Source organism: Mchenga conophoros, linkage group LG10 (genome assembly GCF_057382185.1).
Source record: "Mchenga conophoros isolate Kocher_MC1m ecotype Shallow Benthic linkage group LG10, M_conophoros_male_GT1.1, whole genome shotgun sequence".
Classification (NCBI taxonomy): Eukaryota; Metazoa; Chordata; class Actinopteri; order Cichliformes; family Cichlidae; genus Mchenga; species Mchenga conophoros.
Window position 1 is genome coordinate 35602033 of NC_140535.1, and position 70524 is coordinate 35672556.

The window sequence follows — 70524 nt, forward strand, 5'->3', positions numbered from 1 at the left end:
GTAAACTGTACCTGGGCTTGTTGCAGTGACCTGAAGTTACTAAACTTCATGAGTGTGTGCACTCACTCCAAGAACCGTATGATTATAAATCTGAGCGTGGTGAAAGTTGGGCAGCACGCTGACGTCTTTTGTCCACTCTGTGTGCTCCGTAAGGGTCTGACCCTTTCACTCCTTTGATTTTTTCCTCGTATCTTTTCTTTGGTCTTTTCGTCGAGTCTGTCTTTGTACGGACCGGCATTGTTCTCCTTCGTTTTGTACATTCCTTTTTTGTGCGGCAAAGAAAAAGCAAGAAGGTATTGGAACCGGAGAATGAACGTTTTGCGGTGCTGCAAACGCTTGCATTTGCTGCGGTGCTTGGATTGTTTTGCCACGAGTTCCCGGCATGCAATGCGCGAAAATCACGTGATTGCTAAACAAGGGGGAGGGTGCATCCGGCCTCCTCGGCTGTAATTGGTCCAGCCCAGAGTCGATCATGACCAATTGGCCAATCCAACACCTTTCATTATATATACACCCTTCCTAAAATCCATTGGCCCATAAAAACAAAAAATCGCCAGCGGCCCACCGGGCAAATGCCCGGTATGCCCGATGGCCAGTCCAGCTATGGACGCTCGTGACGGGGACGCTCGTGACGGGCATTAAACCCACAACTCTGGTTCTGCTGTGGCTTTAATGTCTGTTTCTGACCTGTGCAGGTGAAGCAGCTTCACCCCGTGTGTCCGCTGGTTTGTTTTTAAGCTAGCTTTGTTAGCACGTTTATTCCCAGCTAGCTTTAGTTGATCCCGAGCTCAAAAAACAATAATGTGAAACAACCTGTTTATTTCTACTTGACTTTATTAAAAATATCAAACATGAGGAAAACAAGCAGACAGACACACACACACACACACACACACACACACTGCAGCATCGCTGAGTGAACGACAGTTTCAAACAGTCCAACCGATTTCACTTTGAAAAACAAAAACCCAAAAACATCGTTGGCGTTCATCTACAACAGAAAAATAAATGAGTAAGCAGAGTTTCACTTCCAAAGACTTTGCATCCGATCTGATAATAATCGAGGGATAAAAACGACCTGATGTTCCCGTTTGATTTCCAAAAATATACAATATTTATATAATTACAGTGAAACCTCGGGCCGGCGGCTCGCTTTGGGAGGAAACTCTTGACTTTAAAGCTGCAACACTAACGATCTGAGTTACATCCACACAGAAACACACCTACAAAAATAGAGCGTCAACATTTTACACATCCACCGCCGCCTGCTCTGTGATCACACACAGACGGCCGCTTCTAAACCCACCGAGGGGGAAACACCACGTCGACCCGCTCTCTGAAGGTCAGAGGTCAAACGAGTCGAGTCCAACACAAAGAGGAGGAGACTGCTGTTTCTGGAAGTTAAAGATTGAGCTTTGTTTACTCCGAACTGCTCGTGTCCCGTTTCTTCCCCCAGTTTCCTGTTTATTAATATTTACTCGTCAGCTTTAAGTCAGCAGGTTTGAGTCGGATCAAATGATCCTGATGTTTCAGGAGAAGCTAATGAAAGAATGCAAAAGAACAAATACCCCGAACGATTAAACTGAAGGTGTTTGATGGGAAAAATCATCTCCAGCCTCAGCCTGAGGCTCCTGCAGAGGAACGTCAGCGGTGGAGCGGCCTCTGGTGGGCGGGTCAAACCTGCAGCAGCCCTTCATCACGTTTGAGCTCGTTTTATTTCATTGAAAATAAAGTGAGGAAGAATAAATTCTGATGATCACTCAGGAAGTATTTGAACCTTTTTTCTCTGACTGCTTCCCTGCTGTCGCTGCAAATCTCGTGTCACTTCCTGTTTGGTTTTAAATCTGAGCACAAGCTAAAAGACTGACAGACGTGGGGTTAAAGGTCACACACTGCTCGCCTCATCTTTTATGGTGTCAGTTTCGAGATGTTTGAGCAGCCGAAGCTTCTCGTCCCGCTCTGCGCTCTCATTGGCTGACGATGAGCTGTCGCAGGTACGACTGCGTGAGGCCTCGCAGCTCCTCCAGCGTGTAGTCCTCGGGCATCGGCAGGCGGCTGATGTGCGGCGCCAGCTGGGCGAGCGGGATGCTGAGGGAGTCGGCCGTATCGCCCTGCTGCAGGCTCAGCACCGCACGCAGGATGTTCGCCACGCGCTTCGCCATTTCTGCAGAAAGGGAGGGACCAGGGGGCGGGGCTTTGTTAGATCACCTGATGTAGCTGCAGAAGCTGTTCAGACTTTAAACTGCTCGTTTCTGTTAGAGAGGTGTGCGTGTGTCAGCTACTGCGCGCCTGGACAGTTTCAGTCACACACTCCTCCCCTCCGTCTGACATCAGCCAATCAGGACAAAGATGCAGTTGTTCTCTTACCTGATTGGGCGAGGCGGTCTTTAGCGGTGCGGCAGGGCAGGAGCTCGATCCTGCTGCAGAGAGACGTCACATCGGTGTAGAGACGCTCCAGCTCGTAGCCGGCGTTTTCCATCTGACAGCGAGGACGGAAACACGAGATCAAACTCGGCGTGAGGACGAAACAGTTACAAAAACACGTGAAGACTTTACAGCACTTTACAACATTTCACAGCATTTTACAGCCCTGCTTTCAGATTTACTCCAGATCCTCCAAACACTGTTGGATGAAACCACGGCGTGCTGCGTGAAGCAGAGACTCGATGCTGCTTGTGTTCATCGCTCTAATGCAGACGACCGGAAATGAGCTCGAGCTGCGATCACATCGCCTCGTGTGAACGCCGCAGACGCCAGAGATGTGAGGAAAAGAAAAACCTGAGCTGAAAACGTCTTTCTGTAACTACTGCATCACTACTTTTATACTTACAGTAAGTTTGTGCTTCTACTTCAATAAGCATCATAATGAAGTACTTTTACTTTGAAAGAACAGTCGCCCTCATCGAGCTGAGCATCAGAAACACTCAGAGGTGTTTGGTACCTGCTGGATGTCCTGCAGAGTCTTTATGACTCTGATGTAGTCAAGGTAAACGCCCCCTGCTGTGTCCCAGTCCTGGATGGTGGCGCAGTGCTCGGGGAGCGCCAGACCCTCCAGGAACTCCAGGAGGTAGTCGTGGTTATCGTTGATGATGCAGTCTGAGAGGGGGAGAGAGAGCGAGATTCAGCAAACTGATCTCACACATGAAACATAGTGTGATGTGTGGACTCGAGCGCCTCAGCTTTTTAGACTTTGATGAATGAAAAAACGCAGCACTTGTTGGCTCATCGTGTTTTTGAACCAACTTTAATTCTCTCTAATGTAACCATGTAATGATGCTAATTATTCAGATCAGAGGAGCCTGAAGTTTTTGACTCTTCTGCAGGACGTGGTTCAGACCGCGTGTGCAAACAGGCGGGTCTACCTGAGGCCAGGTGCTGGATCAGCAGGCGGTGGCACTGGTTCCAGTATCGGGCTCGGTACAGGTGCAGGGCCTGCTGGTGTCTGTCGCCGTCGCGGTGAGCTCGGGTGGCCTTGGCCTCGTGGATCCACTGCTCCGGGATCAGCAGCTGCTCGGTCAGGAAGCGCTCCCTGCGGACCGAGTCCTCCGTCTCCTGCAGGGGGCAGTGCAGCGCCAGCATCTCCCTCACAGCTCGCTCCCTCTGACTGAGGACGCAGAGAAGAAGATCAGACAGGAAACAACGAGCTGAGATCTAAAGTGAGGACGGTCTTTAGAACAAAGTGGGCCGGAGCGCAACGACCACGTTCAACTCGACTGTTACTGAAGATCACCGAGCCAACACGCCTACAGCTGAGAGCCGTCAGCTGTTTCCATGAGACTCGAGGATTCAAAGCTCCGAGTCGTAAAGCAACCTGAGCCCTGTTTGGCTCAGAGCCGAGCTGCTGTAGAAACGCCATAGCTGCTGGCGGCGCGGTGAACGTACGCGTGCTCGGGGATGTGCAGCAGGATGAAGACGGCCATGTGCCACAGGCCGGCGCTCTCCAGCTGCGCGGCGTAGCTGGCGTGGAGGAGGCCCTGCCGTGGGGCACTCAGGTGGGTGTAGTGCAGCGCCTGCAGGACGCCCCACAGGTGCCAGCTCAGGCGGTAGTCCAGGCGCTCCCAGGTGACGGCGAGAGGCTCCAGCAGCTGCTGCAGGCCGTAGTGTCTGCAGGGCGACAGGAGAAGCGTTAAAGTAGCGCTCTGCACGTTTTACCCAACCAGCGGCTGAAGCCTGGTTACCTGTCGCTGTAGAGTTTGAGTAGGTGGAAGCAGAGGTCGTACAGAGGCCGTTTGGACGCCTCCTCCAGATCTGGCTGCTCCGCCTCCAGGTATGGAGGCAGGGGTGCACAGGCGTACTTCCCCACCTCACACAAGCCCTGCAGGACAGAAACAACGATCACCGATCAGCACGAACACAAGCAGGTCACTAGCTACACCCGTCACGCCGCACACGCCGCCCTCTGCTGAACACAGTGAAACGAAGCTTTACGAGTGTAAATGTAACCTGAACGCTCGACGGTCAGAAATGAAGTCAAAGAAAATCAGCGGCGGCTCACCTGAAAGGCGGCTTCGTATCTGGCGAGGGCGTCGGCCACAGAGGCAGTCGGGGGCAGCATGAACCAGAGGTGGACGGCCACGCAGCGCTTCCAGTCCAGCTCGGCGCACACGTTCACCAAAGAGTCGGTGGACTGCCACACCTGCAGAGAACACCGTCAGCATCCAACCACAGCTGAAGACTGAGTGGAGGTTGTGCAGATCTCTGCAGGCCCTGATTTCACCCTGACGTCAGCTTTATGATTTACAAGCATTATTAACATGGATGCAACGACTGAAGTCACTGAACAATAACCACGAGAGAAGCTCGTGAAAATATTTCTTGTTTTACACGCTGTTGATTCTTTCCTGGTAGACGTGATGCGCCAAAACCAGCAGAAGGTGGAACTAATTCAGGTCGTTAGCTGACGACCTCTAACACCACAGAAGAAGATACTGCATGTGTGACATTAGCTTTATAGACTCTGGTCATGGCGTCATACCGGTTTCCCGGCGAGCAGAGCGAAGATGCGGAGTCGCTCCTCGGGCAGGTAGCAGTCGGTCTGCATGCGGTGCCAATCGGCGAGCTGAAGGGCGAGAAGGTCCCTGCAGTACTGCGAGCCCACGGCCTGAGACAGCAGCAGGGACAGACGGTGGTCTCCTGGACGGACAAACAGTTCAGTCGGAGGTTTCATTACAGACGGGAAAACGTGTCGCCGTGTCTACTGAGCGCCACATTCAACACTCATCGCTGCTACTTCCTGTTTGAGCGAGTGAACCTCACCTTCCTTCTGGGCGAGTCGGCACGCCTCGCTGATGCGGTTTCCCGTCAGGTAGCTGAAAACCGCGTCGACATGGTGACCTTTCCCGGCCAAAGCCACCTCCTCCTCCACCCTGTGGGAGGCACCGCGGGACAGCCAGGCCGAGAAGCTCCGCCTCCTCTCCAGCTGCTGCTCGTACTCGCTGAGCACCTCGGCCTCCTGATCCGAGGGGCCCAGCCGGCCCCACAGCGCCGCACACAGAGTCCAGACCTCGGCCCAGTACCCCAGCAGCGCTGCAGCAGAGAGAGCGTTTAAACCGGCGCCAACACCAACGCGTCATCTTTCGGCTGTGATGTCATCACTTACGCTCAGTGTCGCCTCGTCTGTCTTTCAGCTCGGCGATCCACTCGGCATACTCGTGCAGCGCCGCCACGCCGGGCTGTGGTCGCACCGCAGGGCAAGCGGAGCTGTCGGGGACCTCCACGATGCTGTGCTTCAGGCAGATCTCCAGGGGGCGCTGCAGCACCGCCTGGCTCGCTTCATCTTCCTCTTCTTCAATGGTTTTCCCTCTGGTAGGCTCCAGACCCACCACCTGCTCCACCACTACCTTGTAGGGGCTTTCTGTGAGTCTGCAGAACCAAATCAAGCAGTTTAATGGAGCTGATCTGTGGAGGGCGCGCCCCTCCTCCTCGCCGGCGAGGAGGAGGGGCGCGCCGCGGAAGTAAAACCATTTAAGATCGACGGCACATTACATCAAGGTGAACCGTACAGGCAGATGAAAATGTGCCTGTACGGTTCACCTCACATAATGGAGCCATGTTGTCATGGTAACTATAGACGCAGCCTGGCTGATGTGTTGGCGTGCGGCGTGTTCGTGGCTCTTACGGTTTGCTCCTGGCAGGTTTCGGCAGGAAGCTGAAGTCAGTCTTTGCCGTCAGTTCTTGGTGCTCGAACTGCTTGGACGTTGGCGAGCTCAGCCGGCTGCCGCAGTGTGCGAGCGTCCAGCCGGGACCCCACCCGACCCGGAAGGAGCGCACGGCGAACAGCCCGGTGTCCATGAGTAAACCTCCCTGAAAAACAGCGGCCCGACTTTGAGCTTAGGGGGAGAACTTGTCTCCTCTCGGAGAACCTGCCGTTCACATGAAGATGATGCTTTACAGACTCTGACCTCTGACCTCTAAACTGGATTTCTAAGCGTTAACAGGACTCAGTGACACGTGACCGTCACTTTGAGCACTCGAGGTGTTTTCAGAGGAAACGCCGACCTCCTGAGCACCAACCTTCCCGTGAGTGATCGACTCTTTGAGGGGGACGGGGCCGCCGAGCCGCCGAACGCCAACCGTCCTAAATGAAGGCTCCGGAGTCCGGGAGGGCAGCGTGAAGGGGGACGGGCCAGGCCCCGCCCACTGCAGAGAGCGGGGGGCTTCAACGCTGGCTGGAGACGGCCGTGATGGAGGAAGGAGAGGGCGGGGAGAGTCTGACAGCTGAGAGAGGCCCGAGGTGAATCGAGCCTGAAGGAGACCGCCGACTGCAGAGAGACACAAGTTTGATCACGTCGCCGCCATTTTTACTGAAGCCTGTTAACAGACTGATGAGAAACATCGTGTGAGGGAGCGAGCGTTTCATACCAGAGGGTCGGCCCTGAGCGGCCGGCAGGACGAGGCGAGGAGACGAGACGTCCGTGGAAACCTTCATCGCCGCGTGATCGTGGAACATGTCGCTGTCATCGTCGTCCTCAGCAAACAGAGACGCCTTCATGATCTGACGACGAGACAATTTTACTGAACAGACAAACGGCAGAGTGAAGTAAAAGGCTCTGGTTGCCTCGGTAACCCCCTGATGCATCCTCACGTCTCTGAAACATGTTTAAACATGTTTGCTAAAGGAGGTCAGAGCGGATCGCCACGTGACTCCAAAACCATTTCCTGCCAGTCACACATTCATGGACAGCATTCATATAACATTATGTATGATAATGTTATAATACATTATTCACCATTTGGTCTTTAAAATAAAAAAAAAAAAACAACAGGCCCTGTGATGCACTTCCTGTGGGCGGAGCTCATAGCTGTACCTGGAGCGTGTGTGGGTTGATCCCCAGTGTAGAGGCTATGTGGCCGGATGCAGATACGCCGTCGAGCTCTGAGGAGGCCAGACCGCCGAGCTTGGAGATCGTCGTGTCCGTCTCGCACGCCAGCAGGTCGCAGTCTTCCTCTCCTCCCAGCATGCTCTCTGTCGGGAAGCTCTGGGTGATGTCAGCCATGTCGCTGTCGAGCTCGATGGCGCCGCCCTGGTGCTCCATGATGGCGATGGCCTAAAGGCAAACAGACATGGCAGTGATTTTGCTGTTTCTCAGAGTTTTCATATTCAGAGTTTACAGAGCGTGCTCTTTATAGACGATGTGGGCGGAGTTCAGAGATCGTGCCACCTGATGGCCCCGCCTCTATGTGTTACCTGTGGTTTTGTTACTTTAACACACCTTCATGTCGGATCCTGGACAAAACGTTTGAACGTCTCTTCTTGTGCCGTGTTCGGTCGTGTTCCAACCTCAGACGTTCAGATGAGTAAAAATAAAACCATCTCTGAATCGAGCCGAGCGCTCACCGACAAACAGCCCAAAAAACATTTTTGTCAAACCAGGCGGGAATAAAACAGGCGGGTTCTCCTCTTTATCAGCCAATCAGAGCTGAGCTTCTCTCTGGAGTAACGACCATCTTCACACAAAGTTTACAGACCAAAGTTCAAATGTCTTCATTAACTTTATTTGTTTTCATTCATTTCAACGAGGAAATGTTACATTTTGTCACAATTTAAATCAGGTTTCTATAAAAATCTCCCTCATGATATAAACTGAGTTTGTTTACAAAGATCAAACAGTCTGTCAGCGTCTAAACATCACAAGAACACAAAACAGCAAAACGTTTGCGTAGATGAGTGAGAGGCGATTGGACGCCCGGGCGCTGCCACAAAGAAAACTGACAACTTTAAATCCTCCGAAGAACTCTGACCCTGAAACGCCCCTTTTTTTTTTCTTCTACTTCACGGCTTCTGGTTGTAAGGCTGACCCGACCTTTCACCTCGCGACCCTCTCACAGGTGATAAGCCTGTCGTCTGTTTCTGACTCTCGGAGAATCGAGCGCCTGCGATCTTTAGTTCTGGAAACCTCTCGGACTAGCGCAGCGCTCGCCGAACATGAAGAGATGTGTGTTCTTGTTTCTCAGTTTATTGGTAAAAGAAAAAAGTGAGTTTTTTGCTTTGAATATAAATATTTTGGATTCTGTCTCGACATTCTTCGCCCTTCTGTCATCGTTAACGCTGAACTTCCTTCGTTAATCCTGTAAAACTCCTGAATGCGTCTCGTTATTCTCAGACTTCATTACAGCAGCTCAAAGTCGGCTCCTTATTGAGCGCTCTGTTCCTGACCTTTGACCTTTATGTCACACAACTCCTTCACTCATAAACGTCTGACAGTAAAAGGATTTAAAGCGTCACACGCTCGCAGCGGCGCCGTGGAGCCAGTTCTGCCTTTGTCCAACATTTCCCAAATGATTAATATGCGAGATCAGGGTCATGTGTAATCTGCATCCACGAATCAGTGGTGACTTTATAGAGCCACTGGTGGAACTGGTTCCACATCAGGCAGAGCGCTGACGCTGCACAGCTGCTCCGAGTGAAAATGATCAAAATCAAAAAGTTTCAAACTTTAAAAAGAAAAAACAAAAGACAGAAAACGTCTGGTTAAAATCGACCTGCAAGCACACCATTGGGTGAAGCGCTCCTTTAATCAGTGGCATCAGTGAGGAGGAGGAGGGTGAGTGTGGGAGGGCGCGGGCTGCTCTACCTGAGCCTGTGGCGCCACCTGCTGCTGAGAGGGGGGAAGCTGTTGCTGCTGCAGCCGGGAGGGAGGGAGCGTCTTCAGCTTCTTGGCTTCGGCTTTCGGCGGGACGTCCTCGTCTTCGTCCGAGTCCTGCAGGCCGTACTTGGAGAAGTGCGCCACCTGAGGAATAAAGAGGGGGAGGAGTCAAATACACCTGAGAACCACACAAACAGAAGTGACTCCATCATTTTTATCTAAGTGTTGTGGATCTGAACCTGCTGAAAACATTCAAACATCAACGAACGTAAACGAGGACGGTGCTGACGTTCATCAGATCAACAGGTGTCGCTCCACAGCAGCGGGCAGCGAGCGTGCTTTAATCTGAAACTGACCTCGAACACCCAGGACCCGGTCTCAGGGCGGTACTCCAGGAAGCGAGCTCCCTGCTTGCGCGACGCCTTCTCCAGCCGGCCCTCGTAGTTCATGTCGCTCAGACGCTCGGGGCTCCTGATCTGGGTGCACGCCGTCTTGTCGTTCGGCCAAACGCCGTCCAGAGTCACCTCCGCGCGCCTGCGAAAACACAGATCCACATCAGGACAGGAAGCAGAGGCAGAACGCCACAGGTTGATTAACCCTGTGGGGTCGAGGGTATGATCGCACGTTTTCGACTACTGTTGAACTGTTCGCTTCCTTTGGTATCATTTTTCATTTTAACATTAACATAAAATCCAAGTAGGAAAAAGTAATATTTACTCTAACAACCACAAACATGTTTAACAAACCATTTTCATGGTTTCGACTTGAAATGCAAACAAGTTCCATAAATCCATTCATCTAAAAATGCAGTTCAAGTGTTTTAACCATTTAAACCTATTTATAGAACAACTCCGTGTTCTGCCACACACGTGATTTGTGCCACTCCATGAAAGCGTCACAGGACAGAAGAGCACATCACTTCCTGTTTCCCACCTGGAGGCAGTGTTTACATCATAATCTGCCTTCGGTGGCTTTTTGGCAGAACGGTGACATTCAGCAGTCGCCTCAGAGTGCGGTGCTGCCGACTGCTTTGTTGTGCACGTCGAAACAATAAGTACACAACAAAACACTAACTACACATTCACACGCTGAACAACACATCTCAAAACTCTGTCCCCTAAACTTCCTCCTCTTCCTAAACAACCAGATGTCACATGTTGCCATATCATTTTGTGATTGGTCGATACGCTAAATTCTTCCACCAATAGGGAAGGGTGGATTTTTCTTCTCGCTGGCCAGCAGCGAGCGCCGTCCTTAGTTTTAGAAAAATGAGGTGAACGAATCCTGTAAGTTAGCTTGTTTTTAAACTGAAATCTTTTTTCCTTTGAGATATTCGTTTTGGTTTGTAAGGTTTCCCGTCATCTCCTGTCGCTCACCTGTTAAGCCCCTCCCCCTCCGGCGGCTTGCTCTTGTCGTCCGGGTACACGATGACCTCTTTGCGTCTGAAGTGGACGATTTCGTCGAGGTTCAGTCCCGACACGTTCACCTCGCCGGGGAAGAAGATGGAGCCGTAACCTGGAAAAGCAGATCGGTGAAGAGCGGTGAGACAGCTGTCCAATCAGAGCCGACTTCAGCTCAAACCTGTTAGCGTGCGACTGAAGTATGACATCACACGTGCGCAGGCGGTACCTTTCCTGCCGATGGTGAAGTTCTCCACGATGCACTCCCCGTTTTCGTCCACCATGTCGGCGAGCTCGTCCATGGAGGGGATGGTGTAATAGCCCACACGATTCAGAACGATGCCTGAAAACAGGAAAGCAAACGCGCGTCTTTTACCGTCCAGCGAAGGAAATGCGGACGGAAGCGGAAATCAGCGAGCACGCTCAGTTACCTGCAGGGTGCGGAGACTGCTGGGACAGCTGCTGCTCCTCCTCTCGCTCCTCCTGCAGAGACTCCTCGCCGAAGGACGCAGACACGTCATCGTTGCTCAGCTGAAAAAACAAAAAGCTCAGAATTAGCCGTGATTCTAGCGTGCTGTGCCGCCTCGGGCCACTAGGTGGCAGCAAAATGTAAAAGTTCAGAAGCAGTGAAGAAAACGAGGAGCTGCAAAACGGGATTAATGTTTCTAATTTGTTCAGCTGATGTTCGGGACTCGAACACTGATTTATTTGTGCCGCTGATTCTGCAGCTCAACTTAAATCGGCGGTTAGTTTCGTGTTCGTGGTTAAATCTCACAGCTGCTAGTTCATCGTCCGATATCGTAACTACGTTATTGTGGCGCTCGTTCTCTGCTAGCGACGACACGCTTGGGGAGGCGGTGATGTTTGTTCTGGTTCTGACCTCGAGGCCGTTCCTCGAGCCTTTGTGCATGTTCAGGTCGCTGATGGTGTCCTGCAGGCTGGCGTGGGCGCGGCCCTGTGGGATTGGCTTGGCGATGGGGTTGACGTAGAACTGGGTGACCTCCGGGTCGTCGTCGGCCCGCCTGCCGGGGCCCGCCACCCTCCTCAGCTGCTCCTCTTCCTCCTCCACGTGGCTGCAAATAGGAGAACATGGCGAGGGGAGGAGAGAGAAAGGAAACGTCAAAGTGGCTCACGCCTAAATCAGCGCTGCAGTTTCTACGGTCATGTTACACTTGACTCTCAGAGACGTGACAGCCAATAGGAACGTGGCGAGACCTGTGTCCGTTCTGTGGGTACTCTGACGGCGAGGCAAGGTCGTCGCTCTCCTTGTTCAGAGGACTGCTGTACTGACTGTTGTTCAGGTTCTTCAGCACGAGCTTCTTGATGCTCTTCCTGTGGAGGAAACAGACAGCATTACCTGTCGGCATGCGCACAGTCATATTTAACTTTGCCGCTGCGTGGCGAGCGGAGGTGTACCTCGGCACGAAGGCTCCGTTGGTGAGCGACGGCTCGTCGTCATCCAGGCCGTCAAAAAGCTGCGACTTGGAGGCTCCGGAAGACGTCAGCGCTTTGGGCCGCACCCTGGTCGCAGGACGCGGAGTCAGCTTGTAGTGAGTGGGCGTGGTCAGAGCCTTCTGAGCCGTCGGATTGGTCGGTTTCAGGCGCTGTCAGAACAAAGAAGAGATGCAGATTTCAATTTACCTCACAGCTTTGTATTACTTTATGTAATAAATTCTACGTTCCCGTCACCTGTGAGGGGCGGAGCCTCCCAATGGTTTGTTTAGACGAGGTACCGACAGCGAGGAAGTGAAACCGCCGTGACGGCAGCAAAAGAAACTAGGGGTGGGCGGTATAAACTAAACCGAGATTTTTACTATACCACAATAACAAGTTGATGGTGTCATCATGGATTATCTCAGTTGTTCTCCTGGCTGAAGTTTGGTCCTTTTACAGCATCCTGCCATGCGACTGCATTTGTCCCTGACCATCGGGAACCCTCATGTTAACTTTTATCCAGTGGAAAAAAGTTAGCGTATTTATATTATGCTAACATAGTTGTGTCGCTAGTGGTCACGTAGCACATCATTACATACCAGCTAGCCCAACTTCAGTAACCCTACAAACGTCACTGCTGTTTAGTTTTCTGTCTTCATTTATGTTGGAAGTGATAGCAGAGCTGTACGTTTGAATTTTTCATAAATCTCAGTCAGAACATGCTATATCATGCTTAGGTGGAAACTAGCGAGCTAACTTCCTGCTAACTTCTAACTCTGTTAAATGTAATAAATTCGGTTTTCATGGATGCCTGGATGTTACACCTGGTGGAGCAGAACGCTGATCATTTTGTCAAAGATGAAAGAATTTAGACAGTTTTTAACTCTTAGTGATGCTGCAGTGTTCGTTTGACTTTGGGACCAGAAGTAAACGGAGTTTAGGACCCAGATTCCTCAGCGAGGCTCCTGACTACGGTAGCCCTAATGTTCCGACAATCCATCAAGTGGTGCGGCTTCGTAGCTTAGCAAAGTTGTACTAAAACAGTTTGACTGATTGCTGTGCACCATGTACCACATAAAATCGGTTCAAGGTCAGTAAGCACAACCAGAATTCATACATAAGGCACACTGTCGACTTCTGAGAAAATTAAAGGATTTTAAGTGCGCCTTATAGTAGGGCTGTTCATATAACGATGTATATCGGATGACGATATAAAAACGTCTATCGTTTCATTTTACGCTATCGTTTGTTTTGTGGTGTCACAAAATAAACTGTTCACAGCAATATTTTTTCATGGTTTTGATGGTCACTGTAGTGGCTATATTCATTTCTTAAAGTTCTCTCTTTCTCTTATATTTAATATAACCACACTACGGACGGACAAGCGCCTGTTTTTATGCATTGTCGTTAGCAACAACAACTGTAACAGCATCGCATGTCCGCTTGTTTATGTTCCACATAAACCTTTCACAATAAAGCTCAAGATCCTGTTGAGACTTTTCAAAATAAACTGTATCACGTGAAAGAGGATGCAGAGAGTTTACAGAGGAGAAGCAAAAAAGGGCCGTCAGGTGCTAAAAAATAAACCTTAGACTCAAACGTTAGAACAGCACAGCCCTACCTTATAGTGCAAAAAATATGGTATACAATACAGTTTTATTTATATAGCACATGTAAAAACCTGAAGGCTCACCAAAGTGCTTCACAGTAATACAGAGAAACAACACAAGTCATTTTAAGTACAGATCGGACACTAGCACAGACAGAAGGGAGGCACTAATAGACATTAAAATAGGCATCAACTAGGGCTGTGCGATATGACCAAAATCTCATTTCCCGATATAAGACTTCTATCGTCCGATAACGATATAATTCACAAAAATGTAACATTTTCTGTAAATTCTGTGAATCTCGGGCAGCTCGACTTGCCCGAAGTGTTTCCAGCTGGGCGTCGTGTAGCTGGAGTCGAGTGTTTTAACGATGCATGAAACTATACATTTTTAGACAGAAGTTGTAACGGCGCCGTTTTCTTTGTGAGTATTTATTACACGGCGTGCTGGGCGGAAACGCCTGTTCTGCCATCTTCTGTTTCAGTCCGTTATTACTCTTAAATCCTGCTACTTATTCCTGCGTCTTTTGGGATCTTACAAAGCTTCAAACGACGCGTCGACTATTAAATTAATGGTCGACGATTTTGATAGTCAACGATTGGTGGCAGCCCTACTCCCACTAATGTTTTTGTTTGATACATCTTTTTCCTCTGCGTTTTTGCCTCCCGTCCACACTGAGGCGTTTTGAAGATGCTCTCCGAAGCGAATACATTTGAAAACGCTGTGTTTGCATTGCAGTGTGGACAGCAAACCCGGAGCCTTCTCGAAAATAATGACACATTTTAGTCATATGATGCAGTCATGTGACAAACTAAGACAGCGGAGGGCATTACACAGCAGTTGTTTTGTTTGCTCTCAGTTTTGACGGCCCTGTTAAAGATCAACATCAGTCTGCACGTGTTTCAGAGAGCTTTTCTTCAAATCCTTTAAATTCTCACTCACTTTGCAACTTTGCACTTTTGTGTTACTCGCAGCAACAACTCCACCTCATTGTTAGTCCATTTAAAAACTTTCAAAGAGCCAGAAAGTAAATAAGCGGCAGACAGAAATGAGGCAGGTCGAATCTTCTTACGTTTCACGCATGCGCAACACTGGAACGTCAGCGTTTTTGGCCATTTCGATGTGGACGCACAACTCTGTGAAGACGACTGAAAAGTGTGGAGCGTTTTCAAATGAAAACACAGCTTTCAAATTTGTCTGGGTAAGTGTGGACGTAGCCTACTGTGGGGCAGAAGCTCGAGTTTGGCGGCTTCTTTGCCGTGAAGTTAAAACTGGAAGCAAATCCTCATCTTTGGATCTCGATACAATTTAAAAATAACTTCGTACATGAGCAGCTGGAGCTCATCGGCTACGCCACCCTTACCTCCTCCTTCTTCTTGGGGTCTGAGAGCGGGTTTCTGAAGAGCGGCGAGTCTCCGTATGGTGAGTACGCCAGCACGCTGAGCTGCTGCTGGAGCATGGCCTGCTGGGCAGCCGCTGCATTGGGATCTGTGAGGGCTGGAAATGAGAAGACGTTAACGCTTCACGTGTGCCCGTGGGGACGTGAAACAGTCACATCTTTACCAGCAGCATAAAACAAACATGAACGAACTAAATGATGACGTTTTAACAGCATCAATCTGTCCTCATCTCTAAAACATGTGGCCGCTCACCGACGGGCTGCGTCGCTCCGAATCCCAGGGTGCTCGTTCCACTGTTGAACCCAGTTGTTCCGAACGTTCCCATCGTTCCCAGCGTGGTGCCCAGTTTGTTCTGAGTGTTGCCAAACAGTGTCTGCCCGGGGCCGACTGCTGGACACACAGATGTGGACAAACTGACTGTTTAGTTTTTTTCTGGCTGACTGAGCAGAGGTGAGTGTCCTAGTTAAAGCAACAAGGCAGTTACTGGGTACCGTTGCTGGGTCTGTTACCTGTTCCGAAGCTGGTTCCCAGTCCGGTCCCCAGCGCTCCAGTGGTGGACTTGTTCCCAAACAGTCCTCCTCCAGCAGGGTTTGCACCGAAACCTGCAGCCAGACAATCAAACAGGACGAGCTGAAGAGCCGGAGGCGCAGAAACTTTGACATCGTCACATATTTTCAGCTGACTTACCGAAGGTGGAGGTGTTGGTTCCGGTTCCCAGTGTGAGGGTGGGCTTGTTCCCAAAAAGGCCGGTGGTGGTGCCGAAGGACGGGGCACTGGTGGTGGTGGTGCCGAACCCGGCTGTCTTGTTACCGAATAAACTCTGCTGCAGAAGCCAAAGTCACAGGATACGTAAAGGACCTGAAACTTATCACTCAAACTTAAACTCAGCCTCAGGACTACAAAAGAGCTGCGAGTGCTCAAAGAAGCATCTGCCTGGAAATACACGCGCTTCCCCGCGTGCTCTGGGATATTTGTTCAAAATCAAATCAAATCAAATCACTTTTTATTGTCACATCACATGTGCAGGCACACTGGCACAGCACATGCGAGTGAAATTCTTGTGTGCGAGCCCCACAAGCAACAGAGATGTGCAAACACAACAACACAAACGAGCAAAATACAAGAATGGCCAACCTGAAACTAATAAATATATGTACAATATATAATAGTGTATGCATTTCTGGATGTGTATACTAAATATTTTCCTACGTGCGTGTGTGTTCTCGAGTCATTAAAGGCATCCTCCTGAAAACAGGCGCACCCGTTAACTCTGCTTTAACCTCGTGGTTTGGGATGTTTGGCGCTAACAGTGTGGAGGAAGCTAACAGCGAGGGTGCAGGGTAAGACTCTCACACTGAGCTGCAACCCAGCTTTAAACAGATCAGTAAATGATAAGTTATTTTTTTTACAGTTTTGTCCTCCTGTCACTTCACTATGACACACCATAATCGCTGATTTATTTTACAGTTAACAGGTCAGAGTTCACAGATTGTTAATCCACACCAGTAACAGCAGCTCTGCTCATGGATGATGCTTAAACGTGTTGGTTTTTAAAAGACTTGCTAACTTCTGCCAGTAAAGACATTAAAATCTATGTTATTGAGCTTCTATCTTTAGTTGTAAATGTGGTTGAAACTCTGCAGCACACGTCCTGCTGCATTTGATCATCCATCCCTTTCCCTGCTTTCATAGAATAAAGAATAAGTCGTTGCTTCTTTATATCAAACTGTCCTCACAAACAGCAGAGCACACAATCGTAAAACGCACACAGGCCGGACACGAACGAAGCGCCGTGTCCTTCAGACTGAAATCAGACTGTGCTTCACTTCAAACTGTATGGACACAGAGTTGTTTGCCATCACAAACAAGAGTTTGATGAGGAAACATCTGATGAGGGGAGGAGCTGCTGCACGCCGGGGGCGCGCACGCACACACACACACACACACACACACACACACACAATTCACAACTGGACAATAATGGGTCTGCTCTGATCCCAACCTGAGTGCCGACATTCCCAAATCCAGTGTTGGTTTGGCCGAACAGGCCCGTGGCTGTCCCGAAACCAGTGGCGGTGCTGGTCTGCGCTGAGCCGAACAAGCCGCCCGACTGAGACGCCGCCGTGTTCCCAAACAAACCCTGAAGAAACATCCAAACAACCTCACTGTGACTTCAAACAGCTTCAGAGTCAAGAGAAAACATGCTGCACCGCACCAACGCAGAGGCAGCTGAAAGTCAAACTGAGACGACAGCAGTGTTGGGCAAGTTACTTTGAAAAAGTAATTCATTATAGCTACTAGTTACTTCTTCAAAAAAGTAACTGAGTTACAAGATTCTAAAAGTAATTAATTAGTTGTAAAGTAACTATTGCGTTACTTTAAATTAAATAAAAAAAATGTTTAACCCTCTGGGGTCCAGGGTATAATCGGCCATTTTTGACTAGTTTTGATGTTTCCTCCACATTTCACCTTTAAAAACTGTTTACTTTGTTTGGTCTCATCCTTTTCAGCACAGCCTCACGTGTCTGAATTTACAGTCATGTTTTCATTTTGACAGACTGTACTCACACAATTGATCTAACATCAGACAAACATAAGATCCAAGTAGAAAAAGTTATTTTTCTACTGTAACAACCAAACATGTTTATTGATCATATTTCATAACTTAAAATGCAAATATAAATTGTCAGTTTTAAAATCATATCCACACATTTTGCAAACAAAGTTATTTGCAGCCATTTACCTTTGACCTTTTTTTTTTTTAACCATTTCAAACCATTTACAGAACAATCAGCTGTTCTGCATTCAACAAGATGCCACACAAAATGTCATGTTGCCATATCATGTTTTGATTGGTCGACATGGTGCATTTTCCACCAACGGGCTGTTTTTGTTTTGTTTATTTTGCTCATAGGCGGAGCGTGCTCGCTGCGCTGTCCTTAGAGAAACGTGACGAAACTATTGAGGAAAAACACGTTTATCATGACTCTGGTATATATCACCGTGTTGCTTTGTCATCTTGAAGTGGTCATGTGATTGGCTTACCACGACTACTTTATTCTTCCTCAGTCAAACAGCATGTGATTGTTTTGCCCCCTGAGCTCCAGGTGTTGTGCCAAAAAGTGGTCGTCGGGCAGAAAGTGATCGCAGGAGCGCGCAGCTGCTTAAAGCTGCAGCATCCAGATTACTTACAGCTACTTCCCTGCAGCTGATATAAGATGCTGAACCAGCTGAACACAGCTTCAACCGTCTGTTTCTTGAAAAACAGTAACGCGACTGCGCTGCATTTTCTTGTTAGTAACAGTAACGCCGTTGTAACCATAGAAATAGTAAGTAGTTAGATTACTTGTTACTGAAAAAAGTAACACCATTACTTGTAACACCATTATTCCCATCACTGGACGACAGCGTGTGCTTTGGCTGCTAATGAAACTGAATCAAAGTGAAGCCGAGTCTGCTGGCTTCCACCTGCAAGTCTTTACTTTTTGTGGCTGCAGGAGTGAAATTGTGTGAAAATGAGCAGCAATCAAACTCAACCTGATGTGTCAGGAACAGTGAAGCAGAGCTAATCTCACCATGCTGCTGGTGTTGGCCTGTCCTATCGTGTTGGTGTTTCCAAAGGAGAAGCCGGTGCTCTGGGCGGTGGTGGTCGCACCAAAGGGCTTGAAGAGGCTGCCGGCCTGCTGCTGGGTCTGCTGACTGAACAGGCCGCCTGTGGTCGCGCCAAAACTGCCGGTAGTTGCTGAACAGACAGAGACACGCACGTCACTTCACTTGCTGTCATCAACACTTCTTATTGTTTGTGGGCTCTACATCACAGCTACTTACGCCCTCCGAAGGTGCTCTTGTTCTGGCCGAAGGAGAAGCTGGTGTTGGGAGCCGAGGATCCGAAGAGGCCGGTGGTGGCGCTGGGCGTGGCCGTGGCCTGGCCGAAAAGACTGCCGGTTCCCGGGGCCATCGGGTTGGTTGGGCCTTTCCTGCCCGCCTGGTAGTCCTCCAGCCTCAACTCCTGCAGGGAGAGGAAGAAACAACATCATCAAACAACAAAACTGAGTTTTTAGTGGCTGCGTTTAAGAGCCGCCGAGTGAAAACGGACCTCCAGAGACTTGTTCTCGTACTCCTTCATGGCAGTGATGCACTGGTGCTTCGTATTGATGCTCGTTGTCACGCCCGCCTTCACCATTGTGTCACTTCCTGTCGGAGGCTGAAGAAGGGAAAACAAATTTAACACAGAGCATAAAAACAGTGAGACGTTTAGTGTCTGAGGAGCAGAAAGACGATTAAAGGGGAAGAATAGTCACTCACGTTGAACTTCACGGTCGTTCCCGGCTGCTGAGTGGCGGAGAACCCCGAACCTCCAAACAGGGACGTAGCCCCGCCGAACGGGTTGGAGGTGGTGTTGGTGGAGCCGAAGAGGCCGCCGCTGCTGCTGGTGCTCGTCCCGAAGCCTGAAGAGACAGAGTTCACGTCATTACAGGCCGAACAGATGGAGAGTCGGAGCAGCTGCTTCAAATCCACAACAACGTCATTTTTCTCATATTTACATCAAACTGTAAACATGCTTTTTGTTCTTTAAGGTTTCTGATTTTCTCGTTGTCGTCGCTGCAGGGATTTATCGTTTTTAATGAAAACGAGAGTGAGGGTTTGGAGGGTTCTCACTTCCAAACGAGGTGGCTTGCTTGGCACCGAAAGCATTGTTCTGCTGGGAGAAGAGTCCGCCGGTGGTGCCTGTGCCAGTGTTGCCAAACAGGCTGGTGGAGGTGCCGCTCGCTGCGCCGAAACCGAAGCCGGTGCTGGTGGAGGAAGTTGCCGGCTGGCTGAACGTGCTGGACCCAAAGAGCCCACCTGAAGGAGCAACACGGACAGGTCAGCACTTACGAGCTTTCCTTCTTTAGACACGCCCCTCATGACTAAGCCGCCTCTGAAGGATCATTTTACTGGATTTGTACAGAACAGGCCGAGAGCAGAAAGGAAGCTTTGAACCGACAGTTTCTCTGCAGTCCTGCAGCCCATCACGCATCAACAAAGCAAAACTGAAAAACCACATGAATCCATCGGAGACAGCGCCGAGCTGCGTTCAGATGTTGTTGGAAAATCTCATCTCTGCACACTGAAGCACCACAAACATTGTTGCTGAATGAAACACAAACCTGGTTTATTCTGCGTGGATCCAAACAGTCCTCCAGTGTTTGTCGTCGCCCCGAACGCAGACGTGCCGAAGCCTCCCGCCGCCCCAAAGCCCGTGTCTGGAGAAAAGAGACAAAATGAAGACACGATGATTCATGTCCACCTCTATCAGAGGGAACTACGTTTTTCTATCTGTGAGATATTTAGTCTCTGCGTTATTGCGGGCCCTCGTGTTGCAATGATCAGTCTGCTAATAGTGAAAACATCGACTGTCTCCTGACGTTTCACTTTTGTTTTTGTCAATTTGAATCTCTATTACGCTTCAGGAATTCAAACTGAAGCGTAATAAAACTGTCTGTGTGTGTGTGTCTGTGTGTGTGTGTGTGTGTGAATCCTAATGATGTGCTGCTCTCATCATTTCTTCCACATTAGTTTGGATATTTGGCATTTCTGACTCGCCCGAGGCATCGAGCTCACGCTCCTGTACAAAAAGAAATTCACTTACTTTGCTGACCGAAGGTGGACGAGGTGCCAAATCCTCCCGCCCCGCCACCGAAGGGAGTCCCAAATGATTTGTTGAACATCTTGCCCTGCTAGCAGGACAGCATAAGTCTCTGTGGACACAAACACCACCGTACAGTTTAGATCAAACGTTTATCTTCAGTCAAGTCGACTAACCGATCGAGGCAGCAGCAGACGTGCAGCTTCTGTTTTCTGCTGCCGTGTTTGTGGATGGTGTCTGATGGAGAGCAACAGCTTCACTTAAACCCACACTGGATCTTTCAGGTTTAGCTTGTATGTCTGTTTGGGGGTGTGGTTTACTGCTGCAGGTAACACACTGAGCGTAGATCATGCCTTAAAGACACTTTAGTGTCCCAGCTGAGGAAAAACCTTCTGAACAGCAGGAGGAAAACTTCTCTGACGTCACTCAAATTAAATGTTCGGTATCAGCTTCTGCTCTGAGAAACCGCATTTACAAACACAACTTTGGCTTCAGCCTCACATCCACAGAGGACTTTAGAAGAGCCAATGAGCATGACTCATAGTGTCACGTCTTTGGATGGTGGGAGGAGCCGGAACCAGAGGAAATGCGGAGCTCTGTTTTTAACCCAGACGTGACGACAGAGGAGCGTGTCCAACCGTGACACTACACTCTCACTGGTTCAGACCAGAAGCTCCATCCAGCTGTTAAACTGCACAGGCAGCAGCTGTTACAGGCAGAAGAACAGCAGGACGCAGCATTTGCAGTGTTACTCTCTACAACAACACTTACACTCAGCCGCTGCAAGGCTTGGACCAAAAGCTCTACAGCCCTTCAGCAAGTGTTTGTGGGAAGGAATTTAATTACAACAGTACTCACAATCCTGTGATTTAGGCCTGTGACTACAGTGTTACGATGAGAACACAAGGACAACGACTGCTCTCGCTCCTGATTAGAAATCACTGCACTTCCTGTTCTAAAGCATCTTTAGTGCAGGTTAAGTGTTCTGGAGCTCTCGATCTCCTCCGAGTACATTTGACACACGACACATCGGCTCTGATGCGTTTTAGATGAAAAACAAATCTTTGTGTTGGATAATTAACTCTGAGCTCTTTCTACATGTTCGAACATGCAACAGCATTTCTCCTACAGAGACACTGAAAATCACACATTCACTGACTTTTATACCTTTACTCATTCAATATTCGCACCTTGTTTTTACTGTGGTTCATAACCCTCTTACACACAAGAAATGCCAGGTGTTGATTCCAGCTGTGGTTTGTTGTTTTGTTTTATATCATGTTTTTCATTTATTCTCTTTGTCAGGGATGGAAACAGACACATGAGTCAAACCTCTGATCTTCATCTCGCTCCACGAATCCACAGTCAGGAAGCATTTAAGGTGGAATTCTTTAAATGCTTCACGGGTACAAAATGACCCCAGCTGACGGAAACTGCACGCGTTTACCCTTACCCTTGTTTTAATGACTTCTGTGAGCACATTATCACGCTATCGCTTATTTCTCGCCGACCTCGATTCGCCTCCACGTGCGGCTAACCGAGCTGATCCGCCGGTTAGTCACAAACATCCGAAACACAAACGTTAATGTTGGAAAAACTGGGCGGGTTTACAGTAGGTACTATTCCGGCTCCTAACCGGGCGAGTCCGAGCCAGACCAAACCAGCTCCAAACCGCAGGTGAAGTCATGTAGCATTATTTCCGCTCCCGCTAACAACAAGTTAGCTCAGCGAATCTAGCCGACACACACCGAGCTACCAAACAGCTGCGTCGCCCGGTGAAGAGGACGGTGTAAAGGTTTATATTACCCCGTTACAAACTCACCGTTGTCCTTGACGTTTACAGGCGCGCAGTTTAATCGCTGTTACGAGTTACCTGCGTCAAGCTAATGCTAAGCAGCTAGCTAGCTTTGCGGCTAAGTGAACGATAGCAAAACAAAACTAAGACAGACAAAAGAAACGTTTTAAAAGACACTGACCTTTAACACCAATGTGACACCCGCCTCTCTGTTTGCCTTCCGTCCACACTGACCAAGCTACAGAGTCAGAAAGTTCAGCGATGGAAGCGCTTTAGCTCAACATCCACCGCACAGCTTTGTCAACGAGGAGGGAAAACGGCCCCACGCAGCGTCAGCACGCACTTTCATACGTCAAACGTCACGATGACGCTGCAAATAGCGCCTAAAACAAAATCACATGAAAATAATTAAATAGTAATATACCTATATGTATTTAAAAAAACCATGAAATCGCAACCTGTCTATATTTATTCAACAATACACAGGAAGCCTGTCCGATCACGAACTCAGCAATGAAGGAGCCACCGATAACGCGTTAAATATGATATTCATATAAATCGGTGGTGCAGCATTGGCTGAAAACGTGCAAGAAAACATTTTGCCACCTCTTTCATGCTGTGCTGAGAAGATTAAAGATCAATACACTTAAAGAAGATCAATACAAATAACTCTGCTTTTGTGTCCGAAGGTCTCAAAGGCAGCCGTCGGCGGTGAAGCAACAGACAGTAACGCGAAGCCTGTTTATGTACGAAAAAAGGAACAGCAACGATATTCTAATGCTATATATACTTTTTATATTTATTTCGGAGGTCTCTGTTTCCCTCACCATCAGTCTGAGGTTCTGAAACTAACAGCAGCATCGCTTTTAGTTGAAAACACTCCAGGTTTAGTGAATATCCTCCTGCAGAAACCTGAAAAAGAACAACATCGGTCTCTGGGGATGAGAGACATGAGGAAAAAGTTTGAAATAGATACTTTTCTTTATTGTCACTCCATTAAACGTGGACAGCCCAAAAGGTTCATCTAGACCAGGGGTCCTCAATCCCAGTCCGCGAGGGCCGGTGTCCTGCAGGTTTTAGATCTCACCCTGGGTCAACACACCTGAATCACATGATTAGTTCATTACCAGGCCTCTGGAGAACTTCAAGACACGTTGAGAAGGCAATTTATTCTTTTAAATCAGCTGTGATGAATCAAGGACACACCTAAAACCTGCAGGGACACCGGCCCCCGTGGACTGGGATTGGGGACCCCTGATCTAGACATTTTCAGTGGGAGAAACGTTTCATCATCATCAGGTGACTTCTACAGTCTCAGCTGACTGCAGGTTTCCAACCTTATAAACAAGACATTTGCATAATGAGTGAAACCAGCACCACTGAATGAACAATGCGCAGTGAGGTCAGCTCCTTGATCATTAATATGATTTGTTTGTGTCAGGGGACCCGATCCTTGGGGTGGACCGATTTTTGGCAGAGTGTGTTTTGGGTTTAAAAGCCAATAAGACTGCTATATGTGCAATTCTTGTACAATTCTTCTCCTGACGAAGTTGTACTTTTGTATTTTCTTACTCAGTGGTATATAGCATTTGTATTTCTATTTTATTCTATTGTATATAGTATTTTATTTTATTTTATTGCATTCCAGTGTTTTCTAATTTCTGCTACATAACTTTGCACTTTTTGTCACGGCTGGCGGAGTGAGCCGTGTGGTGTGGAGGAAAAGGAGGACCCAAAATGCAGCAAACTGATGATTCGAGTGACGTTTATTTACAGAGGTGGCAGTGGCAAAAAAAAAACAGGCAACGAAGCATGAGTAATGACAAACGGAAACCTAAACTGGGAGAAACTAAGTGACAAACCTGAGACAAAAGGGGTGCGGGGCAGAGACAGGAACACCATAGAACGCAGAGATACACGGAAGAATGCAGACGAGCCGACAACGAACACAGACCGACACCCACTAAATATACACACACAAGGTAATCAGGTAATCACACACAGGAGGGAAGAACAGCTGAACCTAATACACATGAGGACCGGAGGACACAAGCTGAACACAATGACAACAGACCTTCAGAATAGAACAGGAAATCCAGAACATGAGCCTTCGAAGTAAAGCGGGAAACACACAGACTGATTTGCAACACAACACGGGGACATGAACAGAGCACCAAGGACAGACACAGGTAGGGCTGAATATACACCAAACTACAGGTTCAACCCTAAACTAGTACAAAATCAGAATAAACACAAGGCACAAAAATGAACTTCAAGGAAACACAAAACGCTGGGCCAAAATGACCCAGGACCATGACACTTTTGCTGTAACAAAACAAATTTCCCACCTGTGGGACTAATAAAGGTCATCTTATCTTATCTTAGTGCAGAAATGTTTTGAAATGATTTGTTTTTATTTTGCATGTCTCAATAAAATCTACAGCGAAGTTCATATTAAACCAGGCTGACTGCAGGTGGACACGGAAACAGGAGAAACACAGCTGCACTGTCTACCAGTTTGTGGATTTGGACATGAAAAACTACAGCTGGGCACACTGTTCTTAAACGTAACAGCAACAACAAGAAGTATCTATCGGCCTGATGTCCTGAGGGCAGACCTCAGCCTTCACTCAGCCTTCAGGATGAGTCTGATGTTCTGGTCTCCGAGCTCATAGATAAGGCTGCTCAGAGCTCTGCAAAGAACGATAAGACACATAGAAGCATTCTGCACCAGCACAGACACTCTTCTTGAAACTGTTTTTGAGGTAAAAAACGGTTCACAGTTGAAGAAAGGCTGAAGCTCAGCAGTGTGTTACGAGGATTCAGGGCCAAAGCTGTGTCTGTGGAGGCCGGCCTGTCTAACACAATACCAGCAGACACACCGAATGTAAGGATGTATGAGAGAAACAGACGTATTTGTTCATCTGAAGAACCAAACCATACCGATGGTGGTGGCACGCCTCAGTAACACACTCCAGAGACCTCAGTGAGAGCAGAGTGAGGAGGAGGTAACAGCTGCTGCAGTCAGAGAGGAAAAGGCTCCGTCAGAGTCAGTTAATACAGTCGACTTGGACTGAGATGGACATTTTAATAGAAGCATTTAAGAAGCTGGACCATAAATGCTTATGGATATCATAACAATCAAACACCACACTCTCAAAAATCCAGAATCGAGAACCAGGCAGCTCTGAAGTCTGGTGTGAATTCCTGATCCCAGCAGGAAGTCGGAGCTGCTCTGTTTTCCCAGGGCACCACGCCGTGGTCGCTCGTTGCTCCTGATACTTACACAGACTGAAAGCAGAGTCTGATCCCCATAGCAGAAGTGCTGCCACGTGTGTGGACAGACAGAGATGGCCCGTGTGTTTATTTGGTAGTTCAATGAAAGGCTTCAGTTAAGACGGAGGAAAAAAAATTGAGTTCAGATTTTTTCATGTTATACAATATTTGAAATTTTATAAAAAACACTACATTTTCTGAAATATTTGTGGGTGTTTTCTTGTTTGTTTGTTTTTCCTACTGCTTGAACACTAAAGTGGCCCTCGCATGAGATAACAGTGCCAGCAGAGCCCACAGCTAATTTTTGTTTGAGACCCCCTGCTTTGGAACAACAGAGGTAAATTAGCAGTGAGTGCAGCTGTAGCCAATGTAGGCTGGAGTACTCATGCTGCTCGTGATCAGAGAGGATCTGGAGGGAAATCAGGATGTGACTGAGGTGGACAAAGATGAATCAGAATCAGAATACTTTATTGATCCCTGGGGGAAATTATTTTTTGTTACAGTGCTCCATTATAAACCAACATAAACCAACATTAAGACAAGACAGACAATACGCTAACTAAGAATAGTACAATATATATATATATATATATATATATATATATATATATATATATATATATATATATATATATATATAAGTGGATGCATTGTACAGGGAGCCACAGGCAGGAATGATTTCCTGTGTCGTTCAGTGGTGCTTTTCCGTAATCTCAGTCTCTCACTGTGACTCCTGTGACTGACCAGCACGTCATGGAGTGGGTGGGAGGTGTTATCCAACATTGGAGTGGTTTCAGGAACTTTCTGATGATTTTATTAACAAAAGCCAGAAACAGAGCAGAGGTGTCACCAACAAGGTGCTAAAAATGCTTAAGAGGAGTGTTAGACACAGTCTTTAGGTCATCCTCTTCTCTGATGCACACCACGTAAGGAACTCTAACTTGAAACACAGGGTTTCTCACCACAGAGCTTCAGATATCTTGGTTTTTGATTAGTTTTTGTTTTTATTCTTGTTTTGCTAGGGAGACACTGACGAGGTGACCAGAGGTTCAAGCAGCCCGGGAAACAAATCAGCAGCACAACCTGCTCAATGAGAGAAGATAAGTCTGTGTTTAAGGAATCGATGGAGAAGTAGCGCCATCTGCTGGTGGCTAAGCAGATTGCATGCAGCAGTTGTACTCCGTTCCACAGAGACGGTGCATGAATCTGTGACACCTCCAGAGCCAACAATGAACTGAAGCCGGTTTTGTCTGAAGAAGGCTTTCTCTTTGGTAAATGGACTGATTCTTCATACAAGCACCTTTTCCACGCTTTCTATCTAACATTCACATTCTGATGGATGCATCAGAGAGACACTTGGCGTTAGCATCTTGCTTAAGGATATCTGACATGCAGACTGGAGCAGACAGGGGTCGTAACACCAATGACCTGCTCGACCTCCTAAACTACAGCCACCCCATTGTTAACCATTCCTCACCGTTGGTCTCGTGACCGTGGTCGGGAGACACAAGGGGAGATAAATGTGTTAGCCATTACTGCATATAAGGTGGGCATAGTTTTAACAAGTGCACCAGTGACAAAGAAAACATTAGCTCAACTACGGTGTACATACATGTACAAAATAAAGCATTTCAAGTGCCGTAAAGTAGGAAAGAAATTACACAATTGTAACTATTACATGGTGACCGGGAATAACTAACTTATGGACAAGTGCATGTAGATAGCCCCTTAGGTTTTTCAGTTACTTTTTTTTTCTTATATCAACACTCAAACAATTAAAAAAAGATACAGCCCTCTTAAACCATTGTAGCTAAGACTGTAGGAGAATGAAATGATTTAAAACTCGAACTGAATCTTCAGTCCTACTTGGAATTGTCCATAGTAGATAAATCGAGCTAAGTGACCCACACACCATACCGGTCTGGTGCTCTGCGCCGACAAGTTGGTCGTTGAAACTGCTGGCCCAGAAGGCCTGGCTCAGCCACTGCACCCTCACCATTCTCATGGTCTACATGGAAAGGGGACAATGGGACAAGCACAACCGGAGCGGGATCGGCTGCAACTGAGATGGATGGCTGAGAGAAGCTGGGGCCATTGCCAGCTGCAGTGGAGAGCAGACTGTGCAGACCCAGATCACGGTCTGCTGGGTGATCCTCTAAAGTTGGCGGTGGGACCGCCGTAGGTGACCAATGATGAGCTTGATCCAGGACCCAGGTATTGTCCAGGGGCTCACGGCAGCGATAATGCTCTAGGTCGTCATGGTGGACAACTTTCACTTTAGACCTTGGGTTCTTTAGACCTCAGGATCCGATAAACTAGGTCATCCAAATGCCCCAGGACAATGAATGGTCCTTCATACGATGGAAGAAACCTTTTGACATTGTTCTTGAGGTGACGTGTTCCTTTGATGAGATACGACACAGGATCTCCAATCTTGTAATGTGTGTGGCAACATTTATTGTCATATTGTCTCTTTGCGTGCGTGACTGACTCAAGCAAGGCTTCCCTGGTGATGAGGTGGCCCAGCTCTAGCCGCTTGTGCATCTGTTGCACATACTCTAGAGCTGAGGGTTGGTTGTCTGGATCGGGAGGTAAAGCTGCGAAAAGGTCCACTGGCTCATTCAGTTCTTGGCCGAACATCATGAAGTTTGGGGTGAAACCTGTACCACTGTGCTTGGTCGCCCTGTAGGCCATAACAGCGTACGGGATCATCAGGTCCCAGTCCCAATGGCAACGTTCTGCTGTGGAGGCCAGGATCTTTTGGGAAAGTGGCATTGAAACATTCAACCTGGCCATCTGACTGGGGTCGGAATGGCGTTGTGTGAGTCTTGTCTATACCAAACAAACTGCACACCCCCTGGAACTCGAATTCGAAATTGCGTCCCTGGTCACTGTGCAGTGCTTGAGGTATCCCATAGCAGCACACCCACTGAGAATCAAAGACCTCAGCGACAGTCGCAGCCCGTTCACCTGGGATAGGAAAGGCTTAAGTCTACTTTGTAAAGTAGTCTTGTATCTCAAGCACATATCGGTTTCTGCGCTCCGTCTCATTCAGTGGTCCCATAATGTCCAGTGCAATGCACTCATTTTGGGCTTCGACCCAGACAGTTCCCATCTGAGCTTGTGGTGTCTTCTTGGGTCGGGCTCTGGACTGACAGCTTGTACAAGTACGGCACCAGAGTCCGACGTCTTCCCTCATGTGATACCAATAGAATCGGGTTCTTGTCTGGCCACAGTCCTTTCGACACCAAAATGTCTGCCCACTGGCCCTTCGTGCATCTGGCTCATCACCTCTGGATGTAGTGTTAAATTCCGGTTCTTTTGGCTTCTTTAGGGCCAAGAAAGACACGGCTCAAGAGTGGTCTTTTACTTTAAAAATGATCTTTAATTTACATATTCCGGAATATGGAGACCTGAACACAAAACACACAACCCCAGGTCTGAAGCACAAACGGAAGCCTAGGTGTTTATATTCTTGCTCTCTACGTCACACCACACTTTAAGTTTCGATCCAACAGCCGAGTTGGTTTCACTTTCTAGCTGCAAAAGCATGTAATTTCCTGTCAGCCTGCAACCTAGTTTTACACTGAAGTCTGGGCCTCTCATAAAACACACTAATCAGCATTCAGATTATATATTTTATTTCCTAATAGACCCCCTCTTTAACTAATTCTATTAGTTAATCTAATTAACTGACTCCCTCAAAAACTACTGTTTACTAACAACAGATATAATTAGCTTTTCCTGGTCAAAGGGCCTACTTACGTTTATCATTTAAAAGCACCACTGTGGGGATTCCACAGCTGAATTATCTGGTGCCTGAGTCTAACTCCGCTGATCAATACAGGGATAAATCCCTAAACCAAATATCCTAACCTAATATCTCTTTTCTTCGCTGACGTCACCTTCAACAAGCACAACACATCAACTTAAAATACTCCCCAGGATTAATCACAATAAATTTTGTCAAATATCCCCAAACGTTACTTTTATTTATCCCAAATTACCAAAAATTATCATGGACATGTCACCTGAAATCTACTTAACAGATTTTATAATTTAATTCCCCCACTTCTGAGCCAATTTGACGGTCACGATCATCAACTCAGCGGACAAATAATTTAGAATTCATCCAATATGCACAAATTTTGAACAGGCTTGTGCTTACCTTTAAATCTTTTAGACCGGTCTGTTGTCCGCCTCATATCAGATCGTACCTTAAGCTCCGAATTAGACCCCTCAGCCGCAAAAGAATCCGGGTCACTTTCATCTAGTTTCACTTTCTGGCTGCAGGTCCTATTTTCTCTGCAAAAGCATGTAGTTTCCTGTCAGTACTTTTTGGCACAGACTGTACTCAGAGTTGGGCCTCTCCTAGAACAATCTAATCAGCAAATAAGCATTCAGATCATATATTTAAATCCCAACATGAGGCAGACAGAAATTAGCAGAGACACCTGGGATACTGAAGGGATGAGGCTTTAATAACGGTACTGCACATTCTGATACACACTGCATAGGCTGTGGCCCGTTAGAATGCTGAACCCCGAATTGTATTTACACTGTAATATGGTGAAATCTTGTTCATTTTTCTGCAAATTTATCATGAAATTGCATAGTAGTTAAAATTACTTACATTGTTTCTTTGTTTTCTATAGCAACCTGACATGTTGCCCTCTTATTTTAGTGTACATACTTTTAAGTATTTGTTGGTAAATATAACTAAATTGTTCTTTCAAATAAATTAAATTAAAATTCCAGTTAATTATGCCCTAGTCCAAGTGTTGCCCAAGCTTCCTCTCCATCAGAGGAGTGGCGGTCAGAGCTGATTTTCCAGTTCACATAGCACCACCTGTCATATTCCCACCTGTACTGATGGGCCCATAGGACCCAAAATGTTGGGTAAATGTTCACTATACTTTTTAATGTATGTGTATTTGTATGTACTAAACTAAAGTATCAGCTTCATTCACAAAAGTTGATTCTGTTCATCTGGTTGTTTTCAGTGGGAGAAACTTTCCGTCATTCATCCAAGTGACTTCTTCAGTCTCAGCTGACTGCAGGTTTCCCCAGTCTTATAAGCATTACATTTACATAATTACTGAAACTCGCACCACTGAAGGAACAATGGGCTGGGAGGTCAGATCCTTGATCATTAATATGCAAACTCTTGTGCCTATTGATCAACAACCACTGATCAGTGGCCACGAGTACCATTCACAGAGGGTTGGGGAATAGCTGCAATCACAGCATTGTAAGATGGTGAAAGAGGTACCCTTAGGCCCCATCTTATCTTAATGACCTTGTAGTACCATATCACCCTATTAGAGCACTTCGCTCTCGCTCTGCAGGCCTACTTGTTGTTCCTAGAGTATTTAAAAGTAGAATGGGAGGCAGAGCCTTCAGTTTTCAGGCCCCTCTTCTGTGGAACCAGCTTCCAGTTTGGATTCAGGAGACAGACACTATCTCTACTTTTAAGATTAGGCTTCAAACTTTCCTTTTTGCTAAAGCATATAGTTAGTGCTGGACCAGGTGACCCTGAATCCTCCCTTAGTTATGCTGCAATAGACGTAGGCTGCCGGGGGATTCCCATGATGCATTGAGTTTTTCCTTTCCAGTCACCTTTCTCACTCACTATGTATTAACAGACCTCTCTGCATTGAATCATATCTGTTATTAACCTCTGTCTCTCTTCCACAGCAGGTCTTTATCCTGTCTTCCTTCTCTCACCCCAACCAATCACAGCAGATGGCCCCGCCCCTCCCTGAGCCTGGTTCTGCTGGAGGTTTCTTCCTGTTAAAAGGGAGTTTTTCCTTCCCACTGTCGCCAAAGTGCTTGCTCATAGGGGGTCATATGATTGTTGGGTTTTTCTCTGTATGTATTATTGTAGGGTCTAACTAAGACAAAAACTCTGTGTGAGGCCCGGGTGGACGATAGATGATAACAAATAAGACTGTTTCTGAGTTTTACAGATGGGGTGGAGGCAAAGTCTTCTTGGGTCTTTGGTTGATTAATCAGGATATGCAGAAGAAGATTAATGGATGGAGACTAGTATTTTTACTTTACTTTGATAGTTTTTTTTATCATGTATTATAATATATTTTATACAAGCTGTGTTGTGTTATTACAGTTGTGAGCCTCAGAATATTGTTTGATAGCAACATATTTAATCAGTAAGAGCTGCAGAACTGTAAATAAGAGAGTTAGTAACAGCCATGAAACCACGACGTCACACTTACACAGACCTGTTCTAAAAATTTAATTTGATTAAACAGAAATAAAGCAAAACAAATCCTGCCTTCACTGTAACCAAACAGCCTCCTCAGTGAATGTAAATTATATAACTTTTCAAATTATTGTGACTGACAGGGTTAGCACTGCTTCCTCAGAGCAAGAAGATCCCGGTTTGAATCCCACTTCCCACAGTCCAAAGACATACATATTAGGTTTCTGTTCGTCCTGCGATAGACTGATGATCTGTTGAGGGTGTACTCTGCCTCATATCGCACCAAAGCTGGGAAAGGTTACAGGCCCCTGAACCCTGAGCTGGATAAGTGGAAAGAAATAGATAGATCACCAGCCATCCATTCTGACTGCAACTAATGGAGGATTATGAAAATTATAACAAGGACAGGCTTGTATCGCTGGATTCTAAAAAACGACTGTAAAAAACAACATGTTATTCTTAAAAGGAAAAAAACAGGAGGAGAAGCTTCTAGTTAATTTAGGATAGTCACTTAGTAGACAGTGTGACAGAAACATTCATTGCTTCTTTCCAAATGTACTCTAAGGGTAAATCTTAGCCCCCGCCGTGACAGCTAAAAGTTTCAGTTGACAACATAGATTATAAACAAGGATGGGTCTGATGGTCTGGTCTCTGAGACCATAAATAAGTGCACTCAGACATCTGGGGAGAATAAAAAGAAGGACGTAAAGAGCATTCTGTATGAGCAGAGACACTCTATGTGAAACTGTTTTTGAGGTGAGTAAAAGTAATGCATTGTTCACAGTTGAAGAGAGGCTGAAGCCGAGCTGCACCAGATGTAGCAGCAGGGTGTTACGAGCCTTCCCGGCTGAAGCTTTGTCTGTGGAGGCCGATCTAGCTGCCAACATAACACCTACATAGGAGCAAGTGACTCCAACAAAAGCTGACACAAACAGAAAGCAAGTGTAAGCTTTGTCATACTCATGAGATACAGGTGTGAGAAACATGAGAAATGTATTACAAACATATCTTTTCAACTGCAGACTCTGCAGCTCTTCAAATGGAAATTCTAACAGCAGCAGAACTCGAATGAGAATATTCAGTGAACAAAAGATCCAAATCGTAATAATGGACACCTCTGTGTTTCTGATGGTGATGATAGTAGCGTGCCTGAGTGGGTAACACACAGCTACATATCGCTCCAGAGACATCAGCACCAGAGTGAGAGGAGAGATTTCATTGGTGAGATTAGCAAACATGACAAGAATACCACAGACAGGATAAGGTAACGTTATTCTACAAATAGACATCATGTATAGTATCTGGCTCACTGCCATCTGTAGCGTGTCTGCAAGAACGAGGTTATACAGGAGAATGTAACGGCAGGTTTCACGAAACACTGATTTACTCCTCAAGGTGAACAACATGATCACATTAATGCAGAAGAAAACACAGCATGGTAATGTAGTCAGGGAGGAGAGCAAACCTCTTTCTAGGTCATGCAGTCCAACAGAGATGTTGGTCTGAGATATATCAGACATATCAAAAGAAACATTGATATCATTAGACAAGAAGAATGCAATAAGTTTCTATTCTTATAAATTCTGGTTTAAAACTCCAGTTGTTTACCTGTGCAGGTAATTATCAGGCTTTAGTCTGTGCTTGGTCCTATGGAGGGCTGGTCTGCCAGCTTTGCCTGCATTTGAATGTCATATATATCATTTCCTTTACAACACAGAGTCATGTGACACAGTTATTTGTCAGCATGGTAAGCAGGCCAGTAACAGATGATGTAATCGAATTTATCACACTGACTGATTGGTTCACACAGTCTCTCCACATGTGAACATGGCCTCTCAGTGCCACACCAACACGTTCTCACTCCCATCTCGTGTGACGCATGGTCAGGCTCCCTCTGCGTCACTTATCGACGCGCAGGGTACCCCCCTCGCGTCGAGAAGTGACGTGCAGGGTCCTCTCATTGATTACTGTAGAGCTCCCTAAACGTTGCTTATTGACGACAACAGATTGAAGAGCCTGTTGTCCGTATATTTATATATTTCCGAAATCACATTGTAGTGACGTATACTGAACACAGTAAATTATATAATGTAAACAACTACCTGAGAAACAGCAGAGAAATTAATTATAGGCTGTTACTTTTGTTTATTGCATTTATGGAGGGAGTGATGTATGCTGGGTAATGGCACAGCTAGCTACTGGGTGACTTTATTCACCCGCTTCGGCTGTTATCAGTCCATACAATGGGCGTTATTAGCACAAATCAGTCCCATAGATATGGTTGTTCTCATCCATCCAGATGGAGGATCACTAACAGGAGCGTGGAAGACTCCAGAATCCACTCTGGCTGGAATCCGGTGTATATGCAGTGTGTACAGGTAAGACCATTTAAACGGACAGCATTTATAGAATGACTATTAAAAGTCAGCGAGTGTCAATAATGTTAATGTGGTTATGTTAGTAATACACCGAGTGCTAATATAACAACTTTAAGATGCATTTGTAGATATTATTACGTGTTTTACCGTCTTTATGGTGCTAGCTTACGGTGTAAACGTTAGCTTATATTGGAGGAAAGCTGTTACTGTTTAAGATAAGATAAGATAAGATAAGATAAGATAACCTTTATTAGTCCCACACGTGGGAAATTTGTTTTGTCACAGCAGGAAGTGGACAGTGCAAAAGTTATGACGCAAAAATTAGAATACAATAAGAATAAATACAGTACACAGCTGTACAGAATAGAATAAAATAATATACTATATACAGTAGAATAAAATAGAATAAAAATATACAATAAGATAAAAATAGAATACGAATGCTATATACAACTGAGTAAAAATACAACGATGACAGAAAGGATTATTGCACTTAGTGTTATTGCACATGTATGGATGTGTGTGCTTGATCAGTTAAAGTCTTTGTTGTGGAGTCTGACAGCAGTGGGGAGGAAAGACCTGCGAAATCTCTCCGTCCCACACCGTGGGTGCCGCAGTCTCCCACTGAAGGAGCTGCTCAGTGCTGTCACAGTCTGCTGCATGGGGTGGGAGACGTTGTCCAACAGGGATGACAGCTTAGCCGCCATTCTCCTGTCACTCACTACCTCCACTGGGTCCAGAGGGCATCCTAGAACAGAGCTGGCCCTTCGGATCACCCTGTTCAGTCTCTTCCTGTCCCCAGCAGAGATGCTGCCGCCCCAGCAGACCACGCCATAAAAGATAGCAGAAGCCACAACAGAGTCATAGAAGGTCTTCAGGAGTGGGCCCTCCACCCCAAACGACCTGAGTCTCCGCAGCAGGTACAACCTACTCTGCCCTTTCCTGTAGAGGGCGTCTGAGTTATGAGTCCAGTCCAGTCTGTTGTTCAGATGAACACCAAGGTACCTGTAGCTGTCCACAGCCTCAATGTCCATACCCTGGATGTTCAGTGGTTGCAGTGGAGAATGCTTGTGCCTGCGGAAGTCTACCACCAGCTCCTTGGTTTTACTGGCGTTGATCTGGAGGTAGTTCAGCTGGCACCAGTCCACAAAGTCTTGAGTCAGTCCTCTGTACTCCTTGTCGTCCCCATCAGTGATGAGGCCGACTATTGCAGAGTCATCACAGAACTTCTGCAGGAAGCACTGGGTGGAATTGTGGGAGAAGTCTGCAGTGTAGATGGTGAAGAGGAACGGAGCCAGAACCGTTCCCTGTGGGGCCCCCGTACTGCAGACGACCCTGTCCGACACACAGCCCTGAGTCCTCACATACTGTGGTCGGTCGGTGAGGTAGTCCAAAATCCAGGTAGTGAGGTGATGGTCCACTCCAGAGTTCTCCAGCTTGTCCTTCAGAACCGAGGGAAGAATAGTGTTGAAGGCACTGGAGAAATCAAAGAACATGATTCTCACAGTGCTTCCAGCGGTCTCCAGGTGAGCGAGGGAACGATGTAGGAGGTGAATGACGGCATCATCCGCTCCAATGCCAGGCTGGTAGGCAAACTGAAGTGGGTCCAGTGATGAGCTTGTTAGGTGCCGAAGCTGAGCCAGGACCAACCGCTCCAGGGTCTTCATCAGGTGGGATGTCAGAGCCACCGGCCTGTAGCTGTTGAGGTCCTTGGGGCGTGAAGTCTTTGGCACTGGTACAACACAGGAGGTTTTCCAGAGCTGTGGGACTCTTCCCAACCTCAGGCTCAGGTTGAAGAGGTGCTCCATCACCCCACACAGTTGGTCCGCGCAGGACCTGACGACCCTCGAGCTGATGCCACCTGGACCCGCTGCCTTCTTGCCATTAATCCTCCTCAGTTCCCTCCTAACCTGGGTGGTTGAGAGAGACAGGCTGGAGCCTTGTGTTGAGTGTGTATTGGATGCTGTTGTTGGGGGTGGGGAGGAGTGAGCAGGGTGAATAGAGGAGGTGTGAAGTGTCTGAGGTGGAGCAGCAGCAGTGGGGGTGGGTGAGTCTGCAGCCGATGTTGTAGACTGTCTCATGGTTGAATCAAATCTGTTGAAGAAATGATTCAGTTCATTTGCCCACCTCACATCCCTCCCAGGCAGAGAGTTCTGCTGTTTGTGGCCTGAGATGGTTCTGAGGCCTCTCCAGACTTCACCAACGTTGTTTTGCTGAAGCTGGTTCTCCATCTTCTGCCTGTAGCTGTCCTTCCCATTCCTTATCAGTCCCCTCAACTCTCTCTGCACCCTTTTCAACTCCTCTTTGTCTTTGGATTTGAAGGCCCTCCTCTTCTGCTTGAGGACAGCTTTAATTTCTGGGGTAATCCAAGGTTTGTTGTTGGAGAAACACCGTACAGTCCTGGTAGGTACGGTGTTATCCACACAGAAATTAATATAGTCAGTAATGCATGTAGTAAGGCTGTCGATGTCCTCTCCATGGTCGTCACAGATCACCTCCCACACAGTCGACTCAAAACAGTCCTTAAGAGCCTCCTCGCTCTCCTCTGACCATCTCTGCACTGTGCGGGTGGCTGGTGGCACCCTGCGCACTAAGGGCTCATACACAGGGACAAGGTGCACCAGGTTGTGGTCAGATTTGCCCAGTGGAGGGAGAGGTGATGAACTGTATGCCTCTTCAGCATTGGCATACAGTAAGTCCAGTGTTTTATTGTCTCTGGTTGAGCAGGTCACATACTGGGTGAAGGTGGGCAGTGTGGAGTCCAAAGAGGCATGATTGAAGTCCCCTGATATTATGAGAAGGGCTCTCGGAGATTGTGTTTGCAGTCTGCTGACCACTGAGTGGAGAGTGTCACAGGCTGCATCCGCGTTGGCCGAGGGGGGGACATACGCTGTTATTGCGATAACATGCGAGAATTCCCGGGGCAGATAGTACGGACGCATGCTAACGGCTAACAGCTCAATGTCTCTGCTGCATAGTTGTTCTTTCACAGTGATGTGCCCAGGGTTACACCATCTGTCGTTCACAAAAACTGCCAGTCCCCCTCCTTTCCCCATCGTTTCTGCTAAACGATGTTAGCAGAAATATTAGCTTCTGTCATGACTGATGAAGTTACTGGTTAATAAAGTTTCCAGTAAAGTGTTTAATCGCAGCCACAGATTGACAGCAAATATCTCGATTAGCTTCAGTGCATCTGTAATAAATATGTGCAAGTTTCAGTGCTTCGTTTAAACTGTATGATACTTATACTGACCCAGGGTCAGTGTAAAATACAATCCTAGCTGTGTGAACAAAGCCTGGTGTCATGGTCTCCGCTCCTCGTCAGCTGACAGCTGTCAGGTGCTTTGTTTTTGTTTACCTTTCTCTCTCACCTCTGCTCTCTCTTTCTCTCTCGCCCTCTCCCATTCTCTTTCTCCTGCCGGGGCGGAGCTCAGTATGGGCTCCTGCCCCTGGCCTACACACCTGGAGGTGATCAGCACACCTGTCGGTGATCATGAGAGATTGGAACCCTTCTTAAGAGGGCGAGTCTGCTCTACTCGTCGCTGGATCGTTGAGCCTTCAGCGTCAGTCGTCCTGTATTTTATAAAGTCAGTTTGTGAGCATGTCTGAACCAGGAGACTAATGTTTTTTTTCTGCCTGTGCATAGATTGCCTCTGGACTTGTTCTTCCCCGTGCCTGGCGACTGAACGGGAGCAAGAGAGATAGAGGAAAGGAGAGGAGATGTGTTAGGACTGAATGGAAACCTTCCCTTCCTGGACTCCTGCCTCTTTCATTCCTGGACCCTGGAACCCCGACCCCTTTTTTCCTTTGGCACTATTATGTGTATATATGAATTTCACTGTAGGAAACACTGTAAATAAATGCACCTTTTGAAGATACTAGTGGTCTGCGCGTGAGTCCGATCTACGAAACCTGACAGAACGATCCAGCCACAACATGGACTCAGCAGATCAGAATACCATCGGTCAGGCACTGGCTGCCCAAGAAGCGGCGCTGACTCGCCACGAACAAATGTTACATCAGCTGCGAGGTGAGATCGCTGCACTGACTCAAGCTGTTTCCGGTTTGACTACGCCAGGGGGAGTACAGCCAGGGACCTCCCAGCCGGCTCGCCCTGCCCCGCAGGAGACACTCGCGGCGGCTACGGCCGGTCCCTCATCGGCAGCCACTCCATCCTCTGACGGTCCTCTGCCTTCGCCTGAGCCCTTTTCGGGGGAGACAGAGAAGTGCCCTGGCTTTCTGGCCCAGTGTTCATTGATTTTCTGCGAACAGCGGCGTTTTCATAACAATGACGGGGCAAAGATTGCGTTCTTGGTACAGATGCTTCGTGACCGGGCTTTGAAATGGGCCCAGGTCGTGTTAAACTCCAACCCGGAGATCTCTTTTGAGAGGTTTGTGATTAACTTTAAGACTGTGTTTAATCAGGGCTCTGGAGTCGAGGCTGCGGCGCTCCGCCTCCTTAACTTTAAGCAAGGTAAGCGGAGTATGGCAGATTATTCAATCGACTTTTGGATTTTGGCAGAAGAAACCGGCTGGGGACCGGATGCGCTCAGGAGCACATTGTTAAATAACATCCGGGAAGATCTGAAAGATGAATTGATTATGCGGGACCTACCCACTGCTTTTGACGAATTGATGTCGTTATGTATTAAGGTGGATGAGCGGCTACGAGCTCGTCGGCAAGCACGGAACTCCAGTTCCCAGGAGGCCGCAGGGCCGCGAGGGGCGGAGGCTTCGGCCGATTACCGGTCCTCCCGGACATCAGGGGGCGCCGACGGAGAGGTACAGCCCATGCAAATCGGCAGCTCTCACCTAACTGCTGCAGAACGTCAGCGACGCATCACGGCCGGTGAGTGTCTGTATTGTGGTAATAAGGGACACATGATTGCCTCCTGTCCGTCGCGAGCAAAAGGCCGCGCCCGCCAGTGATGGTAGGAGTACTGGTGGGCGGTTTGAATCAGGATAAATCTCCTCCACGTTTAGCCCTGCCGGCTAAGCTTCTGGTCCATTCCGAGTGTCATTCACTTTCTGTGCTTATTGATTCTGGAGCAGAACAAAATTTCATTGACTCTGAACTAGCTAAACGACTCTGTGTGACTGTGGAGTCACTACCCCATGCCTTACGCGTCACGGCTTTATCAGGGCAGCGCCTCCCCGACATCACACACATCACTGAACCGCTCACCCTCACACTGTCTGGCAATCATTCGGAGGAGATTAGTTTTTTTGTTTTTCACTCCACTCAGATGCCGTTAGTTCTCGGTCATCCCTGGCTCCAGCAACACAACCCCACGATTAATTGGCAGAAAGGAGGCATTACGGGCTGGGGAGAGGAGTGTCATATGACTTGCCTTAAGGCTGCCGTACCTCCTAACAAATCTGTCACCGGCCCAGAGCCACCGCGGTCTTCCGACTTAGCAGATGTGCCGTCTGCTTACCACGATCTCGCTGAGGTGTTTCGGAAGGACCGAGCCCAGTCGCTGCCACCCCATCGGCCCTATGACTGCGCCATAGACCTGCTGCTGGGAGCTCCCTTACCAACCAGCCGCCTCTATAGCCTCTCGCTGCCGGAACGGGAGGCTATGGAGAAATATATAACTGAATCCCTCGCTGCCGGCATTATCCGGGCCTCTTCCTCACCCGTCGCAGCAGGTTTCTTCTTTGTGGAAAAGAAGGATAAGACCCTCCGACCCTGTATTGACTTTCGGGGACTCAATAACATTACGGTCAAGAATAAATATCCACTGCCCCTGCTCACCTCCGCTTTCGAACTTCTCCAGGGTGCCGTCATTTTCAGCAAGCTGGACTTGAGAAACGCTTACCACCTGGTCCGGATTCGGGATGGCGATGAATGGAAGACGGCGTTTAATACCCACCTTGGACATTTTGAGTATCTGGTCATGCCGTTCGGCCTCACTAACGCACCTGCAGTATTCCAGGCTCTGGTCAATGATGTTCTAAGAGACTTTATTAACCGATTTGTGTTTGTCTATCTAGACGACATTCTGATCTTCTCTTCCTCCCAGGCGGAACACGAGACCCAGGTCCGGCTGGTGCTGCAACGCCTTCTGGAGAACCGGCTGTTCGTCAAAAGCGAGAAATGTGAATTTCATGTGCCCTCGGTTGCCTTCCTAGGGTACATAATCGAGCGGGGAGATCTTCGACCCGACCCTGTGAAAGTCAAGGCTGTTGTGAACTGGCCAGAACCAAACAACCGTCGCCAGTTGCAACGCTTCCTTGGCTTCGCTAACTTCTACAGGAGATTCATACGGGACTTTAGCAGGATTGCCTTACCATTAACCCAGTTAACCTCTCCCAAGCTTGCTTTTCAGTGGAGTGACGCTGTCCAATCAGCCTTTCAGGAGCTCAAGAAACGGTTTGCTTCAGCGCCCATCCTGGTCCAACCTGATACCACTCTTCAGTTCGTGGTAGAGGTCGACGCATCCGACTCAGGGGTGGGGGCCGTCCTTTCCCAACAGAGGGAAGGTAAGATGCACCCTTGTGCCTATTTTTCCCGTCGTCTCACCCCTGCAGAACGTAACTACGACGTGGGCGATCGGGAGCTCTTGGCGATTAAGCTCGCCCTGGAAGAATGGCGGCATTGGCTGGAGGGCACCACTCAACCCTTTGTGGTCTGGACCGATCACAGAAACCTGGCCTACCTTCAAACGGCGAAACGTCTCAACGCTCGACAGGCCAGATGGGCCCTGTTTTTCACCCGTTTTCACTTCTCAATCACCTACAGACCCGGTTCCCGAAATGTCAAGCCGGACGCTCTCTCCCGTCAGTTTTCCGCTGCTGACGAAAAGGCGGATCCGGATTCCATTCTGCCGGCAACCTGTACTATTGGGGTCATCACCTGGGAGATCGAGGCGGCCATCCGGGCGGCTCAGATAGCCGAACCGGATCCGGGAGGGGGGCCCGTCCACCGACTCTATGTTCCGCGCTCTGTCAGATCCCAGGTTCTGCAATGGGCTCACACGGCCCGGTTCTCCTGCCACCCAGGGATACATCGCACCGTCAAGTTTCTCCAGCGGTACTTCTGGTGGCCCTCACTCACCCAAGATACTCGGGAATACATCACTGCTTGTACGGTCTGTGCCCGAAACAAACCATCGAACCAACCCCCGGCGGGTCAGCTCCATCCGTTATCCACTCCTTCCAGGCCATGGTCTCACATAGCACTGGACTTCATCACCGGGTTACCTCCATCAGCAGGTAACACTGTCATCCTCACCATAATCGATCGTTTCTCTAAAGTGGCTCATTTCATTGCTCTGCCTAAGCTTCCCACAGCTCTTGAGACTGCACGCCTACTCACCACTCACGTCTTCCGCCTGCATGGGATCCCGGAAGACATAGTGTCCGACAGAGGGCCTCAGTTTACTTCTCGGGTCTGGAAAGAGTTCTGCAACTCCCTGGGCGCAAAGGTCAGTCTATCCTCGGGTTATCATCCTCAGAGCAGCGGCCAATCCGAGCGGGCCAACCAAGAACTGGAGACCGCCCTGCGCTGCGTCGCCTCCACCAATCAAACCATCTGGAGTGAGGAGTTGCCGTGGATCGAGTACGCCCATAACAGCTTGACTGCCTCTGCCACCGGCCGGTCTCCATTCGAAGCTTCCTTGGGATATCAGCCTCCTCTTTTTCCTGCTGTGGAAGGTGAGCACTCTGTACCCTCCGTCCAGGCTCATCTGCGCAGGTGTCGCAGAGTTTGGCGGGCAACTCAAGCAGCCCTACTGCGCACGAAGGAGAACAACAAACGCATCGCAGACCGGCACCGGACTCCAGCACCCGAATACTCTGTCGGCCAGAAGGTATGGCTTTCTACCCGCTTTGTTCCGGTCAGGACTGAATCTAAGAAACTTACACCCACCTTCATTGGCCCTTTTGAAATCTCCGCCTTGGTCAATCCTGTCTCTGTGAAGTTAAAGCTCCCTCGCAATATGAGAATCCATGATGTTTTCCATGTTTCACAACTCAAACCTGTCCGGTCCAGTCCTCTGTGCCCTCCTTCCAGGCCCCCTCCTCCCGCCCGGCTTGTGGATGGCTTGCCGGCCTACTCCATCACTCGCATCATGGACTCTCGGCGCCGTGGGCGTGGCTGTCAGTATCTGGTTGACTGGGAGGGTTATGGCGTGGAGGAGCGCTCCTGGGTCCCTCGGGCAGCCATTCTGGATGTGCCCATGCTCCGGGAGTTTCACCGCCTGCATCCGGACAAGCCTGGTGGGTCGCCGGGTGGCTCCCGTTGAGGGGGGGGGTACTGTCATGGTCTCCGCTCCTCGTCAGCTGACAGCCGTCAGGTGCTTTGTTTTTGTTTACCTTTCTCTCTCACCTCTGCTCTCTCTTTCTCTCTCGCCCTCTCCCATTCTCTTTCTCCTGCCGGGGCGGAGCTCAGTATGGGCTCCTGCCCCTGGCCTACACACCTGGAGGTGATCAGCACACCTGTCGGTGATCATGAGAGATTGGAACCCTTCTTAAGAGGGCGAGTCTGCTCTACTCGTCGCTGGATCGTTGAGCCTTCAGCGTCAGTCGTCCTGTATTTTATAAAGTCAGTTTGTGAGCATGTCTGAACCAGGAGACTAATGTTTTTTTTCTGCCTGTGCATAGATTGCCTCTGGACTTGTTCTTCCCCGTGCCTGGCGACTGAACGGGAGCAAGAGAGATAGAGGAAAGGAGAGGAGATGTGTTAGGACTGAATGGAAACCTTCCCTTCCTGGACTCCTGCCTCTTTCATTCCTGGACCCTGGAACCCCGACCCCTTTTTTCCTTTGGCACTATTATGTGTATATATGAATTTCACTGTAGGAAACACTGTAAATAAATGCACCTTTTGAAGATACTAGTGGTCTGCGCGTGAGTCCGATCTACGAAACCTGACACCTGGCTCCTTTAATCCTGCATGACAAACCTCAGGATGCAGGTTATTATTACTCTTTCCTGCTGGCACACCTGTCACACCTGAGAGTCAGCTACACAGCAAATTCAAAAGTGTTAAATGTTTTGGTGTTAATAGTCTTCTTGCAAAAGTAGAGTTAATTTTACTCTAAGCAGAGTCACATTCTTTTAATGTAACTCTGAGGTGTAAAATGATAGTAGTTAAAATCGAGTGTTAAAAATGAGTGTTTCTCTGTCAAATCTGGAGGTGTTACAATGGAAACATTAACTCTTGACCTCTTAACTCTGAACTCCTACAGGGGCTATGACACCAATAGAGTAAATTCACAGACTCCGCCCCCAGCACGGCTCCAATCGAAGCTGAAGTGAAGCCGTTTCAGAACATTTTGCTCTACATATTTGAGTTGTTTGCCATGCTTGGTAAGTCATTTTTTCAAAGATTGTTTCAATTATTATCATGAGCTTTTACTTCTGTGGCTCTTTGGAGTTGAGACGAAGCTGTGTGAAAGGCATTAGCCATGTTGCTCGGTGATAGCATAATATTCTGTTTTAGCTAGCTGAAAGGTATTGTCTGCGGGCAAATACCACAGCCTTGAAAAAAAGCTTGCATGTGAATTTTCAGTCAAACTTTTGGTCAAATACACCTAAAACAATGTCTAGAATGTGAAATGTTGGTATAATGGTGCTACTTGAAGCCTGAAAACGATCGCCCATAAAAAAACGAGCAAACAGCAGTAGCAGACGTCCTGACTGGATTCTACGTTAGCATTTAGATCCCTCCAGAGTTTTGTGCACACGGTTTAGGTAAAAATGAAAAAGGTTGAGGTTTTACATTTAGTTCAGTATTACCTGTTGCCTGTGTCCTTGTCTTTTGGGAAAATACTTTACACAAGTAATGGCTCAAAGAGGATTCCTTTTTTTTTTTTTTTACTGTGCTGCAATTGATTACTGGATTATTTGTGCCATTAATTAGTGTCAACTAATTTTTATTCGATCTCCGCACAGGATATGCTTGTGAAGATGGAATATGGGGGAGAGCAGAAGTGCGTTGAAGTTCCACAAAGTGATGAATGAAGGACATGCATATTGTATTGAAGAAATAAGTGATGAGAATGCTGTTATTTGCATTTACCATGTCAGACCTTTTGATAAACAAAATTCTAATGAAAGTGAGAACATGTACACTGTTACATCTTTCAGAAAATGTTTTGAAATTGTGGTGCACAGTTCAGAATAAATGTTTTTCAAAAACCATTGGATCTTTTTAGTAAATGTTTATTTCCAAAAGAAATTTCTAGAAGTTCAGAACAGGAAAATTCCCGCTTTTTAGAATGAATTAGAAGATAACTCTTAAGTAGTTAAACTAAAATACTCTTTGAGAGTTAATATATAAACTCTTAACACTAAGTGTTAAATTATCAACTCCAGACAGATTTGGTGTTTAACACTAAATCAGAGTTAATGTACCAACTCTCCAAAAAGAGTTAAATTAACACTCTCTGGTGTGGACCCATATAGACACTTTAATAGTGTTGAAATCAAATCCGACAGTGTTAATTTGGACATGCTGGATTTGCTGTGTAGAAACTTACAGTGACGTTGACATCATGCAAAGACTGCCAGACTCTGTAATACTGCAAATGATCAGTGACTCAGGTTATCACTAAACTTTAAACGGCACCTCTGTGTCTCTGTGTGCTGAACATTTAGGATTGAGTCAGGCTGCATCAGCTGAAGCTGTTATTTGTATATATCAGTATTTTTTATTCAGGTGTGGGGAAAATACGTAAGACTGCAATGAAGCGATGCACCAGATTAATCCCTGGCCATAGGTATCGTACTTAAATCAGACTACTGATCCAGCCACATCAGCCTTTTGTGAGGTCTGTTTAAAGTAGACTAAAAGTGAACTGCAGGTTCCTGAGAGGTGGACTGTGAGCACAGAAACACATGTTCATACATACAGCTGCAGCAAACTTACATTAATTTTAAATAGATTTGTTACTCTGATGTCTGTCAGAAGTAAGTTATATCTGTCTATTCAGAAGACATTTGTTTAAATAGTTCTACAAATCTGAGCTGTTGGTGTGTCCTTGGATTGTGTGGTAATAATATTAGAGCCTCAACCTTTTTTACTGAATCTCTACTCTGAGTCATGTTACGTGAGATTAGTTCTATGTTTACCTGTCAGCCTGGACGAATGTGCTGTGTGAAGGAAATTAAATTAAATCAGATCTGAGCTGTGTACATTTAAGGAACCTGTTCATATTTAATTGAAATATGAACCAGTGATTTTTTTGATTGCTGATTCCAAGAGAGTCTTGGAACAACAGTGAAAGAAAACCAAAGGGGAGAAGAGACGGTGAGAAGGGGGGGGAAGAGAGAGAAAAAAAAAAAGAACTCCTGGGTCACCTGTATGGAGAAAAAAAACAAACAAACAAAAAAAACAAACAGAGGAGACAGCAAACAACAAAGAGTAACATAATAATAGAGAAAACAAAGCACCATCACAATAAACTAGCTAGTCATAGATATCAATATTTACTAAATAATAAACGATATTGTGCAGCACGCAAGATAGACAGCGCACAGTGTGCTTTGAGGCAGCAGCCAAGAAAGCTTTGGTCCGCGTCTGTGAATACCCATGTGTGCATACCTGTGTGGATCAGCATGCTTGCATTCCAAAGGTTTCTCCATGTAATGATCTGCTAGGGAGTGTGGGGGGGCCACAGCCCCGTCCTCCAGGGTATGAAGCAGGTATGGAGGAGATCAAAACTCCAGACATCCAGAGGCCCCCAGAACACAAGAGACCATGGAAGACCAACAGAGGGGCAGCCGCGCCACTGTCCCAGTAAGAGCTGAGGAGAGTCCCAGATGAGGGCTCGCCCAGCAGCCGCGGAGCAGAAGCCAGGGGGAGTTGCAGTGACGCGCCCGTGAGCTCCGCCGGCCCCCAGCTGTGCCTGAGTGACCGAGCCCCAGGCCGAGAGGCCGGGGGCACCCCACCTCCAAAGGGGCCCGAGCGAGCCCCAGGCCCCAGGCCCCGACAAGCGGCCGCCAAGGAGTGAGCCGGTGTGTACCCGGACGCCCACCCCCAGACACAAAGAACCACCAACACACCGACACCTGAGGGAGTCCGCCACCGGCAGGGGAAGTGGTGGTGGGTGGAGATAGGCCTCCAAACCTTGGAGGGCCTGAGGTGTCCCCAGAGAGGTGGCGTCTGATACCCAACCTGACATATAGACACAGACATACAGGCACACACAGATACAAACATCCATTCCCACCCTCATGCTCTCATATGCACTCACTCCACACTCAACCAACGTGGAGACAGACATAAAGAGACGCTGTACACACGATCACACTCCCCAAGCGTACTCTACAAACCGGGTCTAGGTACCCTTGCCCCTGGAGGGGGGAATTGCACCGATTCCAAGAGAGTCTTTGTGGAAATCCTGTTTGGCTTTTTGTTATTTTAATTCTCTTCTCTGTTTTCCAGAACAGTTGCTGTCCACATGGGTCAGTGGGACCAAGAAACACTGTGCTAATGTGGGACCCTGATAGAGTTGGATGTCTCGATGTCTTGTCTTGGTCTCGGATTAGGCGGTCTTGACTACAAGTCTAGACTCTGACCAGCAACATCCAGCAAGGCCCAGACAGCGTTTTCTATCTCCCAGAAAGGAGATGATTTTTGTTGAGCTTCACACTTGCAGAGGAAAGTTTGCAGAGATTAGTGATGTGCGGATCGATCCTGAAATATCGATTCCTCCGATACCAATCATTTATGTTCTAGAATCGATTCTCACATTAAAATATCGATATTTTAGTAATTTAGGGTTAATTTATAGTTTACCATTAACAGGAACACAGTGGAAAGAAACTATATCATTCGGATTGTCTACATTCAAAGGAACTACTTCCTCTTCCGCCTTTCATAGTTATGTGCGAAATACGGCTGTATAAATGTCTCACAGCCGCTGGCGTGCGCACTCACAACAATGGCTGAGCGTAATTGGAGTCATGCGTGGACGTATTTTACCTCCACAAACAGCTGAGACATGGTTTGCGATACATGTGGCAAAAAAGTGAGGTGTTGTGGCCATACTTGCCAACCTTGAGACCTCAGAATTAGGGAGACATTCAAAAGGGCTGTTGGGGGGGGGGGGGTAATAAATACATTTTACAGTGTTTATTTATCGGATAAAATACGTTAAATGTCACCATTATTATTGGCCGGCCCAGAAACAGCGGGGGTGTCCAAATTCAGAGGCTGCTTCCACCTGAGGACCGGCCTTCGCGGTCTAAAGAAAGCCGGGTATACGTCACGAGCTCCCTCGGTGGAGTGAAACTCTGCCGTCTGCTCCTTGATATCTAAAATATAACCGGGTGCTGACGTAAACTCTCGACCGTCTCACACTTTCTTTAATCAGTTTTCTGTTTGACGTTTATTCAGCTGTGTGAAAACCCGGAGGAACCCACCCGAGGGATTAATAAAGTTAAATTTAATCTAATCTAATAACTTTAATCTCAGCCAAACCGATTTACTCACGAACAAATAAAACACTGAAAAAGCCAAACAATAACATTTTTAAATTATCAAAGTGACTTATATATCACGTTTAACCCGAGTAGTGAAAGCCCGCGGGGGTTTGAAAACGATGTGTCGATCGGCTCAGATATTTGAAGTTTACACAGCTACATTCTCAACTGAAAATATGTTAAAAGTTTTTTTGCGACCCAGAAAGAGAAATAAAAGTAATATTAAAACTAAGTATCTGCCGGCATTTTTAGAAACTGGAATTGGCTGGGCCGCGCTATGAATTCTGCGATATGGTTTTCAATTTTGTTGTCCAGGTGGAAATTCGGGAGAATGGTGGCTCCGGGATTCTCCCGGAAAAATCGGGAGGGTTGGCATGTATGGTTTTGGCAACACCACTAACCTTGTCAAACAGCTCAGAGTAAATTATATCACAGAATATGACGAGCATATGTTGAGGCAAACTGAAGAGGAGGACAGGGACAGGTGCTGCTAGGGCGAGACAGACGTCTCTCACGGAGTCCATTAGTGCTGCAGGTAGGCAAGGTGTTCAAATAGAGCACAACTTAAATTTTTTTTTTTTATTTCTATATGATGAACTCTGCATTATTAAGTGATAAGAACAAGAAATCTGATGTCCTGTAATCATTATGATGCTATAATTTGAGATACAATAAATAAAATAAGTTTTTGTACAAAGTATCGGATCAGTATCGCCGATACCACCCTGAATATTACTTGGTATCAGATCGGAAAGGAAATCAGTGGTATTGCACATCACTAGCAGAGATCCCTCCCACCCTGGCTTTTATGTGCTAGATTTCTTATCTGAAACAGTAATATTTCAGTGACTGCTGCTTATACCACAGGTTAATACACTCTACTGATCCCTGATAGGAGAATCATCAATTTTGCCAACAAAGAAGCCTGGTGGATGTTTGTTTACAGTGTGATGATGGGACATCATGCTCTGCAACTGTCCCACAGCCCCTGTTTGGTGACATCTACATGTATCTTGCAGAGAATCCTTCACCTCACACTGCTGCCTGAATAAAAGCTTTCAACTGCAGACCTGTAAGGCTGGGTTATTTAAGGTATGCTCACATGTTGACGCTATAATCTATGCCATTTTGGCAGCTGTAAATAAGCAAAGTACAGCTATATATATATCACAAAGTCACAAAAGTCACCTGAAGGCGATTTATGTAATGGGGTGAATACCATACTATATACAAAAGGTCTGTGATCAAACTATTTAAGACGTTTTGTTGATTGAAAATTCACCAAATTATTTAAGACTGATAGCAGAGAACAACTTTACCAACACAAAGCACCTTTAGTTTTCCAAAGTGCTGAATTTATTTGCAGAACTTGGAACTGAAAGAAAACCCTCTAGGACACCTGCAGTAATTCCAAGGCTAAACTGCAGGTTTAGAAGTAGGACAGATGTAGGCCAATTACATCTAATTAAAAATTGCTGCAATTTCTTTGCCTGAGCAGTGCTTGAGATAGAGTGGCTGTACACAGATTACGGGGTTACACAAATGTGACGCTCTTTCCTGTTTTACCAAAGCATGTAATCATTTGAGAGAATTATAAAGAATTATGTTCCTTTAGTAAACTGCAGCAAACAATTCCTCACGTGTGTCATTTGACAACTGTATGGTTTTAAATAAAAATTCAAAAGTCAAGTCAGAAACAGGAGTTATCCAGAATTGCAGTACGGTACTTTGAGGTTTGTATGCTTGTAAGCGTGGTGTATACTCTGACTAACACTCTACTTCGATCACAACCTTCAGTCTTGGCTGTATGACTGAGTATTTCAGTCGACAGCAAAGATAATATATGAGCACAGGTCTGATGCTTTGATCTCTGATACCATAAATCAGTGAACTCAGACATCTGGGGAAAAGGAAAATACAAACATAAAAAACATTCTGGATGCGCACAAACACTATCCTTGTTAAAACTCTTGCAAGTGCTTTGAGTAGTGGGTTACAAATGGTTGAAGAAAGACTGAGACCCAGCTGCACCAGATGTAGCAGCAGTGTGTTACAAGCCTTACGGGCTGAAGCTTTATCTGTGGAGGCCGACCTGGCTGCTACTATAACACCGATATAAGAGCATGTGATTGCCACACTTGCTGAAATAAACAGAGCACATGTGAAGGCTTTGTCGTAATCATCAGACATAGACCCACCAGACATTGCTATTTCAGAGCAAAAGTCTTTCATCTGCAGACTATCAAGGGCTCCAAAAGGAAACTCTAACAGCAGAAGAACTCGAGTCAATATATTTAGTGAACCGATGGCCCAGATCACAATGATGGCCACACCTGTGTTGGTGATAGTGATGATGCTAGCATGCCTCAGTGGGTAGCACACAGCAACATATCTCTCCAGAGACATCACCACCAGCGTGACAGGAGAGACCACAGTTGTAAGATTGGCAAGCATGGTGAGAAAACCACATACAGGATATGTTAGTGTTATCCTACAAGCGGCAATAATATGCAATAACTGACTCAGTGCCATCTGTACTGTGTCTGCAAACAGAAGGTTATACAGGAGAATGTATCGCGACGTCTCACAGAACAAAGCTTTGCTCCTTAAAGTAAAAAGCATGATTCCATTAATGCAGAGAAATAAACAACATGGCAGTGTAGTCAGAGTGGAAAATAAAACTCTTTCCAAAACCCCTTGATACTGCTGGTTAGCAGAAACATTGGTCAGAGACAGATTTGCAAGTAACATTTCAATAAAGAAATTCAGTTTTTAACATCTTCAGTGGAAATAAAACACAAAAAAGTATTCCAACATTTAAAACAGAAAGATCCACAGAGCTCTTTTCAGGTCATCCTCCTTCTGCAGGAAATTAATAGGTTAGAGGGCTGTGGCTGCTTTCAGCTAAACGGCACTGGACAGCAAGATTTTCTTACCCACACATTGTGTATATACGCTCTGTAGTCACACCTTTTCATGTGACTATCACATGTCTGCATTATTTTTTTCCAGTTTCCTTACAACCCCCCTCCTCGCGCCAGGGACATGATGACGTGAAGATTATAGTATAGTAGTAATATATTAATAGCCTGTTAAGTTGATTCCACATTGTTTAAAGTCAAAGGAGCTTGCAAAGAAAAGCGTCTGGACTTCTTTAAGTTGCTTGAAGACGTTTCACCTCTCATCCGAGAAGCTTCTTCAGTTCTAAGGTCAAATGGTGGAGAGTTCCAGATTTAAACTCAGTGGGAGTTTCCCCCCACAGAGGGACAAAAGGACCCCTGATGATCCTCTAATCGCCTGAGCCAAGGTGTGAAACTGGGTGTGGGTCCCAATCAGCCAGAGTTTTGGGTGAGCTCATTGTGAAACCTGGCCCCACCTTATCATGCGAATTCCTGAGGTCAGATGGCCCAGGATGTGAGTGGGCGTTAAGGCGTCTGGGAAGGGATCTCAAAACTGGATTATAGATGGCAGAGAGTTGGTGTCGTAAGCCCCGCCTCTGTTCAAAGATGGTCGCTCACAGTGGACATAGATGGCTTCTTTCACTCCTCTTTCAAACCATCTGTCCTCTCTGTCCAAAATGTGAACGTTGGCATCCTCGAAAGAGTGTCCTTTATCCTTAAGATGCAGATGGACTGCTGAGTCTTGTCCTGTGGAGGTGGCTCTTCTGTGTTGTGCCATGCGCTTGTGAAGTGGCTGTTTGGTCTCTCCAATGTAGAGGTCTGGGCATTCCTCGCTGCACTGTACAGCAAACACCACATTGTTAAGTTTGTGTTTTGGCGTTTTATCTTTCGGGTGAACCAGTTTTTGTCTGAGCGTGTTGCTGGGTCTGAAATGCACCGGGATGTTGTGCTTGGAGAAAACTCTCCTGAGTTTTTCTGATACACCGGCTACATAGGGGATGACAATGTTGTTGCGTCTGTCCTTCTTATCCTCCCTCGCTGTTGGATAAATTTTCATGGAAACATAATATTGCCTTCCATTGCTATGCAGATGATATCCAAATCTATTTACCCCTGAATTTGGATCTCCAGTCCCCTCTATTGCTATTGCTAAACTACCTGCGTGATGTTAAAGACTTGCTACTGCACAACTCTCTCACCCTTAATGAAAACAAAACAGAAATTAGCATTTTTGACAGTCACATCCCCGTGGAACAGCTATCGGGTATCCTGGGATCCTATACCAGTCATCTTTCCTTTACTGTTAGAAACCTTGGAGTAGTGCTGGATAGTTCCCTCAAATTAGACAAGCAAGTGTCTGCAGTGGTGAAAACCAATCGGGAGCTATGAGAATCTGGCGTGTTGTTTCACTTCTCCTGTTGTTCTTTACAGTGTGTTATAAGTGTTGAATGCTTTGAGCTAAACGATGCCGATGCTAGATGCGATGCTAGCTGCTAATAGCTGTTAGCCACCCCACCCCACTGAAGCCATATTCCGATCGGGGAGGTATTCAAGTAGAAGCAATAGCTCTGTTTATATTAGAATGGTTATGTCTTAATAGATATGAGCATATTTCAAGTTTAATAGTATTTGCACTGAATTAAGTTACATTTGCTTGTAAGCCTTAAGGATGAATGTCACTTTCATTGCTATGACTGTTTACATTACTGTTTAAGCTGCTGATGTTCTTTGTTGTGATATAATTTTGATAAAATTGTTGATACTGGTACAAACAAGTTACTGTAACTCGTGTAACTTGGTAAAGCTAAAGGGAATGCCATTTGTGATTAATACATTTGGAAAAGAAGTTAATGAGCTCATGTTAAGAACACAAAATGGGAAAAGAAATTGATTGTTCTGCACTGTTTGTGTAGATTGGTTTTTTTGAATACTAGAAGGATTCTGGAGAACCACTGACAGCGAGAACAGCCCAAATGAGATCCTGGATGATCGTGAAATGGTGTGGCCAGCCATGCGATCGGATTGTGGGATTTGCCTGAGAAACTGATTCAAGCAACCCTGGATTACAGATAAGCCCTATGCACTACTTTTCCTACCCGGATAATAGGGTTTGCACACTGACAATTCCCCTACAGTACACCTGTTTGGGTTTTCAACGACTTTAAAGGACAATTCAGACTGGACAATTCAAACTTCACAACAGGAACACTTTAATCTGTTTCATTCATTCCCAAGAGCTCTGATACTGTTCAGTATAAATCTTCCATTTAAATGTCTTTATTTTGTTTTGTTTTACATGTATTCACCTTTAAAATGCACTATTAGTTTGCCATTTGGGTTATTGTGTTGTATATGTATATAAATGCTACTGAGGCAATAAAGGTCCCAGTTATTCACTTCCAAGCCAACTCCTTTTGTGAGTCTCCAAAACAAAACCTCCTCCTGAACCTAGTAAGATGTCTAGGGTCTCTATTTGAAGTGAGAGTGTACTGGTCCTGAGTAGAGGCGCTACAGACACTTGGTGAATGGACTCCCATTCGATGTGAGAACATAATCCATCTGTTTACAGAGGGAAAGTGTGATTTTTTTTTTTTTAAATGAATTTTTTGGGGGTGCATAACATTAGCTGGCACAATGTTAGCTTGGATTTGACCTCTGAATTCAACCTTGTCATGCGATGACTTCAGAAGATCAGGGTTGAGGTAATGCAGTATAGGATGAGATTTTATCCAGGTGCCAGTCGTGCACCCTCTCTTCCTTGTGTTTTCACTTCTTTGATGAAGGAGATTTCTTCTCAGATGATAAAATATAGATATGATTCATATCTTGGATTTGAAGGTGTACACACAAATTCAAATTGGTTTCTAACGGTTCTATGATTTCTCCTCCAGCTTTATATATGAAAATGTGATTAGGCAGAATGTGCATCTCACACCTCTGGAGTACGGGTTGGCCAAGGGGAATGATTAGCTGAGTGGAAAAATATAAGTGACTGTTGAACTGGGAGTGTGGAGTGTAGATATATTTGTAGCCTCAGTATCGCTCTGCGTTGGTTGGAAAGAGTGACACAACTCATGACAGGAGTGACACCTGATGATGTCCTTCATGAAAATGGCAAGTGTTTAAATCATGCTTGTTAAGCATGATGGTGTTATGGAGGTGAAAACTGTCTATATATAGCAAATGTCTATATTAGGCCCGGTGGTATGATGGAAACACTAATTCTGGAAAAAAAAAGGTTAGTCATTGGTCTGAGTCAAAGTCGAGGTGTGTGACAGTTTACTTCGGCAATGACTTTAATTTTCCGATCAGCAGCAGGATCAAGAACAAGGAAGAGTTTGGCGAAAAGCTGAAATTTTATATTTGAAAACAAGTCTGGATCAGTTTAATATGAGAAGTATACATCTTGCAGAAACCCAGCAGATAATCTGAGGCTTACTTTTATTAAACCATTTCAGATTCCAGGTGAAATATTGCAAGTTACTGACTTCGTTTCTGATGACAGCATAGGTGGGACATGAGGACAGGTCTGATGGTCTGATCTCTTAGCCCATAGACTAGAGAACTCAGGCATCTGGGTAAGATAATAAAGCACAAATAAAATACATTCTGAACCCATAAAAATATTGTCATTGTTATGGTTCTTGAAAGGGCAGCGAGCAAAGGGTTATAAATAGTAGAGGAGAGACTCAGGCACAGCTGCATCATATTCAGCAGTAGAGTGTTTCGAGCTTTACGTGCTAAAGCTTTGTTTGCAGAGGCCAACCTGGCAGCTAATATCACACCGATATAAGAAAAAACGACTGCCACACCAGCTGATACAAACACTAAACATGTGAAAGCGGTGTCATATTGATCAGACCTTGTCCCGAGTAACAGAGCTATTTTAGAACAACTGTCTTTGATCTGCAGGTTTTTCAACACTTCAAATGGGAAAAAAAAGATGACTCGAGTGAGATTATTTAGTGAACTGATAATCCAAATCACAACGATAGCAGCCCCTGTGTTTCTGATGGTGATGATGGTAGGATACCTCAGTGGGTAGCACACAGCAACATATCTCTCCAGAGGCATCACCGAAAGGGTGAGAGGGGAGATCCCAGTGGTGAGATTGGCCAACAAGCTGAGACATACACATACAGGATACGGCAATTTTACTCTAAAAATAGAGAGCAGGAAAAGAACTTGACTCTGTGCCAGCTGCACAGTGTCTGCAAAAAGGAGGTTATACAGAAGAATGTAACGGGGAGTGTCACGAAACACTGGCTTACTCCTCAGTGTGAACAACATGGTCCCATTAAGGAAGAGAAAAGTAAAAGATGGAACTGTTGACAGAGTGGAAACAATAATTACCCTCAGTAGGTCCTGATACTGCACTTCAAAAGACATGTTAGTGTAAGACTGAGATACATTTGACATTGCAGAAAATTTATGACATGTAAAACAAATCTGTTGAAGTCAATGTAGCACAGAATCCCAATAATTGCTGTATTCATAAAGGAGAAAAAAACATTAAAATATCTCACAAAAGCCTGGTGGTTGATAAAAATCCCAGTCCCACAAAAAGATTTTACTGTTCCTTCTACTGGCAGTCATCAGGTCAGGATCTGTGTTTGCCCACTGTTGGCAGAGCTCTTCTACAGAGTTGGCCTGACATTGCATACAATTTATTAGTTCTGTCCTCGCAACCTTACAGTGTCATGTGACACTCAGTTGCAGTGTCACATGACACTGATCACTAATGAGCAATGTAAACATCCTTCTTTGTTTTTGCCCATCCCGTTTGGTTCTTTAGCCATCAGAATTTCTGTCTGAAGGCCAAGGAAGATGCCCAACAGATTTACTTTGGCAAGTGGATCATCACAGCCTTGGTCCATTTGATTGTACTTTGTTATTATTATTTGTTTATTTTATTTTCAGTTCTTACCACCTTACCACTGTTCTTAGTTTTTACCACCAAGCCATACGACACCTCAACCACAACACTTAAACACACACAACACAGCACTCAGAAGCTACCCTGCAGCTTCACAAGTACTCTGTTTAATCTGCACTGGTCACTTCACTTTGTCATTGATATTTATATTTAAGAAGGGGGACCGGAGGGTGTGTTCCAACTACAGGGGGATCACACTCCTCAGTCTATGCCAGGGTGCTGGAAAGGAGAGTTCGTCCGCTAGTCGAACCTCGGATACAGGAAGAACAACGCGGTTTTCGTCCTGGTCGTGGAACACTGGACCAGCTCTTTATCCTCTCCAGGATACTTGAGGGTGCATGGGAGTTTGCCCAACCAGTCTACATGTGTTTTGTGGACTTGGAGAAGGCATTCGACCGTGTCCCTCGGGGTGTCCTGTGGGAGGTGTTGCGGGAGTATGGGGTATCTGGCCCATTGCTACTGGCCATTCGATCCCTATACAACCGTTGCAAGAGCTTGGTTCGCATTGCCGGCAATAAGTCAGACTCGTTCCCGGTGGGTGATGGGCTCCACCAGGGCTGCCCTTTGTCTCCGGTTCTGTTCATAATTTTTATGGACAGGATTTGTAGGCGCAGCCAAGTGGCGGAGGGCTTTCGCTTTGGTGGCCTCAGAATCTCATCTCTGATTTTTGCGGATGATGTGGTTCTGTTGGCTTCATTGGGGGAGGGCCTCCAGCTCGCACTGGAACGGTTCGCAGCCGAGTGTGAAGCAGCCACATTAATCTCATCAGATTTGTGGTTTTGTTTAAATCAACTGCAGAAAATCAGTTTTCATGTCATTTTCAAATACTGCGCAAACATTTTTTTGACCATAGTTAACAACAATTGCATGTATGTGTCAGGATCTGGAGACTCGACTGGAAAATTCCATCAGGCACCTGAGTTCCTTGGTCTCCACCCCAGGGCGGAGTCATCATCCCTGCTGCAGTCCTGCACACCTGAGACTGATTCGGGGCAAACAGGTTGAGGATTTAAGGACCCCTCAGACTCTCCTTCACCTACAGTTCATCAACGACCTCTCGTTGGTATTGACTCTACGGCTTTTTACGCTCGTGCCACTTTTTCCTTGTTAACTTTGGTTTCATGCGCTTCAGATTCCCTGGACCTTCTTTGCTATCACCCTCAACCTCAGCTCTCCGTGGATCATCTTCATATTCAGGAATAATACAAGGACCCTCACCTGCCTGCTCTCCAGCCTCACTGACCACCTTGGACACAGCGGAACTCAGGTCTGCCAGCCTCTCCACTACTCCCCTGGACTATCGCTGCCTCTCCCTCAAAGCGAGGTTCACGCCGGTCACCAACGCAACCGCTCCGTTCCCGTCGAAACCTGCTAGACCCCCGTTCACCTCCACTGTCACACGGTTACATCATTAGCGACACCCTGCCTCATATTCACTTGTTGACTAAATAATAAACACTGCAAAACGTTGAGCCGTCTCTGTTGTGGTTATCTGCAATCGAGTCCGATCTAGCTATCGGCCCGTGGCCACAGTGACATTATGTCAGCATGTCATTAGGAAAAGACCCGAAAGACTGTACTTTCAACTATCAGTTTTTATATCTGGTAAATATATACTTTTTAAATGTGTGTTTTTATTGAAAGCAATTTGTCACTCTGTGTTTTGAAAATTGATATAGTGTGAAAACTATTATAGACATTATTACAAATCAAGAACAACCTGCCGTAATAGCAATCAGCAGCAAGTAACAGTAAAAGGTGCATAACAAAGAGACAACAGATTAATTATTCATTAATAATATAACAATACATCTCTCACATAAAACTGCTGTGTGGGAAATTTCAAACAACAGAGCTTCACCGTTTGCCCAGGTTATCTGCAAGTAGAAGACCCACCGAGAAATCTTTCTGGTATAACAAATAGACATCAACTTGAAAAAACAACAGGAGAGTGGAAAATGCCCCCAAACAAAAAGTTTTAATCATAACGATGACAATAAGCAGCCTGAATATTTTACATGTAATCATTAAGGTTGTATTTATGATGAGTATCTTCGTGAGCCTCTTGTAAAATTGTCTCAAAACTGGCTTCCACAGTGGCATAAACAAATAGAATTTATACAAAATATTTGACTGGAGACAGGAGGTGGAGTACAAAAATATTAAGGGTCACAGTGCTGTGGAAGACATCGTCCCTCGTCCCTGTACCAAAGACGCCACGTCCCAGTGGCCCCCAGGATTACAGGCCCGTGGCACTGACGTCCCACATCACGAAGACCCTGGAAAGGCTCATCGTGGACCAGCTGCGACCCATAGTAAGACCACATCTGGATCCCCTTCAATTTGCTTATCAGCCTCGTCTCGGAACTGAGGACGCCATCATCTACCTGCTCAATCGTGTCTACACCCATCTGGACCAGCCGGCGAGCACTGTGAGGGTCATGTTTTTTGACTTTTCCAGTGCTTTCAACACCATCAGGCCGACCCTCCTGGGTGATAAGTTAGCAGCGATGCAGGTGGATGCTTCTCTGGTGTCCTGGATTGTTGATTACCTGACAGGAAGACCACAATATGTACGTCTCCCACAGTGTGTGTCTGACAAGGTGATCAGCAACACAGGGGCACCACAGGGGACTGTCCTCTCCCCCTTCCTCTTCACCCTCTACACCACAGACTTCAGCCACTGCACAGAGACCTGCCATCTTCAGAAGTTTTCTGATGACTCTGCGGTGGTTGGATGCATCAGCAGGGATGATGAGACAGAGTACCGGGCTGTGGTCGACTCCTTTGTCACGTGGTGTGAGCAGAATCATCTGCAGCTCAACGTGGCAAAGACCAAGGAACTGATCGTGGACTTCAGGAAGACCAGGAAACACTTGACCCCTGTTTCAATCCAGGGGGTCAGTGTTGACATTGTGGATGACTGTACATACACTTTGCAGTTATTTATTTGTAAAAAATGTTTGGAATCAAGTCTGACTTTTGTTCCACTTCTCACGTGTGCACCACTTTGTGTTGGTCTTTCACCTGGAATTCCAATAACATTGATTCATGTTTGTGGCTGTAATGAGACAAAATGTGGGAAAGTTCAAGGAGGCCGAATACTTTTGCAAACCGCTGTACCTCAGAGTACACATAGATAATAAACTGGACTGGGTTAAAAACACCACTGCACATTTCAGGAAGGGCCAGAGTCGTCTCTATTTTCTGAGGCGACTGAGGTCCTTCAACATCTGCCAGAAAATGCTGAGGATTTTCTATGAGTCTGTGGTGGCCAGTGCGATCCTCTATGCTGTTGCATGCTGGGGGAGCAGGCTGAGGGTCGCAGATGCCAACAGACTTAATAAACTGATCCGTAAGGCCAGCAATGTTGTGGGGATGGAGCTGGACTCCTTCAAGGTGGTGTCGGAGAGGTGGATGCTGTCCAAGATAAAGACAATGTTGGATAACACCTCCCACCCACTCCATGACACGCTGGTCAGTCACAGGAGCTCGTTCAGTGAGAGACTGAGATTACCCATGATGCACCACTGAACGACACAGGAAATCTTTCCTGCCTGTGCAACTCATCCACTTAACACACTGTATACTGCAACAGCTACACCCTTTTTGGACATGTTCTTCCCTTTTCAACCATTTATTAATAAGTGACTTTATGGATATATATGCATGTATATATGGTGCTATTCTTAGTTGTGTATTGTCTGTCTTTTTTAGAGATGGACGGATCCGATATTACTATCGGTATCGGTGCGATACTGACCTAAATTACTGGATCGGATATTGGAGAAAAATAAAAAATGTAATCCGATCCATTAAATATCACGAAAGCACCTCGCAAAACTTGCAGCACGCCGTAACTCACTTCAGAACGTTAGCACGTCAGAGCAGTATGCATCACGTGATAGAGCGGCTGTGGCATGCGGGGCCTGTCGGTGGTCTGGATAGCATTTGGAGCTTTGCTAGCAACCCGGCATTTCATCTCCGACAAAGTTATCCCGAGAGAAGTAAAGCAAGTGTGTAAGTCCATCTCTGAATGTTTGTAAAGCATTCCCACGTTAAGCTTAACAAGCGATATATGGAGCGACTGCCTCTCCTCTCCGGCTGCTACTTCAATCGTGAAACTGATCAGCTGATCGGCTTTTCTGTCGCGAGTCTTTCTGTGGCCCACTTTGCACCAGAAAGAGGAAACCAGCGGCTGAACAACAGCAGCACGTTTAAGCTTGATCAGCTGTTGTTAGAATGTATTTAATATTACTTTCTACTCGAGGATCTTTTTCTACGTAGCTGACGCTGGTAACTGTGCAGGGGCGGATCTAGCAAAGTTTAGCCAGGGGGGCCGATAGGGCATTAACAGGGAAAAGGGGGCACAAAGACATACTTTTCTTTCTTATTCTCATTTAAAATGTCGAGCTTTTAATAAATAATTATCCGAATCTGACACCCAAAGTTTTAATTTGATGTAAAATGAATAGAAGTCAATTACTGTATACACACTGTCTTACAGACTACCTCAACTTTTGTGTGGACACGGTCGCCCCTGCTAAGACGGTACGGTGTTATCCTAATAAAAAACCGTGGGTAACACAGGAAGTCAAAGCTGTCCTCAACATGAAGAAGAAGGCTTTCAGGAGCAAAGTGAAGGAGGAGATGAAAGCAGCACAGCGGGAGGTGAAACGCTGCCTGAGGGAAGCAAAGGACACCTACAGGAGGAAGGTGGAGCAGAAGTTGGAGAGGAACAATATGAGGGAGGTCTGGAATGGTGTGAAAACCATCACAGGCCACAACACCAAGAAAAGCACAGTGGGGGGGACTGTGGAGAAGGCAAACGAACTCAACAACTTCTTCAACAGGTTTGACCAGCCCACAACCCCCCCACCCTCACCCTCACCTTCACTACAGAGTCCTCTCCCCACTCTCCTACCTCCCTCCCTCGCTTCCCCCCCTTCCTGACACCATGACACCCCCCTCCTCCAATCCCTCTCTCAGCAGCAAGACATCTCCCCCCCTCCCCTCCTCCCAAACATCTCCCAGTGTCACAGTGGATCAGGTCAGGAGGCAACTGAGGAAGCTTCGCCCCAGAAAGGCAGCAGGCCCAGACAAGGTGTGTCCTAGGATGCTAAAGGCGTGTGCTGCTGAACTTGGGGAGCCGCTACAACGAGTCTTCAACCTCAGTCTGCGACTGGGGAGAGTGCCCGCCCTATGGAAGACATCCTGCATCGTCCCGGTCCCCAAAAAGAACCGGCCCAATGAGCTGAATGACTTCCGACCGGTGGCACTGACGTCACATCTTATGAAGACTCTAGAGCGGCTCTTCCTCAACCTCCTCCGACCACAGGTACAACATGCCCAGGACCCACTACAGTTTGCATACAAGGCGGGTGTCGGAGTGGAGGATGCCATCCTGTACCTCCTACACAGAGCCCACTCACACCTGGATGGGGGAAAAGGCACGGTCAGGATCCTGTTTCTTGACTTTTCCAGTGCCTTTAATACCATCCGGCCCTGTATGCTTCAGGAAAAACTGAACAGGATGGAGGTGGACCCCTGCCTGGTGGCTTGGATCTCCGACTACCTCACCGACAGACCACAGTACGTCAGGCTGAAGGACATCACGTCTGACACTGTGGTCAGCAGCACAGGAGCACCACAGGGAACTGTGCTGTCCCCTCTTCTCTTCACCCTGTACACCTCTGACTTCTGCTACAACTCTGAATTATGCCATATTCAGAAGTTTGCAGATGACACGGCCATCATGGGGTGTATCTGGGACGATCAGGAAGAGGAGTACAGAAGTCTGGTGAGGAACTTTGTCGCATGGAGTCACACAAACCACCTGCAACTCAACACCTCAAAGACTAAGGAACTGGTTGTGGACTTCGGGAGGTCTAGAGAAGGTCCACTGCCGGTTCAGATAGAGGGGGAGGAGGTGGAGGTGGTCAACAAGTACAAGTACCTCGGGCTGTGGGTGGACAATAAACTGGACTGGTCATGCAACACAGAGCACCTGTATAAAAAAGCCCAAAGCCGACTGTACTTCCTCAGGAGGCTGAGGTCTTTTAACATCTGCAGGAAGCTCCTGAGGATGTTTTACCAGTCGGTGGTTGCTGGAGTACTTTTCTATGCTGTGGTGTGCTGGGGGAGCAGCACAGCAAAGAGGGACTCATGCAGGCTGGAGAAACTGATCAGGAAGGCTGGCTCTGTGGTCGGCATGAAGCTGGACACTCTGGTGACAGTGGCAGAGAAAAGGACATTAAAGAAACTGATGGACATTATGAACAATGCCAGGCATCCTCTGCACACGGCCATAAACAACCAGAAGAGTCTGTTCAGTGACAGGTTGCTTCTCCCAAAGACAAGAACTAACAGACTTAAAAACTCCTTTGTCCCACACGCCATCAGACTGTTTAACTCCTCTCTGGAGGGGAGAGGGAGGGGAAACAGGAGGACAAAGGAGGGGGGAACAACTAAGCTGTAGTGCCTCTTCACCTCACTGTACAATACCTTGTGCAATACTTTTTGTAAATAGTCAACAGTGCAATAGACTCAATACTTGAAATGTGCAATTCACTTGTATTTTTATTTTTTATTCCTATTTATTCTATTTATCCCCTTCGTATATTTTATTTATATTTGTCTCTGTATTTATATATGTGTGTGTGTGTGTGTGTGTGTGTGTGTGTGTATATATATATATATATATATATATATATATATATATATATATATATATATATATATATATATATATATATATAACAATTCTGTAACTGTAACTTCGGTCGTTGCTGTGCTTTTTGGAAGTCGAATTTCCCAGAGGAACCCACCCGAGGGATTAATAAAGTTCTATCTTATCTTATCTTATCTTATATAGTAACTATTAAGTCTAATATATATACCCTAGTAAGCTATAGTACTTTTTCCTTTGGGAAGGTACCATCTGTGCAGTCTGCAATTTTGTTGAAGAAAGATGTTGAATCTATTTAATATTTCTTGAAAAATAATTGATTTCTGTGCATTTTTTTCACACTGCATCAAATTAAGGTTGATTACGTCGATTAAGCATCATGAGGTGGAGCGTGAGGGGTGGTTCCCTATTTTTTATTTATTTATTTTTGTTGTTGCTGGGAGTTGGAACCCTATTAGTTAGGTTGCTTAATATTTACGCTAAGTACTCTTTAAAATACCAGAATAGGGAGGATGGTGTAGGTTTAAGTTTATTAGATTGATCAGTATTGCTGAACTATGAAATATTTTTTTTGCATACAGGTATAACAGAATAGCTTTAGTGTAGTTGTTGTTTTAAACTTGAGTATGAACTTATACAAAATGCAGCAAGATATTTAAAAAAACAGTTTTGTTGATTAAAAAACACTATATCGGATTCATATCGGTATCGGCAGATATCCAAATTTATGATATCGGTATCGGACATAAAAAAGTGGTATCGTGCCATCTCTAGTCTTTTTTTACTGTCTTTTTACTGTTTGTTTATAATGGAGCACTGTAATGATAAAGAATTTCCCCTAGGGATCAATAAAGTATTCTGATTCGGTAAGCGCCTCAAGCAGACTTGGAAAATGTGGTAAAAAATGGCTACAGCTATCTATGCTTCGTTGAACAATAATACCTATCGTTCATTTGTTGTTTGAAAAAATGAAAACTGTTGCTTTAAATCACGAGACTAAAATATGCAGACCAACAAAGGCCTCCATGCAAACTAAACATGTCATCCCTTGTCTTCTGCCACTGGGCATTTCAATCGACAGCACAGATGATATATGAGGACAGGTCTGATAGTCTGATCTCTTAGTCCATAAATGAGAGAAGTCAGACACCTGGGTACGATAATAAAGAGAAGATAAAAAACATTCTGAATGCGAACAAGTACTATCCTTGTAACAATCATTAAAAGAGGCACGAGTAATGGGTAGTAAATAGTTGAGGAGAGGCTGAGGAACAGCTGCATCAGATTCAAGAGCAGTGTGTTACGAGCTTTAAAGGCCAAGGCTTTGTCTGTGGAGGCTGACCTGGCTGCTACAATCACACCAATGTAAGAGAAAATGACTGCCACACCAGCAGCCACAACCACAATACAAGTGAAAGCTTTGTCAAAACGATCAGACTTTGTCCCGAGCAGAATAGCGATGTCACCACAAAAGCCTTTCACCTCTAAATCACCCAACTCTTCAAATAGTGATAAAAACAACAGAGTGCGAATAATAATGTTTAAAAAACTGATGGCCCAAATCACAGTGATAGCTGCCCCTGTGTTTCTGATGGTGATGATGGTTGCATGTCTCAGTGGGTAGCACACAGCAACATATCTCTCAAGAGGCGTCACAACCAGCGTGAGAGGAGATATCACAGATGTGAGATGAGTGAAGTTGACAAGAAAAGTACATACAGGATATGACACTGTTATTCTAAGAACTGCAAGAAGGAAATGAATCTGACTCTGTGCCAGCTGCACAGTGTCCGCAAAAAGCAGGTTATACAGAAGAATATAACGGCAGGTCTCACGAAACACAGGTTTACTCCTCAGAGTGAACAACATGATGCCATTGATGAAAAGAAACACACAGGTCGGAAGTGTTGTCAGAGTAGAAATCATGACTCGTTCTGCTAACCCTGGAGACTGGACTGTGATGTTAGTGAGAGTCTGTGATGTGCTTGTCATTGAAGAGAAAATGTAAGACCTGAAATATTAAGCTGTTAAAATCACTGAAATACAAAAGTATAATGCCCAATATTTACAAGAAACACAAAACAAAATGCAAGTACAGTAAACAAGTACTATCCTTGTAACAATCATTAAAAGAGGCACGAGTAATGGGTAGTAAATAGTTGAGGAGAGGCTGAGGAACAGCTGCATCAGATTCAAGAGCAGTGTGTTACGAGCTTTAAAGGCCAAGGCTTTGTCTGTGGAGGCTGACCTGGCAGCTACAATCACACCAATGTAAGAGAAAATGACTGCAGAATGCAAGTACAGTAAATCTGTGCAGTGTTAGCATCCTATTGTTAGTATTTGTTGTGATGTGGGCAGAGCTGTTCTGCAGTGTTTTCTTGAATTCACTTACAATTTATAATGTTTGTCCTTGAAGCCTCTTCACAAGATGCAACACGTCAGCAAATTTACCAGCTCATTAAGCGCTGATGTAATCCTTCTTCTCACATGTAGTGTAAGGTAATAATGCATACGGCTTTAAATTTTTGTTAGGGTGGTTCTGAATTACCTGACTACCACTTTTCAAAACCCCAGTTCCTAAAATTTTGGAGTTAATTGCTGATAAGTTTGGTTGTTTGTGGTGATTTGATGTTTGCTGTGTATTGTGTTTGGGAGGCCACATTGTTTAGGAAGATTAAGTGGAGGCAGTCATATTTAACAGTCATGTTTTTCTATAAAATTCTGTTTGTAAGTTTATTGGAGCTAGTATTGATGAGCTGTGTTGTGTAAACTTTGGAGAGCATGAGCAGGCTTGATTATTGAATATGCTTAAGCTACATGAAAAGTGGCTGCGCAGAAGACGGCGGCGACTCACAGACGAGGCAGGACCAGACGAGGCAGGACCAGACGGAGGCGCCTCGGACCCTCCAGCAGAGACGAGGAACAGCTGGAGTGGTTCTCCTGAACCCCCATATACAGGGTGTGAAGCAGCCAGAGACGTAGTACACACAGGGTCTAGGACAACTGGCTGAAAAGCATGGAACACAGAGTTAAACTGACATGACTGGGGGACAGAAAAGTTAACCTGTGCAACCAGCTCTGCAGTGCTCAAACCAAATTCTTTTGCCAGTTTATGTATAGCAGACAAAACCTTGTTGCTCCTAACTTTAGCAGGCATCAAATGCACAGTTTGAAAGAGTCCACGAGGAAAAACAGAAACAGTTTCTGAACAGACAGACTCTGGGCTTGTACTCTTCAACCCATGCATGGTTATGGAAGCTGGAGTCTTAACACAGGCAGCCTCAGCATATACTGGCTGGGGGGCTGCACCATCCACAGGTACAGCAACATCAACAATACTCTCCAGTGGTGTGAGCTGAACAACGTTAATAGGATCTGACTGGGAAATTAAACAGTTCATGGGAACAGGATGCTAGCAGGCTTGGACCCAGGAGCTACATAGTCCACAGATGTAAAAACATGAAAGTCACTTCGAAAATCAGAAGTGATAATTTCGCTAGCTTGTTGGTCAGCTTCACACACACCAAAATCATAGACATCTGTATAGTGCTCAGAAACATTTAGGTCACAGAAAACACTGGGTTCAGCGACAATATCCTGACTCACGCTGTCTAGCTCGGAAATGCAATGTTTCTGAATATTCCCGTTTGACATGGAAACAAAACTGTCCTTAGAAGGAAAGCACAGTATCTGCCAGCAGGGAAATACTAACTGGCTCAGTGTTAACTGGCTCAAGCAAAACGCTAGGTGTATACTAGTGATGGGTCCAACACTGACACACCAACGCATGTATCAAGCTTCTGGCAGTCCTGAATTTTATAATAAAGGACTGTCAACCCCTTAGTATTGTGGAGAGAAACATTCCAAGACCAGAGGATCCTTTCACGTACTGGGGGAATAGGAAGACATCTTATCCAAACCTTTTCCACCTGGCTTTACAGCTTTTGTGTTCCCCAGCTTCATCTGTGCCTCTGAGTTCTCCAAAGCTGGGGAAATGGTGTCAAAAAAAAAAAACGCAGTAGACCTAATGCAAAAACATTGAATAAACTTATTTTTCTGAATAGAAATTTATAAACTCTAAATCAATTACATTTAAATGGGTAATATTATATTCACAATACATTTCACTTAATGTCATTCACAATATTTGCAGATATAAAAGATATAAAATGATTCCATAGAAAGTACAATACCTTACAGTGTACAAGAATGACCAGGTCATTGAATCCGTGTCTGTTGTGAGTCTCAAGTAAGTTGCCTGCAATGATATTTAAGGTCCAGCAGGTGTCAGTATGGAGCAAAACAGCAAAACGGTGTCGACAAAGTATCGGTACAGTTTGGGGAATGTTTTGGGAATGTTTCCTGATCTTGGTGGGACGCGTAGGCTTCTTCTAGTGATTCGATGTTTTTTCTAATTCCTGAATATTTTTGTTTTCTTCTTTCTTTTTATGTGATGAGAAAGAAATTATTTTACCTCTCATCACAGCTTTCCCTGCTTCCCATAGAACAGAAGCTGATGTTTCGGGAGTGTCATTATAGTCCAAATATGAAGTCCACTCTTTTTTAAAATATTTAATAAAGTCTTCATCTTTAAGTAGTGATATATGAAATCTCCAGTTTTTTCTTGGCGTAGTATTATTCTTGTGCATTAGTGTTAAAGATACAGGAGCATGGTCGCTGACAGCTATAGGGTGAATCTCAGTGTCTGAAATGTCGCTCAGCAGTGAGCTGCTGACCAGAAAATAATTCAGACAAGAGTAGAAGTGATGAACATGTGAGAAAAAAGTATATTCCTTACTGTTGGGGTGAAGGGAGCGCCATGCATTGCAAAGGCCAAAGTCGCTCATATACTGTTTGATTATATTTGTGGACTGCCAATTGCGCTGAGTTCCCGCTGTATTGAGCCTATCCATGTCTTCATTTAGTCCAAGGTTGAGGTCGCCGCCAAGAATGAGTGTGCCATCTAAGTGTTCAGAGAGTGCACTGAAAAAACCGTGAAAGAATGAGGGATCATCAACATCTGGACCATATACACTTGCAATACATAGCTTTTTATCAAGTATAGATAGTTTAATGATTAAGAATCTGCCCTCTGGATCTATAACTTTATCGAGTACTGTGAAATTAATATTTTTATGTATTAAAATTGCTACTCCCCTTTGTCTAGAATTATAACAAGCTGAGAACACATTAGGAAACTCAGGTGTTTTAAGTTCATTCGAACCTCTAAGAGGTCTGTGGGTCTCTTGTAAAAGGACAACATCTGCCTGTAGTTATTTGAGTTGGTTAAATATTTTTAACCTCTTTTCTCTGGAGCCAGCTCCATTTATATTCCATGTAACAAACCTTAGTGCGCCCATAGATGTGTGTGTATAACTAGGGGTGTACGCTGTGGTGTCGCTTATACAGGTGGAGAGAATACATCACTTGTTTGTGAATAAAGAGAAGGAGAGAGAGAGAAACAGACTGTGAGAGAGTGTTCCAGGGAAAAGCAATACAAAAAACACGAGACTAGACAAGGACATAAGAGGCTAAGCGCTAAGGGAGAGGAGGAGAGGAGAAAAGTGCGACCGCCTTCGTCAAGAGCAAGAGCAGAAAAAAAAAACAAAAAAACTTTGGAATTTTAAGAGGCTGAATTAAACACTTAGAACATATATTGGAGGGAACAGAATTTATCCCATTTGACATACTAGTTGCACAATATGGGATCAACAAGAAAAGGTTTTTAGAATATCAACAAATTAAATCCATAATAAAAAAGAAATTTAACCTCAGTCAAGTTGAATTACAAACACCACCAAGTGCGGCACATTTTCTTACTCTTAAATCCCCCTTAAATCCCTTCCTTCCCTCCCCATCTCCAGCTGCCTCCCTCTTCCCGCTCCACCACAACCACCCACACATGCAGGGCCTTGGAGTAGGGGTATGTCACCAGGGTGCAGAAGAGGCTACCCCCCCCCCCCCCCCTCTGTCCCCTTCTGGCTGCCTCTGCCTCAATTTTATCCCACAACTTAGACATTCACATTACTCACACTCTCATTACACATACATATAGGATCTTGGGGGTGGGCACGATACACGGAGTCCAAAGTACCATCAGGGTGTACACCCCACCCCTGGCATCGTTGCCCACCTCTCAATTTTAAATACACGTAGACATTGAGGGCTAGCAGGAGGGACCATGCGCTTACCTGCTGCTCTCTGGCAGGTAGCTCCATGCCCTCCTGGGTTTTAAATGCACCTTAGAACACACATGCATCAACATTACAATGAGCGGGTGGAGGGAGGTTCGGAGTCTTCTCTCACCCCCGTTCTCTGCGACCTGCTGGAGCAGGGGGGCTAGGACTAGGAGGAGGAGTTGGCCGTCCGACTGTGGTCTGGAGTGTGGAGCCTTCCTGCTGGTGCAGAGTCGGGGCGGTCTGCCTCCCCCCACCGCAGGGAAAAGGGAAACACCACCTGGGTCTGGGTGCAGTTCCCCCCTCCAGGGGCGGGGGCACCTAGACCCGGTTTGTAGAGTACGCTTGGGGAGTGTGATCGTGTGTACAGCGTCTCTTTATGTCTGTCTCCACGTTGGTTGAGTGTGGAGTAAGTGCATATGAGAGCATGAGGGTGGGAATGGATGTTTGTATCTGTGTGTGCCTGTATGTCTGTGTCTATATGTCAGGTTGGGTGTCAGGCGCCACCTCTCTGGGGACATCTCAGGCCCTCCAAGGTTTGGAGGCCTATCTCCCCCTACCACCACTTCCCCTGCCAGTGGCGGACCCCCTCAGACATCGGTGCGTTGGTGGTTCTTTGTGTCCGGGGATGGGCGTCCAGGTACACACCGGCTCACTCCTTCGCAGCCGCTTATTGGGGCTCGCTCGGGCCATTTCGGAGGTGGGGTGCCCCCGGCCTCTCGGCCTGGGGCTCGGTCACTCAGGCACAGCTGGCTGCCGGCGGAGCTCGCGGGCGCGTCACTGCAACTCCCCCTGGCTTCTGCTCCGCGGCTGCTGAATGAGCCCTCATCTGGGACTCTCCTCAGCTCTTTCTGGGACAGTGGCGCGGCTGCCCCTCTGTTGGTCTTCCTTGGTCTCTTGTGTTCTGGGGGCCTCTGGATGTCTGGAGTTTTGATCTCCTCCATACCTGCTTGATACCATAAAGGACGGGGCTGTGGCTCCCCACACTCCCTAGCAGATCTTTACATGGAGAAACCTTTGGAATGCAAGCATGCTGATCCACACAGGTATGCACACAGGTGTACACATATTCACAGACGCGGACTACAGCTTTCTTGGCTGCTGCCTCAAAGCACACTGTGCACTGTCTATCTTGAGTGTTGCACAATATCGTTTATTATTTAGTAACTATTGATATCTATGGCTAGCTAGTTTATTGTGATGGTGCTTTTTTTTCTATTATTATGTTGCTCTTTGTTGTTTGCTGTCTCCTCTGTTTTTTTTTTCTCCATACAGGTGACCCAGGAGTTTTTTTTTGTTTTTTGTTTTTTCTCTCTTCCCCCCCTTCTCACCGTCTCTTCTCCCCTTTGGTTTTCTTTCATTCTTTCCCCCTGTCCTATCCCACAGTTATGTCTGTCCCGTTTGCAACTGAAAATAAAATAAATTCATAATTATAAAAAAAAAAGAAAAAAAAAAGAAGGGTTTAAAGAAGGGCGGACAAAAAACACAGAGTGGAAGAGAGCCAGAGATGAATAATAACTAATGATTAAATGCAGAGGGGTGTGTAAATACATGAGTGAAGAAGAAACGATCATGGGAAGCCTCATGCAGCCTAGGCTTATTAAAAAGAAAAGAAGAAAGAAAAAAGAAAAGGAAAAAAAAAAAAGAAAAAAAAAGAGGCTGAAGCATGTCGTGAGAAACCTGAAGCTTATCTTTTTCCCACCTTCTCTCAGCACGCCAACACACGCGACGTAGAGCGCGCGTAGTGTCGTTAAGCCAACACCAAGAGTAGGTTCTGGGGCGCTTCATCTTAATGGGGGCAACAGTATCAAGGATAGAAGAAAATAACGATAACAAGGTATTAGCACAGTCATCAACCGAACGCAAAGAACAACAGTCGGGAGTGACAGATGCAGAATCCAAGAAAGACATAGAGAAGTTTGACATCGCTTCAACATTAATTACACGTAGCGGGCGAAAGGGAGCCACAGGATGTAGTTCATTAGTGCATAAGCCAGTATCAAAAATAACTGGGCAATGATCCGAGATCCCAGCAGCACTTATATCCTTGATACAAATGTCCAGACCACATGAGAAAACCAAGTCCAAAGTATGTCCTTTAACATGGGTTGGGTCATTAACCCACTGAGCCAGGTTAAAAGAGTCCGTTAAGGCAAGGA

At 46.3% G+C, this 70524-nt stretch overlaps 5 protein-coding genes and 1 long non-coding RNA gene across 8 annotated transcripts; 1 reads left to right on the top strand and 5 right to left on the bottom strand.

The window, feature by feature from the left end:
• Positions 1-816: 816 nt before the first annotated feature.
• Positions 817-22723, bottom strand: nup98 (nucleoporin 98 and 96 precursor). Of its 3 annotated transcripts, none has more exons than XM_085289990.1 (35): positions 22536-22723; positions 20563-20671; positions 20081-20176; positions 19590-19775; positions 19236-19378; positions 19027-19134; positions 18759-18939; positions 18506-18672; positions 16933-17070; positions 15618-15750; positions 15440-15532; positions 15183-15320; positions 14894-15027; positions 11903-12090; positions 11702-11818; positions 11367-11559; positions 10918-11017; positions 10716-10829; positions 10463-10601; positions 9443-9620; positions 9075-9230; positions 7308-7547; positions 6862-6994; positions 6514-6761; positions 6119-6303; positions 5600-5862; positions 5257-5526; positions 4976-5133; positions 4496-4636; positions 4179-4315; positions 3883-4104; positions 3363-3604; positions 2942-3096; positions 2368-2479; positions 817-2164 (listed from the first exon to the last, which is right to left on the bottom strand). In XM_085289990.1, the coding sequence occupies exons 2-35, from the start codon at positions 20639-20641 to the stop codon at positions 1968-1970; spliced, it is 5484 nt and encodes a 1827-aa protein (XP_085146116.1). In that variant the 5' UTR covers positions 20642-20671; positions 22536-22723; the 3' UTR covers positions 817-1967. The 3 variants fall into 3 exon arrangements, with proteins under 3 accessions (XP_085146116.1, XP_085146115.1, XP_085146114.1); XM_085289989.1 differs by having other exon boundaries at positions 15183-15317; positions 15618-15753; XM_085289988.1 differs by having other exon boundaries at positions 15618-15753; positions 22536-22722.
• A 9690-nt stretch (positions 22724-32413) lies between these two features.
• LOC146566361 (odorant receptor 131-2-like) lies at positions 32414-33373 on the bottom strand. Its single transcript, XM_085289992.1, has one exon. It carries the CDS (start codon positions 33371-33373, stop codon positions 32414-32416), a length of 960 nt encoding a protein of 319 aa, XP_085146118.1.
• A 9889-nt stretch (positions 33374-43262) lies between these two features.
• Positions 43263-44193, top strand: LOC146566362 (uncharacterized). The gene is made up of 2 exons (XR_014894211.1): positions 43263-43546; positions 44132-44193. It is a non-coding gene; the product is annotated as an uncharacterized LOC146566362 (long non-coding RNA).
• A 5239-nt stretch (positions 44194-49432) lies between these two features.
• On the bottom strand, positions 49433-50416 carry LOC146566363 (odorant receptor 131-2-like). The gene has a single exon (XM_085287882.1). It carries the CDS (start codon positions 50414-50416, stop codon positions 49433-49435), a length of 984 nt encoding a protein of 327 aa, XP_085144008.1.
• A 3629-nt stretch (positions 50417-54045) lies between these two features.
• Positions 54046-54984, bottom strand: LOC146566364 (odorant receptor 131-2-like). The gene has a single exon (XM_085287884.1). The coding sequence runs from the start codon at positions 54982-54984 to the stop codon at positions 54046-54048; it is 939 nt and encodes a 312-aa protein (XP_085144010.1).
• An 8207-nt stretch (positions 54985-63191) lies between these two features.
• Positions 63192-64181, bottom strand: LOC146566365 (odorant receptor 131-2-like). The gene has a single exon (XM_085288017.1). The coding sequence runs from the start codon at positions 64179-64181 to the stop codon at positions 63231-63233; it is 951 nt and encodes a 316-aa protein (XP_085144143.1). The 3' UTR covers positions 63192-63230.
• Between the last annotated feature and the right edge of the window lie 6343 nt (positions 64182-70524).

Excerpts from the sequence above, each read along its gene's own strand:
- LOC146566363 (XM_085287882.1), bottom strand. The coding sequence starts at position 50,416 with ATGTTACTTGCAAATCTGTCTCTGACCAATGTTTCTGCTAACCAGCAG.
- nup98 (XM_085289988.1), bottom strand. The coding sequence starts at position 20,641 with ATGTTCAACAAATCATTTGGGACTCCCTTCGGTGGCGGGGCGGGAGGA. Across the intron at positions 20,177-20,562 it reads GTCCACCTTCGGTCAGCAAA|ACACGGGCTTTGGGGCGGCG; the intron begins GTAAGTGAATTT and ends TCTTTTCTCCAG. Across the intron at positions 19,379-19,589 it reads GCAAGCCACCTCGTTTGGAA|GCTTCGGGACGAGCACCAGC; the intron begins GTGAGAACCCTC and ends CTGTCTCTTCAG.
- LOC146566364 (XM_085287884.1), bottom strand. The coding sequence starts at position 54,984 with ATGTCAAATGTATCTCAGTCTTACACTAACATGTCTTTTGAAGTGCAG.
- LOC146566361 (XM_085289992.1), bottom strand. The coding sequence starts at position 33,373 with ATGTCTGATATATCTCAGACCAACATCTCTGTTGGACTGCATGACCTA.
- LOC146566365 (XM_085288017.1), bottom strand. The coding sequence starts at position 64,181 with ATGACAAGCACATCACAGACTCTCACTAACATCACAGTCCAGTCTCCA.